We start from the raw sequence: 70,969 nt of genomic DNA on the forward strand, positions 1-70,969 counted from the left end.
TTTATTAAAAATATTTATAAGTATGTAAAAAGAAAGTTGTGTTAGGGTTAGTGATGGAAGTGAGAATTATATTAAGTCGGGGGTTGTGTATGTATGAGAAATAAATATTTTATTAAAATGCTGATTGGGGTTGGGTTAGATGAGGGTCACGGATGAAGATGGTCTACTTTCATTTCATTTTTTTAAGTAACAGTTGTAAATTGGTCCTAAATATATTCTCAAAATAATAAGTAGGTCCAACACATTCATTTTATCAAGATCATGTCCATAACAAACAAAATCGTTGTCGATGCGGTAATTTTTCTATGGTTCCATCAATTTCTGACGATCAACTTTGAATGAGCGATTTTTTGACCGGATTAGGCTTAGTCCGGCATTATTAGTCACTTAAATATTTTCTAATTATTTTGCTAAATAAATTGTTTTACTAGCTAAAAGGATTATGCCACAAGTGTTGATCATCATGTTAAACACAAAAGGATAAGATGGATTTAGCAACAAAAACTAGATCTATGTGGTTTACCCAAGGATTACGCCATAAGTGTTGATAACCAAGTTAAACAAAAAATCAAAAAAGATAAAGGTGGATCTAGCCACAAACATTAGATCCAAATTTGAATTGAATAGGAAATTAGAAAATGAAGAATGAGTAAATGATGAATAGCTAAGATTAAAACTATAGGACCTTAACCAAAATGATAAAGACAACCTTGTGCAACTTATACTAATCCAAACTGCACTATTTTGGCTCCACTTTTTAGGGCGTGTTTGATAAGGATGTAATGCCAAGATATAGATTTATATTTTTCTGTTTGTTTGATAACACATAAATACTTAACTCAAGGCCCGATAAAACTCAAGGGCCTGTCTCAACCTACCAAAAATACATTGGTTTTGCCCAATTATGTATTCCACAGATATGTTAGGTTATGTAATGATCCTACCCCTCCCTCGTCCTCTCCTCCTATGATTCGCCCCCTTTCAGTCAAATTAAGTTCATACCACCGGCAAGCACATCAGCGCAGTCGGAACACGGCCACCGGCACATCGTTAGCCGGCGCCGATTCATGGCCTAGTACCTGGGTTTAATTCTACCGTGGTTGATTCTTCGAGGCATGTTGACTGTGGGGTGCGATTCATTTCGATGTTGGTTGAATGTGGGATGGGGTTCTTCCGTGGTTTCTATGATTCGTCGATTATGGTTCTAAAATCAAGATGGGGATTTCTCTGTTTCTTTTCTCTTGATGATGGAAAAATTTGGGTAGAGATAACTCTTGTGTTTGCCCGATTTGTCTCTTCAAATTCTGTTCAAATGGTTCAATTGAAGGAGCTGCTGAAAAATGGGTGTTAAAATGGTTCAATGCGGGATGCAGGGATGGGGCTCTTTGATTCTCTGACATTATTTTTCTTCTTTCTTTTAATTGCTGCTGAAAAATACAGCAGAGGTGATTCTATTGTTTACCAATTTTTCTCTTTGATTTTCAAATGGTTCAAATGAATTTTCTCTTTGATTCTCTAAGGCATTGATGGTTCATGGTTGATCTAAACATATTTGATTTTCAAAAAATTTGCTCTTCAAGTGACTCTCGATTCTCAGTGGGGCTGAGTTGTTACTTGGTCAAATTTCTATTATTTGATAGAGGTAATTACTTTGTCCTACTACTCATTGCAAAAAGATAGGTAACTGTGTCATTTCATGTATTATCTAATACACAAATTTAAATAATTTCTCGCCTACCGAACAATCACGAAAAAACTTTATCTGCCTCCTTAACTTAATTCACATATTTTTTATATCTCACCTTTCTTATCAAACGGACCCTTAATATTTACACTATCATGGATGCATACCTCTACTTGATTCTATCTATGGAAAGAAACAAGCAATCTTCAAGAAGGAATTAGATAAAATTCTCAAAGAGGAAAACTCAAGAATTTCAATAAATACTCGATAAATAGTAGATTCCAAAATTAAGACCAAATCTATACCCTTATATTTTAAAACGAATGGGTGAGATTAAACCTCACGAATTTCAACAAATGGGTAAGATCGTCATTTAGTTATCAAATTACAATTTTCGTGGTTTTTTTTTATATCAACATAGTGTATTAAAATAGGATTTTTGGCTTTTTAAACCAAAACCTTTCCCCGAATTCCGGTTTTTCTCATGAACTATGAGATTTGTTTTTAAAACCTCGAACTTTCATTTCGTTAGGATTTTCCCCACCCAACCCGAATAACACATTTCCGACCCGAATAGCATAATTCAAAATGTTAAAGTTGTGTTTTATTTATTCAAAAGTTGTCATTTGTTATGTAATAATTGTGAGTGTATGTATTATTGTGCCAAATAGTATCCAAGTAATCAATTTAGTGACAAATAGGATTAAAATTGACATGTAGACAACCCGGGTTTTGTCGTTGACCCGCCAGGGGAAAATCCTAACGAAATGAAAGTTCGTGGTTTTAAAAACAAATATCATAGTTCATGGGAAAAACCGGAATTCGGGGAAAGGTTTTGGTTTAAAAAGCCAAAAACCCTTAAAAATATCAACACAATGACATGAATATTTCAGCACAAGTACACGAAAATATCAACACAATTTTATTGAGATTTTACATGCATTATATTGAAAATTTTTGATGCATTTATTGATAAAAAATTGCTTATGAACATATACGACATTGAAATAAAAATAATCAAATTTCATCATCTGAACGTCGTCGGAACATATGCAATTGCGATCTCGTTAGAATTGTTATAAAATTATCTTTAATTTGATATATTTTTTGTGAAAAAATAATTTAATCAAGAGAGTTACATAAATTTAAAGTTTTGAGATGATTTTGAAGAGAGAGAAAGTAGTTAGTTTTAACTACTCCCTCCGTCCCAGAGAAGTTGGCATACTTTGAAAATGGCACGGGATTTTAGGAGGTTTTGTTTTGTGTGTTAAATGGAGAGAGAAAATATAATTTTTATATTCATGTGAGAGAGAACTTTTTCCAAAAAGGGAAATGTGACATCTTTTGTGGGACAAACTAAAAAGGAAAGTGTGTCATTTTTTGTGGGACGGAGGGAGTACTATATACTCCATCCGTCCCAGGATAAGTGACTTGTATTCCTTTTTGAGATGTCCCACTATAAGTGACCTATTTCCATTTTTAGCAAAAAGTCATCTCTCTTACTTTATTCTCCACCAACTTTATTCTCTCTTCTCTCCTCTACTTTTCCCTCTCTCATACTTTACTCTCTCCACTTTAACTTATTTAAATACCATTTCTTAAATCCCGTACCCAAAAGAACTAAGTCACTTATCTTGGGACGGAGGGAGTATATGAACTGAATTAATACCCTTTAAATTTAATTAATTATTATTTAAATTTATAATATAATTTAGTTGTAATCGTTTCAACCATTAGATCTCCTCGTCTAATAGTTAGGAATTGGTCTTAATTTTAGATTTCTAATTAGTTAGCAATTGATCACATACATATATATAGGGGCGCGCTATGGTCAATAAGTGAAACTCTGTAAAAAATCAAAGCAAATCTCAACCCTTGGATCCTTAGATTGGATAGTTGTGATAATAATATCCGAGCTACCTTATTACACAAAAAATGTTACATTATTAGCCGAGCTGCATTATTGGACTACACAATCTACATTATTACACTAATACGTGTTACATTAGTAGCAGAACTACATTATTATACTACACAATCTACATTATTACATGACACGTGGCACAAATCTAACAGTTACATTACAAGATCCAATGACTGAGATTTGCTTTGATTTTTGACAAATTTCACTTATTGATATGATATACATATAGGGATGTGTTAAAATGACAACCCCTCTTAAAATAACATCATACCACCATTCCTAGCCAATCATTTGTACACGTGGACGAATAATCAGCTGCCATGTGGCAATCATAAAAAATTCACAAGGGTAAATTTACGCGGACTGCAACATTCAATACTCTAGACTGCAATATCCAATACTCTAGACTGCAAGGTGAAGCGGTCTGCAATATCCAATACGCTAGACTGCAATCTATAGATTGCTGTAGATTGTTGTCTAGCGTCTATACTATTGCAGTCTAGCATATATAATATTGCAGTGTAGCGTGGTGTCACAGTGTCATTTTAAGAGTGTTGTCATTTTAAAATATATATATATATATATATATATATATAGGGGTGCGTTAGGCTCCTTTGTACCTTAAGTGTCCTATTTCCTTCTTAATCTCAGCCCTTGGATCCTTGAATTGGATGGTTGTGATCAATGCATTATTAGTCTATAATGTTGCATTATTAGCCGTTGTGCATTATTAGAATGAAAATGTGCATTATTAGTCTATAATGTTGCATTATTAGCCACTGTGCATTATTAGAATGAAAATGTGCATTATTAAATGACACGTGACATTAATCTAACAGTTAGATGACAAAATCGTGGGGTTAGGATTAAGAAGGAAAAAAGGACAAAAGATACGAAAAGGATTTGAATACATCCCTATATATATATATGTTTGTGTTAAAATGACAACCCCTCTTAAAATGACAGCGTGACACCGCTTATACAACAATATTATAAACGCTACATAGCAATATTACAAACACTACATAGCAATCTATAGATTGTTGTATAGTGTGTCGGATATTGCTGTTCAAGAAAAATTGTTGTATAAAGACCAGCACATTGTTGCCCGTCTTTTTCCAGATTTTTTTTTGCCACGTGGCAGCTTATTATTCGTCCACGTGTACAAATGATTGGCTAGAAATGGTGGTATGGTATTATTTTAAGGGGTGGTGGCACCCTAACATGCCCCTATATATATATATATATAGAGTCCCATTATCTACAAATCCACTCTTAAAGACCGAACCATCGAACCATACCAAATTAGGGCTTTTAGATCTAGTTTTTTATGGATAAGATACAGAAATTTATAAATTCTTTTCGTCCTCATCACGAGCCTATTTTAATTCATCTGAAGGTAAATAAGTCATACTAACATGTTACGAAGATTTAACTTCGTTCCAGAATATATTGCTTCATTCTAGTAGGTTTTTACTTCATTCTAGTAGGTTTTTACTTCATTCCAGTATGTAAATGTGGTTTCACCGTCGCGTGCCGTTCTTTCTCTCTAAAATATCTATCACCAACGCCATGGCGCTAATATGGTTTAATAAACACATGGAATAATGTAATAAATTATTGGAATGAAGTATGTGTAGAAGCATTTGAAGTACGGAATGACGTAATAAACATATATAATAAAGTAAAATGGGCTTGTAATGAAGCCGAAAAATTTTTCACAGCAGCACATCTCATAAAAAAACTAGATCTAATGACCCAGATTTGGTCTCTAGTTCGGTCTTTAAAATTGGTTCGACATTGATCACAACTATATATATATATATATATATATAAGTATCACTTTAAATCCAGAAATGAAGGCCGAATTTAGACCATAGGATTAGGTGTTTTAATCTTGAGATGAGAAGATCTAATGGCTTAAACATTTTCGCAAGTTTCTTTTTTTTATTCACTTATAATCCTAAAAGGTTAATAGTGTCATTCTAGTTCATTAGATTGTTATTCCAATTCCTATAATGATGCACGTCTCTCTTTCCATTAACAATTCCTTTCGTGATTGGGGAGTTAATTTTCATCTTCTTCATCTCCTGTTGTTTTTACATCTTCTTCAACAAATCTACCATTATTATTGTTTTATGTGTTGCTAATATTATTCTACACTCCGTCGCCGTTTGTTTCATCAGTAATTTAGATTCATATCAGTTTTTTATATCGTAATTAATTTCTTTAGTCGGTGTTCATTGTTTAATATGTAAATTCATTTTCATAATTTTTTCTTATTCTGTTTAACGATATCAATTTTAATTTTTGTTTTCTTGTGGCATAGATTTATTGCACCGTTTCTCCATAAATGGGAACCGTAGTAGATCCTTCTTCGCTGGGAGACAATCAATCCATTCTCTGATGATGTTGTAGAAAACACAGGTTCTGTTGTGAAATATTTGTATTACAGTTTTCAACATATTTCAATGACTTGATTGTGTATTTAATCGCACCAATGTTCTATGTCGCTTGACGTTATATTTGCATTTCATTTTTTTGGGAAATGTTGTCAATTTTAATTCATTTGTTATGATATGATAACTTGTTTAGTATGACTCATTATCATTGTTATTTTTTGAATTCCTGTAATTTAACTTGTATGACACATTTTTGGCATTTGTATGATACGTTTTATTATATGCTCTGATTTTTCCTATGTATGATCTATGTGGTTAGTTCGTGAAGCAAGCAGCAGATTTTTGCCAATGGCGTAGTAATGTCTACAGCACAAAAGAAGAAACTAATAGAGGACTTTTATGGGACGGAGGCACCCTAAGAAGTAGATGTTCACCCAGCAGAAGTCGCCAGCACGAAGGGATCTGGTAGTAGAGTCCCCTCAAGAGTGGAGAAGGCTTTGAAGCTTAAGAGCAAGCCTATGTGTCAATGCAAGAAATGTCAGGAGTGGGGTCACCGCGATTGAAGGAATTGCGACAAATTCAAAGAGAAAGAAAAGCGACGGTCTAGAAGAAATTTTGAAGTTTGATACCATGTATTCTCTTTTTTGAAGTAACGTCAGTTTAAGTTTTTTATTGGACTCCATTTTATTTGCATTGTGAGGTTGTTTGAAATTACTCAGTTCGTTCATATTTGTATGAGGCATCCTGGTACTCGATATTTTTATGTAATGACTCGAATATTGGATTATTATGACCCAATTTATCCATAAGTTGACATGACCCAAATATTCGTTTAGTATGACCCAAAGAATGGCTGATGTTTGGGTTATTGTTTGTGTATTCTTCGGCCGTATAAATATTGAGTTTTTTTTAATATGTCAATAACATGAGAATAATCGTGTATTTTACTTCAGTTTGTTTGATATGAACATTTCGATCAGATTTGTATGACGCATTCTGGTACTCCTTAGTGTTATATAATGACCCAAATGTTGGTTTATTATGACACAATTTAACCATACGATGCTATGACCCAAATATTCATGTATTATGACTCAGGTATTATTTTTTGGCTGTTATGCTCATAATGACTCTTACATGCATATATTATGACATGAACTGCTAATTTACATAATCAAATTTTTCTCACAAGTTGCTTAATTACTGTACAAAAATTCCACAACAAATTAATGATTTTATTTTTATCTTTTTTGCTCAAAATGAATTCATATTAAAATCTAATTTGAAGAAACAATAAAATCCAATGTCATTTTAAAGTATCACCCATTGATGAAATAAAATGTTTGAAAATCCATACGTTAAATACGCACATAATTAATGAAACATACTTTAAATTCAAAATTTTTGACATGGCCATTACAGAAGCTCTATAGCTTGCTATCATCTTTTCAATGTCGATGGTCATCTTCTTGTTGTCCGTTGCGTAATGTTTGGATGTCGATGTTTTATTGGAAAAAGAGCTGTGATTATTTTCAGCCAACTTCAACACAACAGTTTTTAGCTCTTAAATACTGAAGCACACCCTTATATCTAGTCGATAGTCCACAATTCCAATGGCCTTCTCTCACCCATGTTGACTTCCATCTGAGAAAATAAACGCTGCAGTCACTTACGATATAAAAGTGATACAAACATGACCTAATTCATATATTTCTACTACATAACCCATAAAACTATTCTAATGCTAATCAGTGACCATTACATTTATTTTAGCTGATTCCAAATTGAATGCAACTTATAGAAATAATAACAGTTTGTAAACATGACACAAAACTGGTACATATATGACCTAATACGTTTCTTGTATATGAAATGAAATTATGAGAGACATTCTTAGTTTTTCTGTAAATCTATTACCTTTTAAAGCATTGGATCCATCAATTATGGGAGCATTTGTTTAGGCCTCGCCTTTGCCATCAATGATTCCCTCTGAATTGTTCTTCAAAGTTCGCCAACCAGATTGAGTGGCTATTCGAAACACAACCAAGGTTAGAAAATTAGGGAAAAATTTAAAAATCCAAACAATCGACACCAAAATGACCCAAATCTAGGCGGCCAAATACCATTTTTCGGAGGTTGGTTTTATGCTTCTTTCATGTTCACCTTCATCCTTTCATAAACTTGTGGATAGCAAATAAAAATGCCAGAAATCGTGAATCAATTTTGACCCAAAAATTAAAAATAGAAGTTATTAGAAATTTTTATTAACCTTTACCTTCCACGATCCCTGCTCCGGCAGAGCGAGTGGTCATCGTCGCTGTTGAGAGATATCGCCTATTTCGCTGAAGCGTGTGAAATAAATTATTAGGGTTTTTTGGTTTAGGGGTGAACGATTTTGTGTTGTTTGCTTTGAAGAAATGATAAACTTTTTTCTCTCTCTCACCTAATATCCAGCGTAGGAAATGAAAATGTATTTTGCTGTCAATATTAATAAATCCCATAAAATCTGCCCACTATAACGGCAATTGACAGTTCCTAATTTTTTTATTCCTATTTTACCCCTCACATGACACAAATTCGTCTTATTATGACCCAACCAAAACGAGGAGTCATTCCAGATCATGGCCATTAATCTCCAAATCTGACGGTCCATATATGATCTGTATTTCTATACTTAGGGACTTCTTTTGGTAGATGAAAACCTTATATATATATATATATAAGTTCACTATGGTCCAAATGATCCTTTAGTGTTAAGTTCAAATATAATTATAGCCTTAGGATTAACTTGATGGATGGATTAGATTAATAGTATATATCATTCTCCGTGTTACATTATTACGAAGTCTGATTTACATTATAGGGGTATATTTGGAACATCAACAATAGCAATCGGTTTTTTAAATGGAAGTTCTGAAATAAGCTCTAATTAATTTCAACCAACCTCCCACATCCTCTCACCCTCGATTTTTCACTCCAATTCAGCCCATTCTACACAAAACCTAATTCCCTAAATTTCTCTACACATTCAACCCTAGTCGTTTCTTCATCACTACAACGCCAATATTTTCTATTCAGCACATTCAACCGCAGGCGTTTTTGTATTCAGATTCGGTGGTTTAAACACAACAATTTCGTTTCCACTGAGCACGGCAGTGGTACAATTGAAGCGACCATTGTTCGACTGTTTTGAGGTAATTTATAGACTTGGTTCTTTAATTAAATGGTTGTTCTAGAACACTGTTGAATTTTGAGGTAATTTACAACCGTATTCGTTTTTGCTTTGAAACTGTTCAAGACTAAAGGTTGAATTTTTTGTTTACATTATTGAGATGAATTGTACAACTGTAGTGTAAGTTATGAATTCTGTTGCTGAAGCTTCTATTTACAGTGTGTATCAGCACACGTTTCGTCTTTGAACATTGATTACATTATTCAGTTTAACTTTGGGTATGTTGCTTGTTTGTTTGTTTGTTTGTTTGTTTGTTTGTTTGTTTAGGATTTTTTTGAATTCTACTAAACCCGGTTGTAATGTTGTGGTCATTCAGGACTCTCCAATGGAAAATGCGAAGAACGTGGTCAAAAGAGGGCGACCCTTCAAGTCGATTGCGAAACCCACAGATGATAACCTGTAGCTATAAACATGATACATCATCATATTTGTTTACATTATTGAAGAGTTCCAGTAACATTATCCGCATGTATAATGAAATAATGTATTCTAGATTTATCAACAATGTAACTTAATATGTAATTTAGTATGCGCCCTGAAATAAGTTGTTTCTTGCTATTATTTGCATGCCCTTTGTTTCATTATTAACTACTTCCTGTTACATTATCCAATAGGCAAACGATAATAATGTATTGCATAATTGTTAACATTGTAGCCATGGGTATGAGCTCTGTTTGCCAAGTGTTTGTGCTATACGTTACATTGTTACCCCTAATTAGTAACATACAACAGGCTGAACACAGTAGTGTAAGCTAATAAAAGCAATAATGTAAACGGGATGGGGCTCATGTTGGTGTGTACATACATTATTCAATTGATGCTGCAACATTATGTGCTTTTAGTAGAATTATATTTTAATACATGTGTGAAATACAATATTCCGTAGTTGATTTGTAATCGTCCTTGTTTTATCTTATGTACAAGGTCTAAGAGGGAAAGAGTAGTTGATGGTGCTGATGATTAAATGTGCTCAACAAACGATACTTATACATAAAAACAAAACAAACAACGAAATTGGACAGTATTGAATTGCATGTGCTAAACAATGTAAATCGAAAAATTGACTAATGTAAATCTAGAGTAATGATAATGTAAATCGTTACTAAGTGGGTTGAATAATATGTTAGCTATTACACAATGTCAAATACTGATATTGACAAACGTTGGATTCATAAATACCCTCGGTAAGACAACAAGATATATACCAAAAACACGAAATACATTATAGATATTACCAAGTTACATCACCCAAAAACATGAAATACATTATAGATATATACCAAGTTACATTATGTACATATTCCTATATTTCAGTCCAACTCCAACAAACATGACGCGATTACATTGCCTTCATGATACTAAAATATTGTTGTGCAAATAAAAAAAGACATTAATCACAAAACAATTTGAACAACGTATATTCACTAGAAAAATTGCAACAAATTAAAATTAAAAATGGAGTGGCTCAGATGAGACGTGAGAAAAAAGTATTGTCCCTGACCTTCACACAAAACAAAGGTCTCATAGAGCTGGGATTAGTAATCTAATCATCACTGCTAAACACCATTTTTTTCGTCTATAAACAAAATGTAGATACTAATTCACATAATTGAAATACTTGCTTTGACCGGATGAGAATCCCTGTTCAAAAATTGCGGCTTTATCTCCATGAACAGGTACGGACTAGGGCGAAGGCCGAAGGGCAAGAGTGGCTGCCTCCTTAGTGGTTAGAAAAATTGCAACAGATTGTAATTTACAAAGTTGCAATAATTTATAGAACGGAATGCACTACAAAAATCATACGCATAAACATTTTTTACATTCCTCCATCGTTGACAACCGCGAAATACTCTTGAGATGGTGAACAACGGAGCAGAACTTCTTGCTATGCGTGGTTGTGTTTATGTTTACGGAAAAAAATCTCCAGAGAAAGAGCCTTCCGTGATTTTGATTTTGTTTCAGTTAAGGCAAATCAATCTTGCTAAAAATAAGAAACGTGAATCATGGATACTTAAAAACTGCCAAAATATATCAATACCATCCTTACCATTTTATGCTTATTATAATTATTAAATAAAATACAAATGGCAGTCAAATCCACCGTCAGATTAAGAAATTGAATGGGTGAGATTTAATTGGACATTTGACATAAATTGGGTTATGGATTTGAGCACTCCCTTATATATATATATATATATATATATATGGGTGTGTTAAAATGACAACACCTCTTAAAGTGACACCGTGACACCACATGTACATCAATATTATAAACGCTACACAACAATCTATAGATTGTTGTATAGCGTGTTGGATATTGCTAACCGAGAAAAATTGTTGTATAGTGTATAACATATTGTTGGCCATCTTTTTTAGGTTTTTTTTTTGCCACGTGGCAGATTATTATTCGTCCACGTGTACAAATAATTGGATAAGAATGGTGGTATGATGTTATTTTAAGAGGTGGTGGCACCCTAACACTCCCCATATATATATATTTATATATAAATATCTGAAATGTTTAAAAAAAAAAGATAATAACCCAATAGTACCTCATCTTTAGCATATTTTTTACTTTGAAGCAACATTTAAACTATGATTTGGGAGTCCATTCAAAATCCTCCAAATCTTTTACAACATACCGCAAAAAACATAATAACACAATAATACCTCTTATTTATCAGAGCTCAAGACTTTATCTATCATTTACAATATAAACAAAATTATAAGTAACAAACACAAAACTAGAGTATGGAATAAACAACAAGCAACATGTTAGCAAATATGATAGAATGATTCCATTAAGTAACATTAGCACCAAGGTGAAAGGGGAAAGAGATAAAATTGTAGTATAAGATTATACATATATATCTCTTTATTAATGAGGAGGTACCCGTGGCCATCAATGATGTATGAAATCATCATAATTGAATGCCAACCAGCATCTGGATCCTTTAAGCGCAGTTTAGTGCTATTTATATGAAATGCACAGACATGAAATCTGGATTTTTCATTTGATCTACTTTCCTTTCCACCAAAATCGACACACTTATATTATACCATTGTCCACACCGAATATCTGCATTGTGCAGGAGAAATTAAGAACAGACTAGACAAACTACGTTCATAAATTGGAAAGTCAAATGTAGAAGTGTAGATATATGTACATAAATAAATATGACAATTTATCTTTATCAATTGCAAAACGAACATGATACGGTTCATCTGATTCACAAAGATCAAAGATACAGTCTACAAAATCATGAATCCTTTGATCCTAGCTCAACCAACAAATCTTTAGATACAGAAATTTATCTCTATGATATTACTTCATCAATAGTAGAGAAATATTACATCACAATCTGCGGTGTACTGGAAATTTCTTTGCATCGTCTAATGACACGAGCAAGAGCTCTCCTTACTAGCTTCAATTTTATAACAAAATCAAAAGAGATCTTCAAATAACCCTTGTGCTCACATGCATGACCATTACTCTGTATAGAAAAATGCAATTTCATTATAAACATCTAAGGAGATACAGCAACAAAGTCTTGTTTCTCGACTAGGGCTGGGTCGATCCGGTATATTGTACCGAAAATTTTGTATCATTATCGAATCGAAAATATCGAAACTGAAGAATTTCATATCATTACTGTATCGAAAGTTTTGAATCGAATATATAACGTATATTTAATATAAAACGGTATACTGCGTTATAAGAAAATCCATATCGTTATCGTATCGAAAACTTACGATACGGTATTGAATCGTACTGAAAATTCGATATATTTTTTCAATACGATACGATCGATATACCATTTTTCGGTATATTTACCCAGTCCTATTCTCGACATATTCAGTATCATCAATATATCGTCCAAACAAAGCCATACAGATACCACAAAAGCTGCTTCATTATCATCCTATAACAAACAATAGCAGACTAAGTAATGTGATAGAAAAATACAGTGAAGTAAACTAAAAGAATGTGATAGAAAAGTACAGTGAAGTAAACTAAGAGAGAGTTAAAATTAACTTAATCAAAACATATAAATATGGCTGAAATTGATGCTTCACTTTAAATGTTGAGCCATCCTAGTAAAAAACATTAATTACATCATTAAATGGCAAATAACAACAACTACAACTATTTACCATGAAAAACAGTATATAAGTTATGTAGAATATAATCACCTGAGATATAAGAATATAAATCACTTTTTATTAGCACTAAAAATAAATGCAAGTATACAGGGTAGATCTAGTATATCTAAAGGTCAGTACTGGATTGTTGAACACGGGGAATAATATCACTGATTGACTAGCTTCTACTAAGCTTCTTTTACTATTTGGAAAAACAGAGGGTTTTGAAAACTTTTTGAAAACAAGAATACTGAAAGCGGTAAACAGCTAATTGCAACAAAAGAATATAAATCAATTTTTATTAGCACTAAAAATACATGCAAGTATACAGGGTAGATCTAGTATAGCTAAAGGTCAGTACTGGATTGTCGAACACGGGGAATAATATCACCGTTTGGCTACCTTCTACTAAGCTTCTTTTACTATTTGGAGAAACAGAGGGTTTTAAAAACTTTTTGAAAACAAGAATACTGAAAGCGGTAAACAACTAATTGCAACAAAAACTAGAGATAAAATATACTCCCACCGTCCCATGTTACTCGCACTTTTCATTTTAGGCCGTAAATTTGTGATGGATTTTTTAGTATAATTAAAATAGAATTTTAAGTGTGATGAGACATCACTTAATAAAGAAGCTCTTAACTTAATCTACCATATTAATTGAATACATTAATTCTAACTTAAACTAGAAATAGTGTAAGTAGTTTGTGACGAGCCGAAATTAAATAGTGCAAGTAACATAGGACGGAGGGAGTAAGAGATAAGAGAATTCCAGGGATGTGCGTTCACAGTTATGGTTATACAAGTTCCAACTACAATACCCTAGCACAGTTTATACTTCGATAGAACGAGTCACACTAGTTATGTTCATGTGGTACAAGCGTAGATTACTAACACTAGGGTTGTCAATCCCAGATTCGTAACTCCTAAAAGCTCATAAGATCCTTGAAAAGTCCTCACTCTCAATTAACAGTGCCGTTTTAAGGGAAGTTAATTGTAGTGTCTATTAAGTGGATCAACTCGCCAACCTCCTCTCACGTTTATGTAGCAAGTTATATTAAATCTTCATCGAATGTGTCAGTCAAACATGAAGTATTATGGAACAACTTAAGGAAGAAACGAAGTAACAACAAAACGAATATTAAATAGAAAAAGGAATTGTATAACCAAAGTCGTTACTAACACATCTCTAGAATCCTATGAATTTAGTTACACATGATAGAATAATCTAAAGACATAGAATGAAGGGAAAACAAAGTAAACATAAGAACTAAAACAATAAAACCCAAAGGTAGAATTCTCGCAACCTTGATCTTCACTTGAATTCGTCTCCAACCCCTTGCACAGCGAATAACTCTCTCAATTTATGCTTATGAGGCAAAAAATGTGTGTTGAATGAAGAGGTTTGAGAGGGTATTTATAGGGAATGGTTCGAATCTATTGGTAGAAGGAAAAAGGTGGCTAATTTTGGTAATATCTGAAGAGAAAATAGGCCAACTCGTGCGCCGTATTTTTGCAGCGGACCGCTGCACCTTGGCCAGCGGTCGCTGTGCGTTGTCCATAGTTTCTGCCCATTTGGATAGCGGTCACCGCATGTGATATAGCGGTCGTTGTAAATTAGTCCAGTGGCTTCGAGAGTTTCTCGAGCGGTCGCTGCTCACTCCCGGCGTCTTCAGATTTGTAGCACGACTTTCTACGGAGCGGGCCGCTATAGGAGTAGCGATCGCTAGGGTCCAGCGGTCGCTACGCGTGGTGCAGCGGACCGCTGGACGGCTTGAACGCTCCAGACTTCCATCTTCGAATTTTTCCTATCTTTTTAGCTCAAATATGCACAATTCTCACAAAACATGTCAAAATACCAAAATAGATAAAATATGCAAAATATGAACATGAATTGCGATTTAGACATTGAAAATAGACCAAATAAGGGTCTTATAACAGTGTAAAATCTGAGCGTATTATATACCGTACCGTGATGCGGTATACCTGTACACCGCAAGTCATACCTCTTTGATATATAAAATATTAAAAATAACATTTTATCTATCTAGAAAATGTCCAAAATGATAATATTCCATCACAATCAAACATAGTTCATGACATTCATAATTCATATAACTTCTAAAGGAATAATACTAACTAAATTTAAATCAAATACTACCTCCGTCCCACTTAACATAACACGTTTTCCTTTTTAGTTTGTCCCAACTAAGTTGACACATTTCCTTTTTTGGAAACTTTCTCTCCAATTAATACACCCAACCATTTTTTCTCACTCCTATTAAAACATTCATCTTTCTTTCTATTTCTATTTTAATACTTACACCCACCTTTTCTCTCTCCAATTAAACACATTAACCAATAACTCATAAAATCTCGTGTCAACCAAGGAATGTGTCATCTTAGCCGGGACGGAGGGAGTAGTAATAAATACTCTATCCGTCCCATTTAAGATGACACTTTTTACCTTTTTAGTTTGTCCTAACTAAGATGACACATTTCCTTTTTTGGAGACTTTCTCTCTCCAATTAATACACTCAACCACTTTTTTCTACCCCTATTAAAATATTCATCTTTCTTTCTCTCTCTATTTTAATACTTCCACCCACCTTTTTTCTCTCCAATTAAACACATTAACCAATTACTCCTAAAATCCCGTGCCGGCTAAGGAATGTGTCATCTTAGCCGGGACGGAGGGAGTATTAATGATGCATTGTATTTGTTGAAACTCAAAACTCGTAAGGAAAAATAAGCCATTATTCATTTTCGAGTATTTATTTAATAAAAACACAATGTTATTTATCAATGATTTAAGAATTTGAAAATATATAATATTATAATATTATAAATAATAAACATTTTAAATATATATACTCCCTCTGTCTGCCATTAGGAGTCCCGATCACTTTTTTATGGGGATGATATTGCCTAGAGCTGTCAATTTTTGACACGACACGATAACATGACACGAACCAGTACGAAGTTAATGGATTTGGGTCAGAGCATATTGGGTTCGTGTCCTTATCGGGTCGAACCGTTAAGGACATGAAAATTTCGTGTCGGGTTCGTGTTATCCGTTAACAAATAATATTTTAATATTATTAATTCTTACTATTATTTTCATTTTTCAATACCTATTAAATTGACTCTCTCATAGTCTCATACGGTCATATCTCATTTAAATCATTTAAATATTTAATCACTTTCCGATACGTGTTGTTATCGTGTCGTGTTGATCCGAAGTGGTTCGTGTCGTTAATGAGTTCGTGTCGTGTTCGTGTCTGAGGGTAGCAGTTCGTGTTCGTGTTTGAGATTTTCTTAACGGGACGTGTTCGTGTTTGTTGTTATCGTGTTCGTGTCGTTATCGTGTCGATACGATAACGACCCGACACGCACACTTTGCCACCCCTAATATTGCCTAATGACAATTTAAACATAGATGAAATACGTAGGTACAGTAGTATCAAACAAGAAATTAAATTATTTGTATACTTGAATTAATATACCAAATATTGTGACTAATGATAATTTAGCCATCTAAAACTAAATAATTTAACAAAAAATTTTACTACTATATAAGTTATACTAACTATATACCAAACGAGGCCTTAATGGGGATAAGGTAGTATACGTTCCAAAATAAATGATTTAAAAGTTGAGTTGGTCGAATAATCATATAGTAGTAGTAGTACTTTGTTTTAAATTAGTATGTTCAATATTTTGCATATCGAATGCACTTGAGATGGAAATTATAGTGTAGAGATGACATTGGATGTTGGCATGTTGCAGAGTGTGTTCAGAATCTTCAGATTCATGCTCTGCAAGTGTGATGCATCATATTATCTCTAGCTCGATTGAAATTTAAATGAAATGAAGTACTCCCTCTCCCTTTGTTCCATATATATGTATCAATGTATGCTTAAATTGAAAATATCTTGATGCGTGTAAACTTAAAAATTCATCTCTAATAGTAAGATTTGTTTTCAGTTTTCACCAGCAGTGTCTAATTTTGATATACATACAACATCTTTACTCATTTTAATCAACAAGGATATAGTAAATTGTCCTTAAAAAGGATTTAGTAAGTAGTAATATTATTCCTTTTAATAGAAATAAGAATATTATGCATCTGAAACTAGTATAATAAAATTAGTGATAGCCTGTATCTTTGGTCAATTTTGTACCACTCTCGGTGCTAAACTAATCATTACGTACAATACTTTTATTAGCATAATCAAGTTATCTATACATTATAATCCCAAAGTGATGATTAACATTCAAAGAAAAGTTAGTTAATGTATGTTATACGGTTTTGAGGCCAAATAAAGATGAAATTGCCTTTACTCAAATATAAGTTGGCAAAAAGTAATATAGCAAAATGTTAAATGCGTTGGTATCTACCCCTTTTTCTATCTTTTCATTATTATAACCACAAAGAAAAAACTTCATCTTTTCATCAACCACAAAAAGTAGGTTATGTGTCAACTTTTAGCCATAATAATATAAGTGATGAATCGCTACAAATACATGATGATTGGCACTTCACTCACTGCTTAATTTCATTGCAAAAATGGGTTCTTCTTCTTCTCCCCCACAACCTAAAGTAATTCTTTTTCAATGATGTTCCTCTGTTTTATTTGTCTGAGAAAATTTTCAATGGCTAATTAGTTTGATTTTTTACTTTACAGGAAATTCCATCAGATGATAAATGGGCGGAAGAGGGCACCCGCCGTAAGGCAAAATGGTGGTACTCCACTTTCCACACCGTCACGGCCATGGTCGGCGCCGGCGTTCTCAGCCTTCCGTACGCCATGGCCTACTTAGGATGGTACACTACACTTTATTTACTTCTCACAAAAACTTGACATTGTTTTATTGTTTTACTATGTTCCTTTGGCTTATTTGATTCTGTCGATGCACATCTGAACTCCATATTAGTACTGATAATGTTCGCTCTAGGCAAAATTCTCACAATTTTGTTTTTGGGAAACTCCCTAAAACGTCTCAGACTAATGGAGTTGGGGTAGCCCTAATATATATTTTGCTTGCAACAGGGGACCCGGAACCTTTGTGATGGCGCTATCGTGGTGCGTGACACTGCACACCATGTGGCAGATGACGCAGCTCCACGAGTGCGTCCCTGGGGTGCGATTCGACCGGTACTATGACCTGGGGAGGCACGCGTTCGGGCCGAGGCTGGGGCCGTGGATAGTGCTCCCCCAGCAGCTGATCGTCCAAGTCGGGTGCGACATTGTGTACATGGTCACAGGTGGCAAATGCCTCAAGAATTTCATGGAGATTGTATGCACCAACTGCACCCCAATTAGACAATCTTACTGGATTTGCATCTTTGGAGGCCTCCATTTCTTCCTCTCTCAGCTCCCTGACTTCAACTCTGTCTCCGGCGTCTCACTCGCAGCCGCCATCATGTCAATTTGGTAATTACTGTAACATTTTGGAATGAGTTCTGCTGTTTGGTCTGTAATATTATTAAATTGATGTAACGCATGGTACCTATGCAGCTACTCAAGTATAGCGTGGGTGGGGAGCCTGACCAAAGGGCGGGCCCCGGATGTGAGCTATGGGTACAAGAATACGAGCGGGGTGGATTCTATGTTTCGGGTGTTCAATGCTTTGGGGCAGGTTACATTCGCGTACGCTGGGCATGCGGTGGCGCTGGAGATTCAGGCAACTATTCCATCTACGCCAGAGTTGCCGTCGAGGGTGCCGATGTGGAAAGGGGCCGTGTTGGCCTATTTCATTAATGGAATATGTTACTTTCCGGTAGCCCTAATTGGCTATTGGGCGTTTGGACAGGATGTTCCTGACAATGTTCTAGTTGCTCTGAATAGGCCTGCATGGCTCATTGCTACTGCTAATCTTATGGTTGTTATTCATGTCATTGGAAGCTACCAGGTACTATATTATGTCTTGCTATGGTACTTATGATTTAAGTACTACTCCATATTGGAGGTAAATATATAGGAGTACTTATTTGGTGTTGTAGGTTTATGCAATGCCAGTTTTCGACATCATTGAGAGAACTACGATGAAGAGATTAAGCATCTCGCGTGGGCTCTTGCTCAGGCTTATTGTTCGTTCTGGTTATGTCGGTGAGTCATTTTTATCAGGATTTTTCTTTAATTCTTATCTAAACACTTTTTCGAGATCATCCGAGTTCATAGCTAGTAAGTAATTCATGCAGCTTTAACACTATTTATTGGCGTGACATTCCCTTTTTTTGGGGATCTGCTTGGTTTCTTTGGTGGATTTGGTTTTGCTCCAACTTCCTATTTCGTGAGTTGTTTTGATCTCGTGATTTTATTTTGTTGATACACGTTGATGATGGTTCTATATTTAACTTTGCTTGAGTATTATCTGCAGCTACCTAGCGTGATATGGCTGAAAATTATGAAACCTCCGAGATTCAGCATCTCCTGGATTATCAATTGGGTATAACAAATTACTAGTATTAAATAAAAATCTTTTAATTTCTATATTTGATTTGCTTACTACTATTGTACAAGTACTAAAACTAATTAAATCTTGTGGATTTTAGGCATGTATATTTTTTGGAGTGTTCATCATGGTGGCATCAACCGTAGGCGGTCTGCGAAATATTGTAGTTGATTCCTCAACTTATGAATTTTACTCATAAATTAAAAATGTGGTTATTATGTATTGCAAAGGTTGAGATATTACTAGCACAATCCTCTCTATGAATTTATCCTTGCAAGTAAAGTACTATAAGGAGGGCATTTGTAGTTTGTACTAATTTATTTATGTCGTTCTACTTTTTATTTTGAATCAACAAGACCACAATCGAAATAAAACACGAGACATGATCGGATGTCATCATCATCCAATTCAACAATAATTTCCCACACCAACTAGCATCACTGCATTACACACATTTGCACTCATTACCCATTAACCAGGATATTATGATATACTAATATAAATCACACTTCAATTCTTATTTGGTAAATGGTCATTTTCTTAACCCAACTTCCGTATAAATTGAGCTAAAAAACACCCAAAAAGAAAAGAGTAAAAGAGTAGAAGACTTTTTGTTCGTTATCAAGGAATTAAAAACGTGTCAAGTTTACATTATACTTATATACAGCACATGTGATTTATTATAGAAGGATAATTTTTTTTATTTTAAAAATAATAAATTAATGATCTTGTTATGCCGAATCTATTTTTATGATGATTGGATCCAATAATGGGTAATGTAGCTGCAGACTACTTTCACAAGAGGCGTAGTAAAAACTTCGTAATTTCTAAATAAATTGAACATTTTACTAAATCATTATCAAATGAATCAGTGTTTATTTAAGTTGGAACTGTGATTTCTTTTATATTTTCGATAATTAAAATGCTACAGTTGATATGCATTAAAGATGATATTATTGATCCACTCACGAAAAATAGATGATAGTAGTATTATTCTTGATGACTTAGATATAACAACTCCTAGAGAGAGACACTTGGATTGTAACTATGCAAGTTTTTTGTCATTTAGATCAGAGAGATGACGTCTCAAGGATCCTTTTTTGTTTGAAGTGGGACTATGTTTTTTTTTTTTTTTAAATTTGATTTGATGGGATGAGACCAACCATGACTTGTACCCCAAAGAATTATTTTTCTTGGAAACTATATTTAATTAATTCATCATAGAGCAAGTCATGAGGGAGACCAACCACAAAATCGAGGGTCTCAGCTTTTTTGTTTGTATTAATCAATTCTCTTCTATTTGAGATGTGTTGAAATGCAAATAAAATGAAATCAATCTATTGAAATCCTGATCTGTTCCTTTCTTAATTAGACTCTAATTGTGGAGGAGATGTGACCAAATCTGCTCTTAATTCTTTCATTTTGTTGTCTTCATTCCAATAGTTGTAACGTTACTTTTCAATTTTTTACTTTAAATCCGGCATTGTTGTCTCTCTCCTTTTGACTCTTTAACCTTCATTCGTTCTTGTGTTGTTTTACAAAAGAAAACAAATAAAGCTAGGAAAAAAGTAGGAGTAAAACGTACTCCAAAAAGAAAGCAATGGAAGAAGAGATAGAAAATACATGGATAAAAGATAAAAGTGGAATTACGAAAAACAGATACTCCATTTGGTAAACAAAAGTAAAAGGAGCAAAAAGTAACATGAAATTTACCATACTAACAAAAGTAAAAGGAGCAAAAAGTAACATGAAATTTATCATACTCCATTCAAAATCATACAGTTTTCAGGTCGCAAGTCCTATCATAGACATAACATTCATTCCCTAAATAATACACGTTAGTGCAACACTAGAGAGGTTTAAAGAGAGTGGAACTGTGACTGACTAGCACTAACATGCCATGGCTCCCTCAAACCCACAAAAGTGGAGTACTTCCTTTTCTCACACACAAAACACTCATTCTATTACCTAACTCTCCAATAACTCAATATCCATTATTAGTCGAAACTGGTAATGATGGTTCTCCGAAATTAAGAGCTATGCAACACACACACTGACGCACAAACTCTTTGGCGGAGAAAAAAAATAAAAGTTCAAAAACTTATCAAACATTATAAGAGACAGTAAAGAGCTTAAAGAAAGTAAGAAACCAAATAAAATATCCCAACTCAGAAAAGTCACGAAATTCACACATCTGATAAGCTCCTTTTCTCAATATGTATGAAAATGATACACTGCAGCGAAACTAAATCAAATGTTTATCGGGTCATACTAATGCAGATCCTGGTGACACTGAAAGATAATAGGCAAAATTCATAAAATGGAGAAAAATAGAACAATCTCCAACTTTTGAATGATTTCCAACTTCTCTTCTGATCAGTTAGATCTTAGAATAATTTGGTAGCACTGCTATAAAGACTAGCATTTCATCTCCTAAACTGTTGAACAATAACACCACATATAATGCCTAAATGTGTCTTTAGCCAGAATGAGTTACCTTCATCTTCTGCATAGGAAAGACAGTAGCAACAATATTTTAGCACAACGTACGATTATGTCTGCTATATGAGTAATAATTTTGAAAACTTCTAGCACTTTGGGCTTGCCTTTAGGTAATTTTGGAGCCTTTACGAATCCACCGTTGAAAGAAGAGACTGAATCCCAAAAACAATGAAAAGAGCTCCCCCAGAGAGTGTGACCTGTATCAACCGTGGGTTAGATGTTTCATTACGAGAGGAATTATACATACAGAAACTTACTATTTTTTCAGATATTTGAGTTGCTAGACTTTTTCCTCCCAGGACTGCAGCCGTAGTGCACAAAGCTTGTCCACTAATACAAGGAAAACCAGTCGAACACAATTTCATTACACGGTATCGGGGAATTCAGATATCATATTTGGTCCTGAAAGACTTACAGGATTCCACCAAGAACAACACCCAAAGGATTCTCGTCTGCAGCCAATCCTACTGTGGCGATCTGTAAAAGATTGAGAATATTGTTTAAGGAGAATGAAGGACACTTGAACAGCGGATAGCAATTAAGTGTTTCCAAAAAATTTACTTGACTCTTGTCACCGAATTCTCCAAAGAAAGTAATTGAAAAGGCCTGCAGGAGAAAGGGAACAATGAGTTTTTCAGAAAAATAAGTAGAGGTTCCTAAAGAATATTGATTGAGAGTGTTTCTTCGAACCTTAAGCAAGATGGGTGAAAAGAATTGAGTGAGAAAGGGCCGGTATTGCTTTTTCAGGTCATCAGCATCCTAGAACACCATTGCATAGGGGGAGGGGGGAACCATTCAAGTGGGTTATTGTCAATTGTGAAATGGCAGGCAACAATAATGTTAAAACTATCATTTGAACACAACCAACTTCGATAAACAGTAGTACAGTAATGCCAGACAACCATAAAAAGAATATGAACCCTTAAATAACAATATTTACTTCACTCAAACACGACTGAAGAGATGTACTCCATCTAAAAATAATAGGTAGCGCTTTACAATTGAACATAAACCAAGGTAGGCTAGAAAGTATAGCAGTGAAAAATCTCACCTTGTTATTCCCTTTGGTTGCTCCACTGTTACTTTTTAGATCAGTATTCTAGAAATCATTAAAGCGAAATAAGTTAACTGAGTCACAGTAAGTCAAGTTGTAAAACATGAAGAACCAACCAATTCTTTTTCAACTTCAGCAAATTCTTCAGCTTCCCTGAATAAGAAAGGGCAATTTGAGAATCTTAATTAATAAGGATCTGAAGTGAAATATATTTCTACAAGAAACAGAGCAAGTAAAGAAGGACCGCATTGCATTACCCGTCCTTAAATGCTTCCCACAGAGACCACAGGCCAAACCCGAGAAACAACAATGTTGTGATGTGATGAGTCCACTTACGTGAGATCTGTAAGGAATTTTGCTTAGCAACAAGTCATATTGTGTTACATACTTAAAAAATCAATCATCATTGCCGAATATACAGAGGAAACATTTATTTTTTTGGCACTACAGCAAGCATTATAGCAAAGTGGTATGACTTATATATATGAATATGTATAATAGAGCTCAGCGAGTACCAGAAGCTAATTTTCTGCTTTTTACATATTTCTTAACATAGTATAAACTGAACAAGGACCATTATCAGTATTTCAAAGTCTGATACCAAAATTGATTGTATCTCAAATAGAAGCAGTATCCATAGTTGAAACTACTTACCAGATTTGGAGTAGCCCAACCAACAACAACTGATAAAATAGTCATAACCTAAATATTAAAAAACATTTATTTTAAAAGAACATGGTGTATGAACAAAATATAAGAGGAATAACTCAGAGAGAAATATATCTTACAATCAGTGCTCCAAGGCAGCCTGACAATACAAGTCTTCTAGGGTGACGCATTGCCAAGATCTGATGAAATGCTAACATTAGATTTCATCATTATTCCCAAGCAAAGCCAAGGATATCTTACTAAAATACTGAAACAAAATAATGTAGTAGTATAACTGATTCTACTTGTCTTTTGCTAGGTGAAGGTGATATGGGAGACATAACATCTTCCATCCCAATACTACAGTTACAATGCTATCATACTATGAAGATCCAAGAAATACAAATGTTGTACATGGAAATGGAATGCAAATGCCGCCCTAAATTAAAAACTAGACTTCCAAACCAGCCAAGGGATTTAGATAAAAAGAAAGACGTCAAGATCCGCAACCGATTTTGACCTGATCTCCTCAAGTTTCAGTCTTCTTGGTTATAGAAAATACCTTTTGCATGTCCTACTTGGTGTAAACAGCAAATATAGTTTTTATTACATGGTGCTCAACAGGGATCGAGAACAACACTCATAGCTGTTAAGACATTTAAAAAACAAAAAACAATTGGCTGAAGCCTTTATATAATTCTGTTCAGTCATTACTGGAAACGATTACATGCATCAATAAAGTTCATCGAGCACAAAAATTCAACTCTTTGAGAACAATGGTGTGGCATGAATGCACATCTTCTCCCACTCTGATATGATTTACTACAGTATTTGAAAAATCCTAGACACACTATCTAGAACACCCCCTCCCAAACTAAAAGTCGACATAAAGAGTAATACTTGAAATTCCATAAAAAAGTAACCATTTACAAAATCAATCCAAACTATATTCAGTGATCGAGTTTATCTGGCCAAGCAAAGTAATCAAAATTTTCATAAAGAGAGAACATGAGCATACATACTTCACAAAGTACAAACAGCACACACACAGAGAAGAATGCGGCAGGAATGTATAATAACTTTTCAATCAACTACCACAAAAACAAACTAACTAGAAAACCAATAGGAATCTGTCAGGATCCAAAACTTTGGCAGAACAAATTTGAAAACACAAAGAAGGTCCTACATAGAACTAATTCAGTCGATAGAAAACGAGAATTTTCCTATATAACAAATTCAGAATGGCACAGATCGAAGTTGCCAATACACACATAACACCAACCGCCACCAAAATCATCCGAAATCACTGCAATTATCAAACAATACTCTTATTTTAGATAAATCATATCTCTGTTTTGTTTGCTTTTTCCTTTTTTGGGTGGTGGAGAGAGAGACTGCTAAGTCAGAAGCTCAGAGCATTTCCAACAAACTCAACTGAACAAAGATACTCCTATCAAACTAACAACACAACAAACAACAGCAATCAAGCATACACAATTGATCAACAATAAGCACCGATTCAAAATTGGCGTTAACACATGAATCAATCTTACAGCAGCTGCGAAAAAGGTTTTGTCACCGATTTCTGACAGCACCGTCATCGCGAGCGACTTCGTGAACCCCTGTTTAATTCACAAAACAAGCAAATCAGCCATCAAAAAACACAAAAATCAAACAAAAAAATACACACTATATGAAATGAAATAGCGCAGTGCTTTACTTGAAGAACAGAGAGATCCATTTCTCGCCCTATTCCTACTGAGAAGGCCGCGTCGACAAATTGAAGGAGCGGTGCCTAGATTTCCGGAGAGGTCGAGGCACTCTTTTCTGGTGAAGATGTTATAGGATTTATAGGGGGTCTAAAATGCAATTTACTCAAAATATAGGGTATATCGAATTAAGTACTGTACTGTATTTTTTTCATGTAGTAATACTTAATACTCTTGTATTAGCATTTTTTTACATTGTATTAGCATTATCAATATACTTTTCTCCCTTAAATATGCAAACTTATACAGTTTTAATGATCATAATTGTAGATTTCATGTGTATAAACATTGTTCACTTTGATCATTTTATGTATTACATTATTCACTTTTATGCAATCTTTGAGTGGATGATGCATTGACAAAACTAATTCCAAGTTAATACATTGTTCACTTAATCATTTTAATATTCAAGTAATCAATATTATATTTTTTTAATCTCTATTATTATACAAAGTAAACGTCTCACCAAACAATTGTATAGTTTAATTATATTCTTATTAAAGACATTGTAAGGTTTAATATGTACTAACATCTTAATATGAAACGAGGCAATGAAAAAGGAGAGGTGATAATTGAGGGTAGAGTTTTGTGTAGGGTTGGAACTCGCAAAATTTCCTCATGAACAGAAAATGGCAAAATGTTAATTTTCCGTCCATCAATCATTTTTGTCTATATTCATCGATTTTTCTAATATATCCATCATCAACCTTAGCCTTATGAATGATTAGTCAAAAATATTTAAAAAAATACAATATGGGTGGTCAATATTATTTAAAAAAATATCTTGGTTAAAGTGATTTTGATGGGTGCAAAAGAAGTGGGCGTTGGAAGAAAATCAAGACGAATTTTTAGTAGGAGGAAATAATCCTAACATAATTATGGGTGGCATATTCATTCATTAAATATTTGGCCAAACTCAATTTATGGATTCTCATCATTCCGTGGCACATTTTTATTAATGCCTATTGTTGCTGGTATAGTCGTGCTATGTAAACTAATAATTTAATTAATAAAAATATAATAATGCATAAACCAAGTCAACAAAGAAAACAAATAACAATTGAGCAGCACGTCTCAGTCACATTACAAATATATGTAAACATTGCACAGGGACATAATCACTAATATATTTTATCAAAGAGAGGTAATCAAATAGAAAAGTTTTAAATCAACACAGATAAAAATAAATTCGTTTTCGTTACTCCATGATGAAAGCAATGGTGATTAATATACTTATCAATAGAGTATGGTAGCAATTAATATCCAAGAAAATGTTTTAAAAAGATCATTGGTTATCGTCCAAATTAAAGTTGATGACCTGTGATTGTAAAGTTGAATGCTCCTACTTGTCTGAAAATTTTATTAGAGGCTGCAATAGTGAGCTCCAATCAAATATTTGTCAATGGTTTATTTTATTCATTTAATTAGTTCTATCAATGTGTAACAAACATGATTCAACAATTTTGTAGATTAAACGATTTGAATTCGATAGTTCAGTATATACTACTATTTTTAAGTAGTACGTAGGAGTATATTGTATTCAATACATTATGTAAATATTTTATACTAACTTTCTCAAAAGTCTAAGTTTGACATGATATAATTTATGTCTTATATTCATAATAAATTAGTAGTGAAACTTAAAAAGGCCGCCATTAATAATCTATTTGGTAAATAGGACTAGCGAGATGGAATCCGGCCCAATAAGACACTTGAAATTTTAAAGTTGTAAATGAAACACACATGGACTTATGAGGAAATTGTATGTGATTATGAAAATAATTTTCAATTCATTTTACCAACTAACTTTGATTTTTTTTTTTTTGTTAGAGTTAGTTTGAATGGTTCAGTAATCTCAGTGAATGTACTTAAAGTCGTTTCCTCAAAGTTAATGTTTGTTACACATTTGTTAGTTGGTTATCTCAGTTGACAGTTCAATAATTTTCACTGTATCTAGATTTTATAAGACTAAGCTTGAGCTTGAGTTTGATAATACTAAGCTTGACTCGATCTGTCTAGGATCACTCGCAACCCTAGCATCATATATCCATTGTTAGAGAAAATAATTTTTTCTATACTCCATTTCATACTACTATAGCGATAATTCTTTTTTGCACTTTTCTTTTTTCATGGACTTGCAATCTCTTAACTATTTTATACCCAGAACAGAAACCTAAACTACTACTTGAAGGTTTACATTGATTTTTTTTCTTTTTTTGTTATTAGACTAAGAGTAAGGCTGCTCAATACCTTAATAGCAGGGGTCGATCCCCTAATCATTTAGTTAAGGATGAACGAGTCTTATGTCACTCCTCCATACCTCTTGAGTTTGAAGGTTATATCTACAAATAGCTTGTAATATAACAAATACAATACGCTCGACTCATAGCATCTGGAGTACTTAATTTGCAATCCTAATGTATTGCCTTATCTCTATGACCCTATGTAACCCAAAATTAGGCCAATCCACAATGGCAGAGTTTTTGTTGAAGATATATATGCTAAATTATTGATTTTTAACTTTTACTGTATGTATGAAGTCCCACAAGTAATTAAGTGAATATGAAAATAGGTACAAAATTTAGTGTCCCACTCTATTTTGAAATTTGGATCCAGCATCCAATTACAATGGCATGGACCATCCCATCGCATCCCAATAGAAAGGTTGCATCTCTTAATTCAGATACAGAGTTGTACCGTAAGTGTGCCATTTTTACGTTATTTCGCTTTCCTATTTTCTTCCACAACCTTTTCCCATTCTTACAATGAAATCGACAGTACACATAATGTCATCATTTTGTTTTCTGCAATACAACAAAGATGAAAAAAAAATAGTTTTATGTGAAAAAGCTCTTTCAGTTCTTCGTTTATGCGTAGTCTTACCGTATTTTTCTTTAATCCCAAATCTTCGAATTATCGAACATTTTTTAATTTATATTTCGATTGGTCCTCAGTTTGTATGGCAATAAAATTTCAATTTTTGATATTTCTAAAATATGGTGGCTTCCGAGATCTTGGAATTACCTTTAATGCTTAAATGTGAGTTCCAGAATTTAATTATACCGAATGTTACTAGTTTGAGTCCACTAGCTTTTTAATTTTTGCTTATTTATTAAAAAAAAGTTAACTATGCTCCCTCGGTTCTTTTGTTTGATCTTTAAGCTAATTTATTCGATGTGAATTTCATGCGATGAAGCACAGAATATGATTGTATGTTTTTACAAAAATGTAAATAAACATTGTTTTTTGAATACACACGATCAATCCATGCATATAAGTTATAACCTCGTAATGATAATAAATATTCTTTCATTTTGTAAGGATCAACACTCATATAAAGCCCCATCTCCGACTCAATTAAAAGGCCACCATAGTCCTTTCCAACCTTTTTCTTGAAACCACCGAGGATCTAAAATCAGTGTACATAAACACTAATGATAGTATTAAGTTACATATAGAGAATATAATGTATTGTAGTTATACGTATTTATGTACATAGGAAATGAGTTAATTAACATGATGAAGGTCCGAGGTCGAGGTCACACAACTACTCAAAATCCTCGTTCCCTCTTCATGTTAGCTGCCCAACTTATCTTGCTCAAATGAGTGTTCCACCAACTTCTGTTACATACATCTCTACCCAAAAAAATAATAATAACATTTCCATTAGACTTATCAATGCAAAAATATATATACTTCATTCTTTCAAAATAGAAAACTTGATATTATATGTACCTCAGTATACACTCGTTTCTTCTTCTTCTTCTTTGTTAAGCAATGCTGCAGGTTGCATTGAGGGTTTTTCTCTTTCATAGTTTCAAAAGTGTGTGTGTGTGTGTGTGTGTGAGAGAGAGAGAGAGAGAGAAGGGAGGAATTAGGGTTGAGTTTGTTAAGATAGTGAAGACAAAGGAATGGTATTATATTTATAGCAGAATGTATTGGTGTATTTAATTTGGTTGTTGGAATCACACGATTTCGGCACCAGCCACCTTTCTTCTATTTACCAACACACTCTCAACTCCCAACTTGACTACTGAATTACTGATAGACCTAAATCTTTGCCTCTCTTAAAAACAAAAATTAGATAAAAATATACTCGTTTAGTGCCATTTTTTTCACTCTTATAAATGTGTAATTAAGTGGGAATTTGAGGTATTCTATTATATGTGATCAAACAACGATAATTAATCAATGTTTATTACAGAATATGTAATCATAAATGGCATCATTTCTCCATGTTATTAAAATTATAGTATGAATTGGAATGTCATATGTAAAATTCAACTGCCAAACGTCACTAATGGGCTAAAACATCCAATATATGGGGTTTAATATGGAGTAGTTGATTTGACACTGTTACTAAGTCGATTTTATTATGCTAAAAAGTGTATCTTTCTTTATTTTAATGTATTTTACGAAACCTTTATCATAAATAATAGGCATGTAAATTCGGGTACCCGTGGGTACCTGAACCCGAAATCTCAAGAATATCATACCCAGTATCGAACCCGTATGTGAATTCGGGTACCCTAATATCCGGTGCGGGTACCCAAACCTAACTAATCGGGTACCCATAAATCCAAAATTAGTATTTCATATTTATTCTTTTATATAAATTATGTTGTGATAAGAATAGAAATTATTAAAAATAACACAATAATACTATTTATTGACTATTATTAAAAGTCTAAACTTCAATTTTAATGTTTTTAGCTTTCTCTAGATTATGATTCTATGACTATGGGTCTTATTCTAATGCTTATAGCACCCTAATCCAAAATCAAGACCAAATCTCCACCCTTAGATTTTAAAATGAGTGGATGAGATTAAATCTTACGAATCTCAATAAATAATAGACAAAATATCAACAAAAGGGTAATATCGTCATTATGTTATCATATGATCATTTTCGTGAATGTTTTGTTATATCAACATAGTGTATTACAAATATCAATAATATGACATAACAATATCAACACTAGTACAAGAAAATATCAACACATATTTATTGAGATTTTTACATGGTTTATTGAGATTTTTTGATGTATTTGTTGATAAAAATCTGGTTATCAACATTTACGAAAACTAAAATAAAAATATCAAATTTCATCATTCGAACGTCGTCGGAACATATGCAATTGAGATCTCGTTGGAATCCTTATAAAATTATCTTTAATTTGATATATTTTTTGCGAAAAAATAATCTAAATCGAAAGAGTTACGTAAATTTAAAGTTTTAGGATGATTTTAATGAGAGAGAATTGACATTAACACCCTCTAATCTTATTTATTAATTTTCTTAATTAAAAATATAATTCATGTGGGATTATTTCAAACACTAGATCTTCTAATCTAATGGCTAAGATTTAGTCTTAGTTTGAGATTACTAATTAGTTAGCAATTGATCACTCCCCCTATGACTATATATATATATATAGCTATATATATATATATATATATATAGGTGTGTTAACAAATACTAACTAAGTTACAGTAATAACTAATAACTGATATCAACTTTGTATGTTAAAAATATCAACACAGAGACATAAATTTATCAATCTTCTTGTACTGATAAACTTATGTCTCTGTGTTGATATTTAAATTTTACATGTTGTATTGATATAATTATGTCTTTGTGTTGATATTTTTAATACACAAAATTGAAAGTTATTAGTTATTACTGTAAAGTAGTTAGCACACTAACGCAACCCTATATAATATATAGGGGCATGTTAGGGTGCCACCACCCCTTAAAATAACACCATACCACCATTCCTAGCCAATCATTTGTACACGTGGACGAATAATAAGCTGCCACGTGGCAAAAAAAGAAAAAAAAATCTGAAAAACTCGGCCAGCAATTTGTTGCTCTTTATACAACAATTTTTCTTGTCCAGCAATATTTGACACACTATACAACAATCTATAGATTGTTGTGTAGTGTTTGTAATATTGTTGTGTAGCGTTTATAATATTGATGTATAAGTGGTGTCACGGTGTCACTTTAAGAGGGGTTGTCATTTTAACACAAACCTATAATATATACATATATAGGGTTTTGATCTATAAAGACCAGATTTAAATACAGAAACGCAGAACTCGGTCATACGTAGGGCATTTTTAGGTCATAGTTAGTTTATTTTTAGGTCATGCTAACAAAGCATGACCTAAAATGATCTTAACATGACATAAACCCAAATCTTATAATATGACCTAAAACTACTTAATTATGACCTTCCGTGTTTTGGGTTAATTATTGACCATTAGATCATCTAATTCTAGGGCCAAGATTTGGGCTGCATTTATGGATTTAAATGCATTCTTATTTTGATCATCTCCCGGAAAATAATCAATACAAAAATGCATCTCAATACAAAATCCAGACCAAATCCTGACCATGAGATTTTTCAATCTAATGGTCAATAATTAAAGAAAAACATGGTGGGTCATTATAAAGAAATTTTAGGTCATATTATAAAATTTGGGTTTGAGGTCATATTAAGATCATTTAATGTCATCCTTATTATAATGACATAAAAAACCTCTCTCTCTCTCTCTCTCTCTCTCTCTCTCTCTCTCTCTCAAACCCGTACCCGAACCTATAATTTCGGGTTTCGAGTCCCCAAAATCCGTCGGATATTGGATCCGGATCGGATATATCCGAAACCTGCGGACTAAATTTGCAGGCCTAATAAATAGAATTAATATCTCTGTCCTGAGGTTTAGGAAGATTGGGTGGTTCTGCTTCATATTGACTGTCCAAGTTTGACTATGACGAATAAGAAAAGGGCCAATCGAGTGGCATCTTCTGATTGATATAAAATTGATTGGACTCATTAAACTATTAACTAAAAAACTAAAAGAAAAACTTAAGTTGTTATTAAATGATTATTGCGTGGTGTTTAATGATTCTGGGCTATATGATTTGTGAGTTTAATTTTATGTTCTAACGCTATTTTCCCTTTAAACGGTATTGGCGTCTAATATTCAAATTTTTTTTTTTTAACTTATTTCTATCAGTGACAATATTCAACTATATTAAAATAAGATGGGTAACCACATCTGCTTTCTTTGTAATCACATCACTAACATTTTTCAGTGATAACTATATCTTATGTGATTTAATAACAAATTAAATGACATTTTGTCGATGATAGGAAAAGCTACATAATTATTCAAGTTCGTAATATTATATGTCAAGTTTAAAGTTTGTGAGAAATTTTTTTTAGAAAGTTTCGTGATATTAGGCACCGCCAATATCCCTTTATTTACATGTTCTAATTATCAGTTATTATTCACGAATTCAAATCTTATTAATATTTTCATTATCGCGCTAGTTGCTTATACTCCATCCATCCCTTATAAATAGAAACTATTTCCTTTTTGGTTCATCTCCTAAAAATAAAAACATTCTATTTTAGGAAATTTCTTTCTCCCTAATGAGACCGGGCTGATTTTCCACTAACATATTTTTCTTTCTATCTCTTACTTTATCAATTTTGTACTAAAATTCGTATTTTTTTAAAAAAATTATTTTTGAAGGACAGAGAGAGTATGAAATAATCTACTACTAGTATTTCTTAATGTGGTTTAAGAGAAATTTTCTTCCTTTTAGCTCTTGAATATTTTCATTAAGGTAAATGATTTTGTCAAAGATAGAACTTAATTATTACATAAGTTGCATCTGAATATCCGCTTTGGAATCTTGGATACTAGACAAATGCCTATATAAATTAATCAGTTTAATTAAAATGTAATACTAAGATTAATCTTGAATTAAGAGCTTGTAGTAAACCCTAGAAAGATGCAGAGAGAAGTAAATAGATCAAACCCTATATACCATTCATTTCTTTTCCCCCACCACATAATAATAACAGATTTACTAGCCGTTTGATTGGAAAGATGAGAACACATTCTACATTAGATAACTTCTTTTTCTTGTACATAATCAAATTCTAGTACATAATCCGATTAGTTAACCCCTATACGATCAATAAATTTATTTATGATATGAAATCTTTATTTAATCGAAAGAAGAATCTGATAATGTGAAAGTCTCATCCAACCCAGAGTTAGGTAACTAAGTTGCTGTAACAAGAAACATATCTGACAAGAAAAGCCTAACCCAAATGGAGATGTTTCCAACACAAGCCAAACTTTTTATGGAAATTGGAAAGCTATGCGAAAAGTTGAATTAAATCATAATTTATGAGGCGGTGTTGAGTTGGACCACCGCACAGTGCACAGCGTGGCCGGCCCCCCATGCATTTATATACTCATTTGTTTTTAGTTGAATACTTTAAGAAGTTATTATCATTTACATTATACTAAAATTTAATTCAAATTGTAATTAAACTTCTCTCTTTCATAGCAAACGCCAAACAACTACTTTATCGACGACCTTCATTCTTCATTCTTATGGTGATTAACTAATTTAATGTATTACACGATTACCCTTCAATGATCATTTAGGAAAAAAATAAGCTTTCTATAATCAACATTTACACATTTAGGAATGATTGACAACATCTCATAATCAATGTGCATGTAATTTCTTCTTCATTCACCATTTCACTTTCTCAAAATTTAAATTCTCTTGCAAACAAAATTATAGTTTGAATCGTGTAGTATATCAATGAGCAGTTGCAACAAAACTATGAGAAAAGGATAGAGCACGTGAAGGGAGATTCAGATTCATATGGTTGTATATTTTCTTCTTTTTTTTTAGATAATGTCTATATTTTTCTTATTTATTATATTATTGGTTGTTCATCATAATTGAGGTCATTATTTGTGCATGAAATTGAAAAAAGTGGTATTTATTAAATCAAAAGACTTTTCTTTAAGACGCAAAATTGAAAAAATAGTGACTTTTGATTGCATAGTTTTCGAATGCTGAATAAGAATGGATAAATGTATTTGATTTCATAATATTGTACCATATTTGATTTCACAATATTTTAACACACTTGATATCACAATATTTGACTATACAACATTTTATACTAATATTTGACTATATAATTAATAAAGAATACTATGTTTATATATAACCAAATAACCAATAAAAATGACTATATGTATCTATAATTAATTAATTTCTTTGTGTTATCATCGAACGAAATACGAAATAATCATAGTCATTTGCATCCAATTATTTTATTATTAAATCATATTTAGGATTATAAAGTGATTGCAAGTGTAAATACTTAATTTGTTAATGTTATCGTCCAATGGAATAATAACAGTTATTTATATCCAATTATTTTTTATTACTAAATAATTACTAAAATTTCTACATGCATATATAATTTTTTAGTGTTTTCATCCAATGAAATACGAAATAACATATCCATTTGCATCCAATTATTTAACTATCAATTCATCTTTAAAATTCTAAGTTATAAAAATGACTAAATGTGTATATACTTAATTTCTTAATGTTATCATCCAGTAAAGTTACATCCAATTAATTTTTTATCACTAAATAATTATTATAATTCCAAGTTACAAAACGAACACATGCATATATAATTAGTTTCTTAGTGTTGTCCTCCAACGAAATACGAAATAATCATATCCATTTGCATCCAATTATTTAATTATCAATTCATCTTTAAAATTTGAAGTATAAACGATTGCATTTGTATATACTTAATTTCTTAATGTTATCATCCAATGAAATAATAATATTCCTTCACATCCAATTAATTTTTTATTAATAAATAATTATTATACTTCCTAGTTATAAAAACGACTACAAGCATATATAATTTATTTCTCAGTGTTATCATCCAACAAAATATGAAATAATCATATACATTCACATCCAATTATTTATTAATTCATCTTTAAAATTCTAAGTTATAGAAATGTCTGCATGTGTGTATACTTAATTTCTTAGTGTTATTATCCCAACGAATAATAATTGTCATTTACATCCAATTATTTTAATTACTAAATAATTATCATAATTCCAAGTCATAGAAATGATTACATGCATACTCCCTCCGTCCGCCATTAGGAGTCTCATTCCTTGGCAGCACGAGTTTTAAGAAATGTTAAGAAAAGTGGGTGTTAGTGGAATAGAGGTCTCACTTGTATATATTAGTTTTAAAAGAAATATGAGTGGTATGAGTTAGTTGAAGGTGGGATCCTATTACCATTTATGGTAAAAAGTGAACCGGGACTCTTATTCGCGAACGGAGGGAGTATATAATTAATTTCTTAGTGTTATCATTCCACGAAATCCAAAATAATAATATTCATTTGCATTCAAGTATTTTATTACTATAATTCATCTTTAAAATTCTAAATTATAAAAACGAGTATATGAGCATATACTTTTTTTAAATGTTATCATCCAATGGAATTTAGTAGTCATTCATATCCATTATTTTTTATTACTAAATAATTCTTACAATTATTCTAAGTTATAAAAATGACTGTACGTACATATACTTAATTTCCAAAGGAGATCATTCAACGGAATGATAATATATCCAATTACTTTTTATTAACAAATCATTCTTCAAATTCTAAGTTATAAAAACCAATATCGACATATGTAATTAACTTTTTAATCTATCATTAATGAAATAATAATAATAAATTTAAAAGTTCTAAGTAATCTTATATTTTTTAATCATATGATACTTGCTAATTATGGAACGGTTTTGGGTTGTTTAATTGAAATTTTATGATATCATTTGCATTGCATTTATGATACCATATACTACTAATTTGAGAGTAATTTGACTTTACAAATATAAAAAAAGGATAATATAGTAAATAAATAATTAGTTGATAAGAAAACCGGTTTAAATAAAAAACCGATTTAAAATTCAAGGGCATTTTGTATATACAATATTTGTTAATTAATCTTTTCTCCTTTTTTAAATGTCTCTAAATGTAATCCAATCTTAATTTCATTTGTCTTAATTTCTTTACTAAAATAACGATATTTAATGTTGAAATCAATAATGAAATAAGGACAAATAGATAGCCACCGCATATAATTTCGCCAAATTTCAACATCCAGCACTTGCTTACAACTTTAAAATTTGAAGAATAAGAAAACACAAGACTGATAAAACCGTCAAGAAAGAACATTGCATAAATTTTGGTATGCATAAATTGTAGACATAGAGTTGAAGATACAATGTTGTTAAAAATTAGTAAGATGACAGATTATGTGAGAGTAGAGGGGCAAACAAAAATTTAAGATACAGAGGAATGAAACACAAAACATGTTCCTTTCTATTATCCAAGACAGCAACTAAAATTGAATTGCATACCTTCATGCAGTGGCATTGCATATCACACACTCGTTTAGCTCATCATCACATGATCAATTGACTGAAGTGCTTGATTGGCAAAAAAACGGACATCTACATCAGGGTCCTCAGCAAGCTCTACTAAGCTGGGGCGTATCGATTTCTCCACCACCTAAATAGTATGAAAAAAAACTCAGCTGGAGGGAGGAAAGAGAGTAAGGTAAGCTAAAGAAGGCACTAGGCAGTGAAGGTTGAGGCAACTCACAGAATGATCAACGATGGGGATCATTGACTGCAGCACCTTTGCAACGTTAAACTTAATGTTGGGTACTCTGGATAATATTAGAATCGAGCATGTTAGTCATCAGAACCCGAATGTGTGCTATTACACCTCCATGGATGGGGTGGATAGACAATTACCTGTCCTTTGATGCGGTGACCATAACAGGCAGCAAGTGAGAACATGTGATCTCAGAACCCATAACGGGAGCAAGCAAGGCAATTGAACGAAGAACAGTCATCCGGTACAAATAATGGGGATTGTTTACCATATCCAGAACCTGAATGAAAATGAATTCAGCTCATCAGCCAATCTGATCGATGGCATACATAGACAATGAGGTATTGTAAAATCAAACAAGGAACCGCTATCAGATAAAATCATGGATATATATCATATATGTGGGGAAGGGAATTGAGGTAATGTAGGAATCCTGGAGGAACATATATTTAGGTTACAAGCTTACCAAGCAAAATTCAAGTAGTAACCTGCAGGACAAGAGTTGCACTATATTCCAACAATGTAAAACCTTTTCTAATCTCCAGATAATTAAGAACAAAGTCAAAAGGTAAGACGTAAGAAGTAAGAACAGTTCCTAACATAAAAGTCAACTGCTGGAGACAAGCAATAAGTATTAAAGATAACTAAGTTACTCTTGTCACATCTTTGATATAGTTTGTAGAGCAAAGAGGCAATACAAAGCCATATATCTAAATTCGTAAGATAGCATGTAACTCGCAACATTAAAAGGTGCATATGCTGCAACCAAACATAAAGCTTTTGGATATTGTCGTATACCAGCACAAGACACAAGTAACCCCTTAGTTTAAGAATCCTGAGGTTAGCAACAGCCTTTTCATTTATTAGTGTAAGAAACATGATTATGATAAGAGGGTAGGATAATAAGGCACAATAAAAGCCAATATTGTATGACTTTTTTCACCCTGTTTTCTCAAATATTCAAACTCTTTATTTCCCCCTACTTCAGGTCAGTGCAAAAGCAGACGATAATATATCATGTGATTTTCTAAGACTTCTGCAACACATTAGCCAACACTTATAATCCAAAATCCTCATAGGAAAATAAATAGCCAGAGCAGAGAAGTTCGTATGAAAGGTTGGAACATAACCAAACTAGTAGCATTTTAAAAAAGTTTTCCACAACCTGAGGAATGATATGCTGCATTGCCCACTCTGGACCAAATTCTTCTGCCAGACGTTTCAGATTATTAGCTGCAGCATCTCTAATGGAGTACACCTGAACAAACGCCAAAGGTTATGAATGGACTAATAATATCTAAAGAAACCCAACTCACCCGGAAAAAAGGGAATGGAAGAGCAGAAAAGGGTGTGCTTATGCATGAAAAAACGAATAAATATGGAATATGGGAAAGAAGGAATCTTCATTTTGCAATTGGCTGCAAAAGAACAGTTGCTAATCATACTTCTGGGAAAAATAGAGAAATGCCAAGAGATGGGTGTTCTTTGGATGCCTCATCAGAGTCAAGTTAAAACTCCAAAGCTCAAATACATATGCATTATATACCTTTTCACATGTTCTCAAATATATGGAATCTAAAATGAGAGTAGCAATCAATATATAGTAAGACAACATAACATTTAAACTTTTTCTCAAGAAACTTCAACCTTGTCCTGTAGCCACTGCATGCATAGGGCACCTAGCTTTTCATCAAAAAATCCTACACCCAGTTGACTAGCCAATAAAGGTATATATTCTATGATGGCGAGCCGAACTCTCCAGTGCCTATCCTCTGCCAGCTCAACAATAGCTGGTAATAGAGATTGCGAGAGTAAATCAATTCCAATAACCTGCAAGTGCCGAAAAAAACGATTAATTTGACACAGTAACCTCACAATACAACAATGAGTCGAGCACCACACACCTGATTGACTTGATCTAGCTTGCTGATGATATTAAGGCGAACATCAGGAAACTCATCTTTCAAAAGTGAAAGAAATATGGGAAGAAGTTGATCAATTGTTGCATCCTGCATTATGACATTAACAACACAATGTCTATTAAAATATCTAGTGACAAGTGAGCCTACTATGTATATTACCAATAATTACAATACATAACCATTAGCAATACAGTATATTTCAGAGAACTCATTCCAGATCCATCCACACACATTTACAACTGATTCGAGCCACAATGCTAACAAGCTTCAGTATTTTTGCTATGTGAAACAAGAAGCTACTAGTTCCGCATGAAAGGCTTCTGCTGTATCTAACAAACTGATAGCATCAATAAAAGAGTTGATATTTGTGTACCAGACACGGGAAAATGAGAGGAGATGCAAGTATCAAGCAAGTCATGAACAACAGAGAAATGTTTTAGGAAATATCCCTAACAGAGGTAGTTTACAAATAGAAGTTTACGACGAAGACAGCGAAAACTATACATCAGTAAAATGGACAAATAGGTACCGTCAATTGAATAGATTCCCCTATGTACCATTATTTGGAACTGTGATTCTTATAAAGCACAACGATGAGGGCATCTTAACATGCCCCAGCTATGCATCCATGAGTAAACATAAATATGATACCACTATCAACTTAAATTTGATATATATGTTTTACCTTCCCTAAAACAGGAGCCATCCCCATAATGACGGATGCCAAAGCAGACCTTACATGCTGTGAAGAATCAGATGACAACTCCTGCAAGCATTATCCTCCTCTTGTAAGACGGTTCCAAAAGACAGGTTCGTATATACATAGAAAAAAGATCAATCTTGATTTTTGCATCATGGTAGATTGGTAGTTACCTTTACACAGGGAAGAATATGTTGGATAGCCAGATCGGGGTTAACAATTCGACAAAACTTAGTCACTTTTCCCGCAGCTGCAATTCGGACTTCTGCTTCATTATCTCGAAGTATTCGGACATATGCAGGAACCAAATCCGTCCTTGAAACATCATAGAGTTCAGTTGTTCATATTTGTATTCCAAAAAACACACAAGAAACCTAATGTCTACACTTATACGCCAACAAAGATTGATCATTGTCATTAGTACTGATCTCATTACATTTAGGAAGCTGGTCATTTAGGAAGCTGGTACCCCATACTCCTCAAAAGTGGCAAAAATAAAAGGTTCAGTAAGGTTGATGAGATAATTACAACACCACCAAAGTGCTACAAATTAGTATTTCTGCAAATAAATCATTAACTGAACTATGTCTACTCAAAAAAGGTCATCTATGTGTGATAGCTGCAAGTTATACTCCCACCGTTTCCTAAAAATGAAATTCTTTCCTTTTTGGTCTGTTTTCTAAAAATAGAAACTCTCCATTTTAGGAAATAGACCCCACGATCCACTAACACTAATTCCACTACTTTTTCTCATCTTATCTCTAACTTTACCCATTTTTCTCATCTTATCTCTTTACCAATTTTGCATTAAAACCTGTGCCGTTTCCAAAGTTCCTATTTTAAGGAAACGAAGGGAGTAATATTTATGGAATATTCCACTGAAAAAAAATACAGAATGTTTTGGCTGAGGCTGAATGAGGGAATTTCAACAGATTAGACCGCCACCAGAGTGGTATAGTGGGTATATACAAAAGGCAAACCCCCCCCCCCCCTACCCCAGGAACATAGGTGCCAGAAAAGCAGACATATTTCTTTGTCAGATATACATAAAGCATCAACATTAAAAGGAACTAAAAATAGAGTGTTTAATCAGATGCAAAATTGAAAAAATAGAAACCAGATATTGAACAATACCTAGTAGGTTCAGGTCCCACAGCCTCACATAGCTCATACAATTGATTGGCAACCATGTAGCGGACACGCCATGACTTATCCTAATTAATACAGCAAAAAATAGATCAACAAAAGTAATAGAGCAACATCCACTTGCAGAAAAACAATAAAAATATGACCAATTGATATGTTGTGAATTGCAGGCCAAAAAATCATAATTGATGCTTAGCCAAAATAGAGTAACCTACAATGAAGCATTTGAATAACGGGAGAGATGAGGCATAAAAGATTAAAAGGGTTCCAACAGATTATTCAAACTTTAGTTCTAGATAATACTTGAAGCATGAGTAATAAACAATCCAACATATATCTAATGAAGCAAGTAGATAAGATCTAATGAAACTATACCAATAATATCACAGCACATCTACTATTATATCATACATCATGGCTAATAAAATGAATACAATTCAGTAAGTACCTGGGAGAAGTTGACAATGACGGGGAGAATGTGTCCAACACAATCTTGAGGGTCCAACAACTTCCCGAGAGCAGCACAGCCCTCAACAGCTAGCAAGCGAACAGAATCCTGATCTGAAAATATGAACTAAGTTCAATTTTACTTCACCACGCAACACTCATATTACAAAGAAGACTACATTTTAATTTTTTAATAGGTTTTGATATAAAATATTATTTTGCTGAACAAAATTATAGCACTAATATCTGCAAATATCTAAGCCCTGCGATCTACCAAGCACAAAATTCAGAATCTTTAGAGTTTATGCCAGGGCAAGTTGTATGACTGTACCATCAATCACTAACAATCTACGACTTCTGTGAGATAATTAATATTAGCTGGACGTATGATTTTACCATCCTGCGTAAGATCCTCGAACATGGACATGATGTCGCTTTTGAGATACGAAGCTTCCACAGTGGCAGCAAATTTTCCCAAATTTCCCGCAGCAGCCCTTCTGACCATAGGCATATCATCTTGACACAACTGGCTATAAATTGATCTTAATTCTGTCTTTAGCATCTCTGAGGCACTAGGGTAAGCAATATGAAATAGTCCACAAGCCGAAACACGAGCTGTAAACCACTCACCAGCTGCCAGCCTCTGTTAACCAAAACAGAGCAAGATAAAAATGAAATGAAGAAATTGCACATTCTTGAATGCTTCACTACCAGAAAAACAAGTTCTACACAAATGCACGTGCAAGGAAGAAGAATAAGATGATACAAACAACATAGGACTAGCATAATTTTAAATAAAAATCCAAATTCAAACACCAAACCCAACTCAAATTGCATGGCATTTTAGGCGATAATCAAGAATTAATGATTAAAGCGATTTCACATTTCAGTTGTGCTTCCAAGTTCCAATATAATATATTAAGCTATCAAGAAAAGTTAAATCATTAGTAAATTTGGATACAGGATGAAGACAAGGCTGATTATTATAAGAAAATTAATAAAACATACCAAAATCTACTCAAATGTTTTGCTCAAAAGGACCCTAGGAAACCATGAAATGGATTTCATACTTGCAAACAAATGTAATAAAAAAAATCCTAATAAGCTTCTAGTGATTATACATCTCAGCTTAAAATTAAAATAAAATGCAGACAAGGTATATAAGAAAGGAAACAAGGGAAAACAAAAATTTGCAATCAGACATCATATATGTCTGAAGAACGATAATATCAAGAATGAATTTATGACATTTGGCTACAAACTAACATAGCTAAGCAGATAACTTCTAACCTTCACAAGTGGAACAAAAGAATCAACCAAATCACTTCCTTTCATCTGTGTTCCGATTCTGCACAATGATTCTACAGCTTTATCCCTCACACAGGTCTCTTCCACAGTACAAAGGGTTTCCAGTGGGAGGAGCAAAACCTGTGCATGCTCCACCCCTCCAACATATGGAACGAAAACACCCAATTCTTCAGCCATAGCAAGGAGCACCTCATCATCATCGTCATTGTTCTCACTCAGAAATGGTATCAACTCTTTTCGAGTCCTTTCCTCCCCCAGTGCACGTGCAATGGTGGATAGTCTTCGTATAGAGTTCAGCCGGAGTTGAATGTCATCATTCTTGAGCTCATCTATGAGCACCGCTATTGGATACAGAGGCTCCTCCACCATCGCCATCCAACCAAAATATTAATCTTCCTTGAAATTAAAAGCTTCACTGAAGCATCGTGAAATAATAAATGTTTAAAAGGGCTGCTTCATAACTAAGGGGTGACATGAATGTCTTTAGAATCATTGAATTTTGTCCACAAAAACTAGAAAATGAAAGGAAACCTGTAAACTATGCACAAGATCTACTTCAACAATAAATGTTACAGAAAGAGAAATACATGATTTATGATAACTGAACGTAAAATTCCGATTACACTCATTGGCATAATTTAAATGAAGATGTAACACTGCGTTGCAGAGGATTTTTTCTGCCAGGGATAATGAAACGTTCCCGAATGCGGAACATCACATTTTATTTCTGATTAAGATTTAAAATTTGCATAAAATTTCAATCTGTGAATTGGTAAAAATAATTACTGTCGCCTCATCCTCCATGTAAAGAGAATCAAGGGCAAAACAGAAGGAAAATCGAAGATCTGGAAAATGTAAATCCGGACAAGGGCAAAATGAAAAAGAGAAAAACAATTACTGTGTGTGTACAGTATGTATACATCCATGTGTAGAAGGGATGGGTAGGGTGAGAGAGTTACCGCTACCGGAGAAATGAGTTCCAGCCGGCTTCCCGCAGATTCGAAGGTTGAGAGAGACTGTGTTTTTTATCGCGGCTCTCTTTAATTTTGTGTTTTCTATTTTGTTTGGAAGTCGCATTTCTAGGAGCTAAAAAACGGGTTACGAAGTTTTTTATTCCCACGTAAATCGGATCCGTCCTTGGGCCTTGGCCCGTCATTTCTTTTTCTTTTTTTATTTTATAACTGTATTGGATGGTTATGTGATATTTTGAATTAATTTTTTCAAACCACTGCTAATTTTCCATTCCAAATTTATCGTTTTTCTTAAAGAAAATATGTTCAATTGTAAAATATTATCAGTAGTATTTGATTTTTTTTTTTACTTGGATTGAATATGTGGTAGTTCAGGATTTTCAAAAGTTAGGTTATATATTTTTCTTATAAAATTCCTAAATTCTAAAGAAAGAGGAGTCGTGGAGCTTAATCACTTGAAATTAAAAACAAGATTTGGATACAATTATGCAAATATTACAGGTTAATTAAACCATACATATAAAATATTTAATTAATATTTTTAATTAGTACTCCCTCTGTCCGCCACTAGGAGTCCCGGTCAATTTTGCACACTCATTTTATTAAAATGATAATAAATAGTTAAAGTGTAGAAATAGTAAAGTAAGATAGAGAATAATGTAGACAAGATTCTTGACTACATTATTCTCTCTCTTATTTTACCTTTTCTACACTTTAACTATTTATTATCATTTTTATAAAATGAGTGTAAAAAAGTGATCGAAACTCCTATTCGTGGACGGAGGGAGTACAAAATATTTTATATTAACATATAATCGTGTGACTAGTGTTTCAAATTAATATATCCTTAAAAAGTTTTTTGACGGAATATACTAATTTATAACACTAATAAAAAAATTTGAATGAAATATGCAAATTTTAAATATTTTGTACTAATTTAAAACATTGGTTAAACTTAAACGTTTTGTATGTATGGTACTTACTTCAGATATTCTCGTATTAGATTATTAAATGTTTAAAATTTCTTTTCTTTTCCGGTCCCCTTTTTACTTTTTTTATTAAAGTTTTATTTTTATAATTTTAACGTTTTGTACGTAAGGAGTATATATTAGAGAAAACATTCAATCATCAAATCAAATATCATAATTTTCAAATCGTATTACTTTGACGATTAATAAAAAAAATGAATATATAGTCGAATTACAACTTTCAAATCCGAATAAAAAAAAGTGATATTATTTGATTCGATTACATCCAATAATAATAAGTACTCCCTCTGTCCCATAAAGATCATTCCATTTTTTTCATTTTCGTCCGTTCTATAAAATTTGTCTCATTTCACTTTTTACCATTTTTAGTAATGGACCTCATATTCCACTAACTCATTCTCACTCATATATGATTATAAAATTAATATATAAAAGTAGGACCCACATTCCATATTTCAACTCACTTTTCATTACATTTCTTAAAATCCGTGCCCGGTCAAAATGTGACAATCTTTGTGGGACGGAGGGAGTATTATTTATTTTTTAATATTCATTTCACAAATATGGAATTGTTATATTAGCCCCATTATAATGAAATAGTATATGAAAATAATATATGTGATTTTTTTTATGTGAGCACTGTCATGCATGTTTAACGAATTAAAATATATTATTGAAATGTTATTATTTTTTGACATATTAAACAATATTATTGAAATTTTTAATTTTATAAAAATCATAAAAATTAAAGCTTAATTCACTAATTTTTTTATAATTTCAAATAAATAAATAAAATAATATATTAAACTTTCATTTTTATAAAATCAAAATTTCAACGACATTTATAATGTGTTAAAATTAAACTAATTTTATAAAATTATACAAACAACCATTTCAAACGATCAAAACTAGAACTAAAATACCACCATTTATACATGTCAAGCAAAAACAAATTTTATATAAGCATTAAAACTTAGACAAAAATTACAACTTACAAAATTAAACGGTGCAAAAGGAAACGACACGAAAATTTGACCCAAACATATACACGAACTACCGAATAAAAATTCAGTGGTTCAGACATATAACTATTGTCCATCATAATTTCAAAAACTAATTAGACACCATTGTGATAATATGTCCGAACTAATGAATTTTTACTCCACGAACCACACCCATGTCATCGTGCTCGTGCTCGTGCCCACGTGGTCCTAACCGAGATAGGCCTTCTACTAATATCCAAAGGCTCTACACCTTCTTCATTCCTTGATCCATTCTCACCTTTTCCATCCGAAGCCATCTCCATCTCATCAAACACTGCATTTCCCTCAATCACTCCCCCTTCTGAATCCGAGCTCGATCCAGAGAATGACCTCCTAACCATAGTCTTGGACTTCAATTCCATACTAGTAATCTGCTCTTTGGGAGTGGCCGGATCCCCCGACTCCGATCGAGACAGTTCCACCGCGATTCTGGCGGCCGCGGCGGCGTAAGCGGCCGACTCAAAAGCCGCTTGCGCCGCATCCGCCACGTCCTTGTACTTTCCCCTCAGGCTTCCACTTTCCCTCTCATCTTCTGCCTTCTCCTCAGATGAACTCACACTGGTTTCCTGCAGCATTAAAAATTAAATCCATACATAATTGATTAGGATGGAAATTGGATCGTTTTTTTTTTCCGATTAATGCTGGATTCATAATCATACCACTGGAGTTTCTGATGTAGGAAGCTCGATGCTGTTCTCCAAAGCGATCTCCTTAAGCACCTTCATTTTGTTCTCCAAGCTCGGCATCCTCGTCGATAGCTTCTGTATAACCTGCACTTGAAATTGATTAATTCAATGCAAATTGCAAAATCTACTTTGATTATTGATCCAGATTCAACAGCAATGTTACATTGGGATTGACTCCGCAATTATTGCGCAATTCAACGGCGCGAGCTGCGAATTCCCTCCCGAATCGAAGAGTGAAGATCGCTCGAAGCTCCTGCAGCTCCGGAAAATCTCCGCATCTCGTCGAAGCGAAGATCAACGTCGAAACCGCCTCGAGCAGCTCCTCTGGGCAAAATCTACCATAAACAGAAATAGAAATTGAAATCAGTGTAAATAAATGCGTGATTATCGTGGTCATCGGAAAGGAAATCAATGACCAACTTGTTGTGTTCGAAGAGGCTGACTCTTTCCACAAGCAGATGGCAGTATCCTTCCAACACCACAAACACATCCAACATGTTCTGCTCCTTTATAACTTGCTCCACCTATCATCATCAATTGAGATCTAAATTATTATTGAACAAGTATTTGATACACACCAAACAGGAGAACTCAGCCCAAAAACAGAGACTTGAGAGAGCCTATTTAGTCTATATACTCCACACCGTTGTTTTCACAACCGATGTTGGAATTGAGTCCGTAACAGCATTTCAGTGTTATTCAGGAAGAGAAAGGAGTTAGGGGTGCGTACCCTGAGAAGAGCCCTGTCGTGGGTGTTGTTGGTGAGGAACTGAACGACATCGGATCGGGCGACAGAGCAGCGGGCGCGGCGCTGGTTCTTGAGCACGGCGAGGCGGGAGACGGCGAGCGACGCCGTGCCTTTGAATTTAGTGGCTTTGAAGCTTCTCCCGAGCAAAGCATCCAGTTTCTTCCCCATTCGATCACAAATAACAAAAGCTAGGTGCTCCTTTGCACCTTTTTGTTGATTACGCAGGCAGTGTGTGTGTGTGTGTTTATATATATACTCCAAATTTTTAAGGTATAAAAGCAGAAAATCTTGACGTTTTGCAATAAAATTAAACGCGTGTGTGGAATTTCTTGGTGATTAAGCTTAAGGGATCTTTTCGTATATGGGAATGGGGAGATATGCATACGCGTTAAGTTCGAAAAAACTGAGGAGCTTCGCAAGCGGTCCTATTGATATGTACATTTGAATTTTAATGAATCTTTTACATTTTTTTAGAAATAGGTAAATGAAATTTAATGGTGAGTGACACTAATAATTTTGGCACTGTCCTCTCTATTTTAGGGATCTCTACGTTATCCACAAGAATTTTTCTTATATCAAACAAAATTCGTGGGATATTCTTTCTTGCTTATGTAATAATGTCTGCGCTCAACAATAAGATTATATATTAGTATTATACATGGCATATTCAGATGAGGACTTCAAGCTTTATATAAATACAGGAACAAGTATACGACTGCAGATATTATGTTTGATTAACTAGTTGTTTATTTGTGATATTGGAATTGATCATGTATAATTAGTTGTATTTAAAGTATAATTCTATGTCGACATGATGATTTAAAGCCGAGTGGATTAAATAATTGACCAGATTAAATTGTTTTTTTTTTTGGATTAATATTTAATTGCAATTAATATATTATATTGAAGTACATGATTTACATTCATGTCATCAAAATAATAAATTAACTTGAGCTTCATTCTATCATTCACATGTGAGAGCACATTCTTAAAAAGAATCCCATATATAAACGTGAAGCTACACATATAGTTGATGTGTATTATAAGTTTAGTGTCTGATTTAGAAATTGTACACAAATACAAATAAAAAAAACTTAAACAAACATCAAATTGCTCCGCGCATATTGTTTTTTAGATCAAACCCTTAATTAATTAAATGTATCAATCAATCATCCATCTAATTGCCGTAGTAGCAAGTTAATAGAATAGCCAAAAACAAGTCCATGTTTGGTGGCCAGCTTACATCAATCTTCAACATGCATATAAACAAAAAGATGCATACACACTCTGTTTAGTCCAATAAAGTGAATGATACAGTAGTAGCAAAACTTTAACTTAGAACACATGCTTTACCATTACTAATTAAAATTTTGCAGAAGCAAACACGAAAAGAATAGGGCCTTTTCTAGTTTTACGGCTAATGTTTGTTTTTCAATTGGGAAGAAATATGAGTACCAGATTAGTGGAAATTTTCTTCTTTCCAGCCCCACAAAGTAGAATAGACAAGAAAAATTGACTTACTATAACCATTCAAAGATTGTTTGAAGAAACCTCAATGTACAAAATGTCTAGAAGGGGTGGAAATGTTCTAGAGATCATTTAATTTGTTTGTGACGTGTGGTTTAATTTGATACAAGAGTTCAAACGCATGTATATATAGAAACTTTAGCGTCTCATTTCATACATAAAACATAGAGAAGAGAAAGATATTCATCAAAAGTGTTAATGCCTTTTTTTTGTAATGCTTAAAACATAAGTGCATAACACAATAAATTGATTAACAATTGCATGTCCCTTGGAGTCAATTTGGAAGGATATATGGATTTCAATTCACTAATTCCAATCTCTTTTTATTTTGTTTAAAACCAGGGACCAGGATATCTACCAACGATGACTATTTTTTTTTGTATATTTATAGATAGACACCTAAAAATGAGATAATTAGCCTATGAATTTAAGACGGTTTTTCAAGTATACGACCCAATTTTAACCTTATGATTTTATACATATGCACTTCTTGGGGAAAAGATCAAAACTTCGACAAACCAATTACTACAGTATTACACGATGGGCTATTTAAATGGACCACTCTAAATCATACCAAGGCAATACAACTCCTTCAATGGCCCAAATTCCACCTATAGTCTATACTCTATTTTGAGTAAGATACAGCTTTAATTAAGATAATCAAACCTTATTTTGGTAACATAGTTTAAAGAAGGTGTAAGCATAAACTTCCAAATTTTAAACAATTCACTTTGAACTTTAGAGCATCTTACTATTTTTCTAGAAATATGCTACAGTATTTTTTAAAACGAGAAAATTCTGTAGTCACTATTTAAAGTGTAGTACACAATAATTAAGCAAACCCCGCTCATGTGCAATACCAACCACACAAAGAGATCTAGCTATTTGAAAATAATGCACTTCTGTTTTGTTCTCTCTTAACATCGTCAGATCCATCAATCATTGTACTATGCATTAATTATGTAAATACTCTCCATTCTAAAAGAGAATCTTAAGAAACATGATGTAGTAGTATTTTTTTAATGACACTCGAGGGATCACATTCATCTTGGAAAAATTGTAATCAATCTATAAATAATCATTCTTCATACATATATATACATAACAAAAATAGACAGTACACTTAATTTACAACTGAAATGGAATAAACACAAGGCTAGACAACAAGAGAATAATTTAATTGAATGAAATTAAATACAGAAAATTATATTGCTATATTGTTATCTGCGCTTTGAATGTGAAAGAGTTAGTGTCACAGTCTTCTCAACGACACTGATCACCAAAGATTGAGTCTCTCCTGCAATATTAAAGGACCAAAGTAGCATAAATTAATGTTTTCTTAAACTAAAGATTGAGGTTATGAACCAATGAACTGAAACACTAACCATTCATCTTGTTTATAATCTCAGCCACTCTTTGCCGGCACCGTGAACACCGAAAATCGGCCATGAATACTACTTCTTCAACCTTTTTTGAGGCAAAATCAATTATGAAACAAACTTGAACACGCAATAAAGTTGTGTGGAAACAGAGTGAAATTATACTTACGAGAGGTATGGCCAAGGACTCCACGGAAGCTACGGTGGTGTGGGGGCGGACACGGCCTCTGCCGCCCGTTGCTTTGACTGAAATCTCATCCACTTTCCGGCTAACAAGAGACATGATATTGCGACGCTGCAGCTTTAAAAGAAGCATGAATAAGTCGATGCTATATAGTCTTGCAACTTATAATTATATAGTGATTAGAGTTCTAATATAGTTATAACGTGTCAATTAATTTCAGAATGATGAATGATTGCAACACATTTCTTTTGGGTCAAGTTAAAGGTGGATAGAGTGTGAGTTAGGATCTGTCTCCAATAGGTGATGGACAGGTAGTTTGCTGTCCTACTCTTCCATAGTATGTTTCATTTCTTGTAATCATGCAATCATCTATTTCTCACAATAATTTCAATTCAAGTTATATTCGACTATTTGAGAGTAGAACATATTAGAATTGAGATCATGATTGCAATCCTCTTGTTTTGAACTACATAATCTCCAAACTAATTTTGAACCTGGTTTGGCTGAAAAAGATTAGATGCCTTTGGCTGAAAAAGAAAGGACCCACATTCACTTATTTATCCACTGGGTCCCACCTAATCCATTATTCCTCCACACCACATTCATCTCATTAATACTTGAGAGCTTGATTGTTTTGAGACCTCCAAACTGAATGTTCTTCCATTTAGTAACTTATCAGGTTCATATCTCAATTGGTATAACAGAACAACCACATATCACATATATTAAGATAGATAGATAGATAGATAGAGTAGATCAGCATATAGAAGATAATATACTTTCTATAAGCCTGTAATCTTATCTACTACTGTCCAACACATTTACACAATACATTTACAAACAGCAATCCTAAATCCCATCATCTTATTATTCTTCTCCATACCTTTAAATCCTGCCACCATAGGATAAAACAAATAAGTAAATGCCACACTAAACTAATTTATCAAAAACAAACAATTCCTAAAACCCTCCTCCCAACAGAGAGAAAGGGTAGGACGGTGGAGGATTACCACTCTCCTCCGCCCCCAACCTTTCCAAATAACCAAAACCGTCCGCCGCCTCATTCGCAGCGCCACTACTTGAAGGTAGCAAGCTGCCACTTCCACGGCTGGGGTCAACACCCCATGGACTAGACACACTGGCGTAATTAGGGTGGTCTGGCATGATCATAGGCGTGACGCCTACATTAACCCGGCCATGGCTCAACCACTCCGGCGACAACATATCCAGCGATGGAGAGGACCGGCAGTAAACGTCTTGGTCGAAGTTTCCATCCGGCGACGAGATTGGGGTGGATTCCGCCATTGTGCTTGGCTGATCTTGATCATCCTCACTCTTGATGGAGGAGCCGGAGAGTGCCATCCCAGACAACGAGTTGGACGAGGACGTTGTGATCATGAGCTTCCTCTTCTTGTCGGATGTCAGGCGGCGCATCTTCTCCTTCTCGAGCATGATCCGCGGCAGGATCTCGGGGTCTTGCACGACTTTGCAGAGGAAAGTCATCATTTGTTGGGGTCTTCTCTCTGTTGCCTCCAGCCTACGGTTCATGCTCTGAAGCTCCTGCTCGAGGCTCTTCTGCTCCTGCTTCAGCTTGGCAATCTCTGTTATTAGGTCTTCGTCTTCGTCGTCTTCCTGCTTGATGTGGCTGCAGCCGCTTCTGCTGGTGTGTTTCCGCCTCGCGATGTTGCAAAGTAGATGCGTTTGGCCGCGTAGGAACCACTCGTTGGCGAACTCCCACCTGTCGGGATCCACCTTTCTGAAACCCTGATGCAAATCAATGGTAAAGGACAAGCCAATTTTGTCATAAACCAATCATGAAATGAAGGAAAGATGGAGAGTAGACAGCATGTCATTTGATACAAATCTTGATTAACTGTAATTGCTAATCTGAAATGTGAATCTCCATCAACATTTCACAGTATAAAAATGATCAAAGCAAAGCTCATTAGTTCTTAGTTTCAAAACTTGGATATTATTCAGAACCAGCCATGCTATATCTCTCTCTTGTCAGGGGAAAGAATTAAACAGAACCAAATATTTGGATAGCACAACAACTTCTCTCGACAGTATCTATCTACATATAACAGAAAATCTATAGAAATTCCCAATAATAACAGAATGTGTATATTAAAACAATTAATAAATGATGACAGCTGCTAGTGCTGAATGCTCTGGGAAATTTGTCTAAAACAGATTGATCTGGACTGGCCCCACCCCCCACGCCCGGGCTCGGCCTCCTAAAACTAGTAGTATTTCATTGGGAAAACCTTTCATCATCTAGAACATAAACTAAATATTCAGGAAATGTTAACTGTTTACATTATTTGACAAAGATCTCTTATATACGAAGTTTATACTTGTCTTTTCTAAATGGAACCATACGCTTTTACTAATTAGTCCACCTAAATATAGCAATGCAAAAACTAAAACAATGAAGATTCCCACAATATCTCTCTCTCACCACCATTGCCGACGGCCTCCACACCGCAGCACAATCGAATTTCACACTTTATGAGTCCTTTTCGCCGCTCCTCCCCCAAAATTGTTCGCTCCAATACCTGAAACGTATTGGAGTTGAGGACCATATTGATAGCCAATATCGAACCTTCATCTTAATTTCTTGCTGCCCGGGAGAGAGATATCAGGGGAATTTTTATTTCTTTTCATACCTAAATGGCTCTGGTGGAAGCAACCATGATTTTTCATAAATCCGCTAAAATAAAAGCTCAAACTAGGCACATTTAAACAGTAACAGATTTAACATATAGCTCTACCTATTCCTATACTAATTAAGTAAGTTTTATATGATGACAGAGTTAGAATTTAATAGCCTAATCACATAATTATAAAGTTTAGTCAATTTAATTGAATACATAGATTTCTAGTGAATCTATTCTATATCTATCATAGTAGTACGGGCCTCTTTTATGATTTGTATTCATTGATTCAATAAATAACGCCAATGAATAAGCATTCCATTTAAGAGATTGGATAAGAGTATTCACAATCACAAATTTAATTATACTAAAAAAACAAATTAGATAGATCATCTATCCTTCACTTTTACTCCACCGCAGCAGACCTAATAATTTCATTGTCCATGCAGGAGAGAGAACTTTCACGCCATTGATTGACTTGTTGAATACGGTTACTCTCATAACAGAAAAACTCAACTGAAAACAATTTTTTTTCCCGGCAATACAGTTCACCCAAATTACTTTCCAAATCAATCTCAGAATGAAAATTCATCAATAACATACACTCGTCAACAAAATCGGCGTGAAATGTTTATACAGATTTCACCAAAATCACAGCGAGACTGGAAAATTAATCAAAAAAAGGGAGGCGGCAAAAAAACTCACATAAGTATTGAGCTGGCGCACGAAGCTGGAGAAATTGTGATGCTTAAAATACGCCGGCAAAATCCTCTGCGAGAAATCCAACGGCTCCAAAACGATGAAACTATTGTTCGCCCTCCCCCACGCGATGAGCCGATTCGTCGCCGGATCGTTCACCATTTGGTACGTCTTCATCACAAACGGCGCTACTGTATTATTACTACTGCTGCTGCTGTTATTGTTAATCTCCATCCCGCGCATAATGGCTCCGACCCCCACACACAGATAGAGAGAGAGAGAGAGAGAGACGGATAGAGAGATTAGAGCGAGGGAGGGAGAGAGAGAGAGAGAATAGAGAAGAACTACACCATAAGGAACAAGTCACTCTGCATTCAATTTGATGGTGAGAGGACACCATGATATAAGGTGTGGGCGGGCTGGGCCCTACGGGTCGCGGGTCCGGGTCGGGCCATGCACAGTGAAGCTGGAAAAATGAAAATGTGGTATCGGGTCAGATATTTTGGGAGGGTCACGGGCTGGGCCCCACAATTTAACCCTTTTTTGCATTCTGAGTTATGACACGTTATGGTCTCTCATTTGAGGGATGGATATTTTTGCGGGGACTTGGGCCTCACGCGCCTTCGGTGGCGCGTAGGAGTGGTCCCTCCCGGGATACTGCAACGTGTCGAGTGTCGGAGGGAAGACGCCAAGAGCGTTAGGCTGGAGTTACAGCTACGCGAATCACGCTCGATATAGTTATTTCCATTTGCATTTTTCGCCTCTTGTTTATTGGTTTTTTCTCTTTTTGGACCATCTGTTTTTTTTCTTGTCACACTTCAAATAAAACATTACTTGATGAAAAGGATAAATTTAACTACAAAAATGGTCTCTGGACTATGGGTTATCTCGCCCATAGTTCCTGGACTTTAAAAATATCATCAGACATCCCTGGACTAAAAGTTTATATCGAAAATGGTCATTTTTCACTGTTTTCGGTCGAAAATACCATTTTGAGGGGTTTTGAGAGATTTGGACAGGTCTTTTTACACTTTTAACATTTTCAATCGGATATTATTTCAGTTATGTACTAAATCTGATATTATTTCAAAATTATCATTCTTATTCCCTTTTGTCATCTTTCACTTTATTTCTTTATTTCAATATTAGATTTAATTTTTTTACAAAATTACATTTTAAATTTCAATTTTCAAATAACAATAAATTTTTTTAACTATAAAAATTATTAAATAATAAAAATTAATAGTCATAATCAATATTTGATAATGTCTAATATTTAATCAATAAGGTATGGCAATGCCTTAGTTTTAATCAATATTTAATAGCTTTAATCATAAATATTACATATAACACGATTTATTCAGAAATAAATATGCTTCTAATGTAAGACTAATATAATTTTCGTTTATTAATTTGAAAACAATCAAAATTTACTAGAAAATTTCAAAAAAATACTCTTATATAAATATTTTAGTAGGATCAAATTTTTAGTCAACTTCATAATATTCAATCACAAGCAATTATAACAACCGAACGAATGCTAAATAAAATAGCTCTTATTTTTCCATCATGATTAATACTCTCTCCGTCCAAGATAAGTGAGCACAAATTTTTGGGCATGGAATTTAAGGAAATGAAGTTTTGTTAGTAAAGTGGAAAGTGAATAAAGTGAGAGAGTTAATAAAGTAGAGAGAAAAAGTAAGAGATAGAATACCAAAAAAGGAAATGGCTCACATCCCAAAAAGGAATGTGAGTCGCTTATCTTGGGACGGGGGGAGTATTATTTTTCTGTACTTCTTCAATTCAGCTGAATATTATACTCCCTCCGTCCACAAACAATAGATCTATTGTTGTTCGGCACGGGTTTTAATGTAGAATTGGTAAAGTAAGAGAGATGAGGAGAAAAAGTAGGTAAAGTAAGAGAGATAGGGAGAAAAAGTGAGTAAAGAATGAGAGAGGGAAGAAAAAGTGGGAAAAGTATGAGAGATAAACTTTCCATTTTTAGAAAGTGATCTATATTTTGTGGACGTCCCAAGGAAGATGACCCCTTCCTTGGGCGGCACGGGATTTTATGCAATTATATTTTGTGTGTTAAGAGAAGAGAGTAAAGTAAGAGAGAGAGAATAAAGTAGAGATAAAGATGTTTCTATTTTAAGTAATGGATCATCTTGGTTGGGACAAACCAGAAAGGAAAGTGGATCATCTTCAATGGGACGGAGGGAGTATTAAATAACAAAAATTAATAGTTTTAATCAATATTTATAGTGTCCATGAATTAATAGTTTTAATTAAAAAAATGTATTGATATTTAAAAATCAAAATTTAAAATTTAAATTTATAAAATTAAATCTAATATTGAAATAAAGAAACAAAGTGAAGGATGACAAAAGGGAAGAAGAATGATAATTTTGAAATAATATCAAATTTAGTACATAACTAAAATAATATCAGATTTAAAATGTTAAAAGTGTAAAAAGACAAAATTGCCCAAACTCCCCAAAACCCCTCAAAAGGGTATTTTCGATCGAAAACAGTGAAAAAATGACCATTTTCGAGATAAACTCTTAATCAGAGATGTATGATGATATTTTTAAAATTCAGGGACTATGGGCGAGATAAACCCATAATCCATGGACTATTTTTGTAGTTCACTCTATTTTATATGAAAAGTAAATCATATGTCCATGTTTGCCATAGAAAAACATCTTCAGTATAATTAAATTATAACTATATTTGCACTCATCCCATCACAAATAACGATTTTTAAAAAAAAAATTACAATTAATGGTTTATAAATTGATTATATTATTATTATTATTATTTTCCACTATTTGAATGTTGCTTAAAAATAGGACGAGAACAAACAATGTTTTAAGAGTTGATTATTATTAAGGAAAGAGAACACAACTCGCAAAGTGAGGTCGAGGGTACACCTTCATCCGCAATCACAATTCTTAGTGGGAGAATTAAAGTTTGTAGATAACTCTTCGGATGATCCGATTGTCGGAACAACGAGAAGCAAATATATTTGGGAGAGAGTCATTGAAACGTAAAATCGGTCTCGGCCCGATGGGGTTACCACACACACTCACAAAAAGATTCGGGAGAAAATATTTAGTAGTCCTTCCACACTACCATAGCACCATGAGGTTGTGTGTCCAACCAATTATCTATTGACAAGTAAGAATATAAAAGGCCACATATCCAACTAGACATGTAATTATTTAGGAAACATTCATTATACTACTTTTATGGAAAATTGTATGATATAAATATGGAAATTACTAGTATATGATATATTGCATCTTTATATATAATAAAATAAATAAAATCTTACTAACACTTGTGGTATATTCTTTTGTGTATGACTATTATTATCTTTTTTTTTTCTTATTTATTATGGATATAAATAAATATACTATGCATATAAAGCATGACCATGATTTAATTTTATTTGCAATATTAACCTATCGAGTAATCATTTATGTGCACTAAAAAAAGAGAGAAAAATTACATTGGGCATACTTATTTTAATTTATGTAGAATTTTCAATTATATATATACATAGGGATGTAGGGAATTGATCAATTGCTAACTCACTCTCTAGTTGCTAACTATAACTAATTTAAGACCACGTGATTTTAGAAATCTAGTGGTCTAAAATTTGCCACGTGTAATTTTTGTTTTTATTAATTAAATCGAAAAAGATAAAAAAAAAAAACTATCAAACTAGGGTTTTGGATAAAAATATCAATATAGTGTTTTGAGAATGTCAACACAATGCTTTGAGAATGTCAACACATTGCTTTAAAAATGACATTCTATATGTATTATATTGACATATTTTATATACTATGTTGACATTTGTTGTTGTACGAAAAAATTGAAAATTTTTCAATTTTTTTTTCTTCAAATTTTGACATTTGGACATATGCAAGTGAGATCTCGTTATAATCCTTATGAAATTATCTTTAATTTGATATATGTTGTGTGAAAAAATAATTTAAATCGAGAAAGTTATATGCGTTTTAAAGTTATGTGATATTTTTCAAAAGTTAGTCACAACTAATTTGGTGTAAATTAACCTTAATACCCTTATTGACGTTTTCATTTTATCGTATTGACATTTTGGGGCTGATGATCTAGGCCATTGATTTGAATATCTAAATGCTATTATTTAATTGTAGTTAGCAATTAAGTATTGAGTTAGCAATATAACACTTCCCTTGGGATGTATTAAGGTCAGAACGTTAAGTATTGTCAAAACGTCAAACCATGTACATTTATACATTTATACACATATGTAATAAACGTCAAACCATGTACATTTATACATTTATACACATAAGTAATGTAGTACTAATGTACTACATTAGTACATTATTTGTGTATAAATGTACATGGTTTGACGTTTGACAAAGATACTGATTTGATCGTAATACATCCCTACATATATTTATTTATGTATATAAAAGTAAGAAAAAGAAAACTATACACATAAAATAAAATTAACAAAATGTTGTAGGATTACATTTTTTATTGCGATACATATTGGTTATTATTATTATTATTATTATTATATTTTGCAAATATAAATATAAAATATATATAGAAGCTGAAAATATATTAGTAATGATCATATTTATATTATGCAATTTTTCATAAAAGTGGTATAATGAATGTTTCCTAAATAATTGCATGTCTAGTTGGATGTGTGGCCTTTTATATTTCTATTTGTCAATAGATAATTGGTTGAACACACACCTCATGGTGTCATGGTGGTGTGGAAGGACCAATGAATATTTTCTCAAGATTCGGACTCCTTTTGATTGAGTGAGCTCTAATAGCTTGACATCCTAAATTTTGAGCCATGTACAACAACGAGAAGAAAGAATGGGCTAGTGCTGCAAGCGAACTGATGTTTCGCACGTCAACATGAAAATCACCAACTACAAGAAGCTTTCAAGTACATTTGAACATGAGAGATGATTCATCACATCAACAAGTGGACAGGTGGTATTGAGTCGAGATTGAGCTCAGGGGCGAACAACATAAATCAAGGATAAAATAGGGACCAAATTGAAAAGATGAGATAGTTTTGGGGTAAGAAATACAAATATGGTTTTGTTAAAGGGCTAGTTAGCCTTGAAAAATGATGATTGGACCAGATATCCGAGATTGTTGTTGGCATAAGGCAATTGGGCAAATTGATTAGTGGTGCTCTTCCATTACACAAATAGAGCAACCTTCACATGGTCTAGGTTTCCTCACTTACCAACATTTTTAATTGCGGGAAGATCCAAACTTTAGGCTTCGAGTTTTTGTATTCTGCCTCGAATGGGCAAAAAAAGTTTAAATTAGAAAAATATGTTTTATTTCTTTTTCACTATAGAATCCCAATTTCTTGGTTTTGTACATGTAGTTTTTTTAGGAGTAGAGGAGTAGAATTCATTTTGCTAATGCTCCACATTTTTAAGTATTCCTCAGTCCCGTGCATGGCCTAATTATAATAAGTGGTTTGTCATTAGTAAGAGATTACCTTTTACAGTCAAACATACAGAATTTTCCTACGATCCATTTTCTTTTTCTTCTTTTATTCCATACCAATTTAAACTCATCTGCAAGACCCATTTCGAAATTATTCACCTACCTTAAAATCTAAATCGAATGAGATTTTATAGTATGATATGTAAGTAATGATTCAATTCAATTTAATTGCAATAACATGCAAATAATACAAAATGTGTAAAAGACCATAGCATCTAATAAATAATACTAGTACCATATAAGTTGGACAAATAGTAAGTTGTATTTAATAAACCTATCGATTCTTGCTTTATGAGTGTGATTCACTTCTTTAGTAGTAGTAGTTATAAGCATGTCCAATTCTAATCCACACCATTATATTACTTAATAACTTCCCTTTATACAATTATCATTCAATCACAATGCGTCACACACACAGACACCCACCACCACCCACACACGCATAACCATGTGATTTTATAATATAAACTTGAAAGAAAACAAGCATAATTAATATCATTAATATAACAATTGAGGAACAGTGTTAGATTTTGATTTGGTAGCTGAGAATCAGATTTTGCCTGCGGTTTTTCCTTCTTCTGAATATTGTTGGCGACACTTAGTGAAGCGTGGCTTTTCTGGCTAGTGACACCTGTGACATAAGAATTCATTAAAAATGCCAAATGTATTTATATTATATAGATTTAAGTGTATGAAAGTGCTTGGAGTATAGGAAGCATACTTATGGATTCCTAATCAAAATGTGTGCTTGTCTCCTTGTAGAATACTCAAACCACTCTCATTGGTGGACTCATAGCACAAATAGAAATGTGTATTATTTTAATGCTACTGTTATTACTATTTTATGATTAAGCATATGTTCTTACTTGCCATTATTGTCATTGCATCTATATTTCAACATTCATATAATATTGATGGCTATGCACAAAACTGACCCACTAAGTTGACTAGAATGGAGATCCAATTTAAAGATGAAACTATTTTGAACTTTTGAATGATGTCTCTCTAATTATTTAACAGGTAAATAAAATTTGATGGTTTCATCACGATGAAGCTTATACTCAACAAGATTAGCACAGATAACACATTTATGATTATATATATTTTAAGGTGTATGAATTTATGGTTACAAAATATAAATCAGTGAACTTAAGCTTTGGACCTAGTATAAGAGATGTGATCGTTTAGAGCACAAGTTTCCAAGGGGCAAATACAATTTAGGGAAATTATTCCAATATCAGCAAGTTTGGTCAGTTTCACATCCAAAAGAATTTATCAATTACAATACTATATAATAATTTTGACATTTTTTTACATGTCTTGTGGTAAAAGGTTATAGCTTGTCACGCGTCTGAATTTATAGGCATGGAATGTAGATGTGTAAAAATAAAAAAATGTGGGTGACGAGATGTATTTAATGACATCGTTTAAGTAGTCGAATATTTTGTTAGTACGTTATATTTTCCGCCCGCCACATCATATATAATTTTCCCAAAATCTGATACTAAGACAATTGAGAAAAATGTCAAAGTTACGTACGTGCTCTTAAAAAATTGTGAGTAATCAAATTTTATGATTTTTCTGAAAAAAATTAACCCTAAAATACATATTGTTATAAAAATCCGATTTAACTCAAAAAGTAATCATTAATTAAAGTTCAAGTGTTCAATAGAAAGGACCGATCGAGTGGCGTTTTGGTACAAATCTAAGATGCCTTAATTAAATATGCACACCATACGTGTTAACAAAATACTCCTATAACAGTTTCCACCTTTGATTTTGATATCCTTAGTAATAACCCAATTGAGAAAGCCACCTTAATTATAAAAATGTCACATGGCCAATTATAACTCAAAAAGTGGAAAGGTTAAGGCATCAATGATACATCACAAACCCCACCAGAAATAAAGAAAAAGGAACACTAGAATCAACGCTCCCCTCCAATTAAGAGCAACAAATCTCGACATAATTTAGTCACACTCTATGTCATCCATATGCAAAAATAAAGTCATTTTCTCTAGCTTAAACATATAATAGCACTGTGGCAACCAACCAAGCCTCAACAAGTGTCAACTGCGTAACCACTCAATTATTAGAAACACTTTTTTAATTTGGATTAGTTGCATCGAATACAGACAAATAAGGAAATCAGTCATGTTATTAATAAAGACGAGATTCTTTTGTAGCAAAATATATTTTAAATCATCAATCCCCCATAAAAAAATATTGAAATTAATACGTAGCTGGAAAATATTTGATTCAAAATGGAAGTTTTCTAGTACTCCACTTATTTCGCTACGTATTATCATCCTTATATAGTGATAGTACATTACTACATTATATTAGTGGTGGCAGAAATAGGGGAATTATTTCTGTGACTTTATTGTTGTCAATATGTCCAATGTTAAGTTATTATATCTTGGCCCCTCAGAAGTCAGAAGTATATGATATAATTATTATATTTGATGTCATGATATTTTTCATTGCTTTATATTTTATTTTTTCAAACAATTTTTATTTACTAAAAAATCAATTTTTTACATAGTGAGTCTCTTAGTGACATTTTTTCCCACTCAAATCGTATCTAACAAATAACAATCGTCTTTTTCTAAATCCGTGCAAATCAAATGTATTAGTAATACTTTTGAGAAATGAACGGAATCATAGTATCATATCTAAAAAATAAATAAACACGTGAGGGAGGATGGGATAGTGAGTTTCTGTGACAACTAAACCAACTTCTTTAGTTGGTTTTTACAAAGACTAGATTAAATGCAAGTGCAACTATAGAAACCGCAGTAGGTCAGCATACTATAAATATAAAATAAAATTATTTAATTAGTCATATACTTTAACATATTTATAATGCCTGTTGGGGTGTTTTAAATCTTGTGATTTGTATTTTCTATTGAAGTAGGAGTATTATATTTTGCAGTTATACGATTATTGAAAGCATAGTGTGAACAGAAATTTGTATGTATATTAATACTCACATTACGTGAACATGATTCAGTGCTTGCTATCTTGAAATAGGATAAGACGAATTTATCCAAAAGACTTTCAGGTACAAATCTTGTGAATTTTGGATATGAATCTAGGATTAACTCTTTGGTCAATATGACAAGATAAATGATTATATTTCCTTAGTTTCCGAGTTAAAATTAAATCTATGCAAGTAGACTATAAGTAAAATATATAGATATGATGCAAGTAGACTATAAGTAAAATATATAGTATATATCATATCGTGATAAATAAACTGAAAAATTGAGCACCAATTCTATCTCGTTTGCCTCCCCAAAGATTGATGACGTGTTTCTTTTTTGGTTAGGTATTCCTCCCCACGAACTTGATAAGAAGATATGGATTTATATGCTCTATATCATATCTTGGTCGATCTGGAACATCCACAATAAATGGACGTTTCAAAGGTTTGAGTCAGATAGGGAGACCAAAAAGAAAAAAAAAATTCTTATTTAACTATTTTAGGTCATGGGTTAAAAGCCGGAGTCCGAATTCTCTTTTTTCAACGGAACTGTCAATTGATCAAGTGAGCGATATCAAAGATTGGAGTTAAGATTGATGCTAGATTTGCTATCCCTCAATCCCCCGCCATGTTTTTGTGAACTTACCTATTGTTCACGTGGAACCGGGTATCCCGTAGTTTGATTTATTGATATGCTTTTCTTTTGTCAGTTACTATTTTTGTTTGTTTCAGTTTGAGTAGCTTACTAACTTGTTTTACATTTTCATGTTTGTTTGAGTTTTGATATTACTATTATTTTCTATTTGGGTTTCTGCGGTATGACTCTTGACTGCTTGTGATGAATATCTTTGCTCGTCGTTTACCGACTCGAGCGTGTTTTCTTTTAATAAATGAAAATGGATACAGTATTATATGTAGATGCATCTGGTAGTATGAAACCCGTGCAAATCCGGCAAATCTAGTGCAGTGCAAAATCTCTGTGATGTGGACCTTTTGGACTTTGGTTTGTCCTATTCCAAATTTATCCCAAACTTAGCAGTTAAGGTCTAGATTGGCTGTTATAAATCATTTTTATTTAGTTATTCAAATGTGTTTGGCGGTGACTGCATTAATTAATTAATTAATTAATTAATTAAGGTCCAAGTTTGATGAGCAACTCAAATACTCCGCTTCCGAATTATATACATTAGGTTTTTATACTATTACTCACTATGCTAATCTAATCATGGTGTGAAACACTCACTTTGTCATTGCAATGTATATCAAGTCCTAATGATACAGAGCTTTTTGTGTTTAGTAATTGCATCTAGATATTCATAGGATTCTTTTTTTTTTCTATCTATTTAATTTTAATTTTTTTTCATGGATTATTTGCTAAATTTTACCCTTAAACGAACACTTGTTTTGTTCCACTTAAAATTCCAAATAGAGAAAGTTTCCCAATAGAAACTCCAAATTATGCGGCCTTCTTAAAAAAATATGTTCCTCTCAAAAAAAATACTACTCCACTATAAAAGAGCTAATGAAATAATTTTTGTTGCCAGATTGCTCTGTATAATCAAAGAAAATCACACAAATATCAACAACTTAGTAAGTTCAACAATAAAAATGAATATGTATTGACCATCGAAAATTGGTAAAATGAAAAAATGCAGATGTGCTTCCTCAATTGGTATACAAAGATTACGAATCGGATTGTGAGCAGCACTTTTCTTAACAGGTGGCATTAAAAGTGAATTACCCATCAACTACTTTTCATATATTTATTTCTATTTAGGGGAACCTAATCAAGTTTTGATGTGGACATTATGCTAGTCGACCAATCTTAACTCTGCCATTTTATTACAGGTGTATAATGGCACTCACACTCTTCTCTTCAGCTGTATTTTTTTCCGTTGGGGACACATCAAATTTCTTTATTTGGAATTTTAGTGGAACTAAACAAGTGTTCGTTTAAGGGTAAAATTTAGCAAATAATCCACATTATGATGTTACTTTCTAGTACTCTTTTCAATTTCTCATTATTTCATCCATCTACAAAAACAATAGTAGAAAAAAAGTAGAAGCAAATAAACTATATGCGCTTATTTTTAAAAACTTTGTTCAATTTTTAGTCTTTCGTGTTTTAATTTTGTTTGTACTTTTTAGTTATGAGTAATTTCATCCGTTTAAGAGTATTTAATTTTAATTTAAGTTAACTTATTACATATCACATGATTACATAAATAAGTAGTTAATAGGCATGATTTCCACAAATGAGTTTGACTAAAATGTCTTTTATCATTTACAGAGTATCACTATCTTGTTTTTGCTTATAATTCAACGTTTGGTTGGAAATGTTACAATTAATATGTATTAGTACTACTTTAAAGCAAACAAAATATTAAAGTGTCATGGCATATTAAACACCTGAATAAATGTTGCTCAAAAACACAAACACAGTTAGCATTTCTCAACAAGCAGTCAATTTATAGTGAAATATAAAATTGGGTGAAAGATTCATGTCGGCAATGTCACAATGAAAGATCACAACCAGCAAAAAAACTTAACACTAGTTTATACAATCTACAACTCTGTTTTACGAGAGATGATACACAGTCCACGCTTATCTTAGACAAATCTATTCAATAACACATTTTATAACAGATCAACTAGGAAAATTTGGACATTTTTAAGTCATAAACGAAACAAAGCATATCAGAAGTGCAGCAGTGGATACCTAAAATGAGTTTGTGCAAAAGACTCTACTTATTAGAACTCACAGCAACAATTTATACTGATAGTTGTTCTTTTCTGATACCTCAGACCTATTAGATGACATAAGATTCCAACAAAAATGAGCGTAAGCATACACTCCAACAAAAACAAGTTCATGAAAGAAAGTAAAATGAACTAACATGACTAAGTGCACATACACTAATGAACCGTCATCACATAAGTCACCATTTTGCTAGATCATATTGATTTTTATTACCTCTATCTCATTAGTGTCTTCTTACTCTTTCCCAGTGCTTGAGATGCCATCAGAGATACCTTCATTCGGTCGGACAAAATGAATCCCCGAGACTCCATTAACCCGTGCACCCTTTGAGCATCTTGCACGTAGCCCCCACCAGCAAGTGAACCTATAATCCTCTCAAAGTCCTCCGACTCCAACTCATCAATCTTCGACTCCAGAACTCCTAAAGCTTGCAAGGCCTTCTTCTCAGCTCCTGACTTGATATACATGTCACAAAGGCTCACATGGAGCTTAAATGGAGGAGCCTCACCCTGTTCGGAAATCTTGTCCAATAGCTGTTGGGCTTCCTCAAGAAGGTCCAACTTGCTAAACCAATCAACCAGAACTGTGTACGTAGCAACCCCAGGCTCAAACCCATCCTTCTCAAGTTTCAATAGAAGCTCCAAGGCTTCATCCAACAAATTCTTCTTTTCATAGGCAGCAATCACATTTGCAGTGCATCTATCATCTGGCTTGAGCCCAAGGTTTGTCATCTGAGTAAAATAGTTCAAAGCACGGTCGGGGTTACCAGCTCGTGCACATGCCTCAATCATTAATGTCAAAGATTCAAGGTCCATGCTAAATCCTCCGGTAAATTGCATGGCAGTGCGAATTCGTTCAGCTAAGTCAGCATGGCCAGCTTTGGTATACAGGTGAAGTAAGGCCATGTATATGTCCTTTGGAGGCTTAATACCCAGAGTATCCATTTCTCTCAGTATAGACTCAGCATCTTTCGGTTGGTTTGCATTCACATAGGCCATGACCATAGAACTGTAGACCTTCACGTCTGGTCGGAACCCATGGGCCTTGCAGCTATCAAATGCTTCTTTTGCTCGACTAAGATTTCCTACTTTACAATACATTTTGATCAATGTTATTGATGTGATAACATCAGGAGGAATGCCCTTGTCATTCATTTTCTTTAGAATTCTCTCAGCATCTTCTAAGCGGTTCTCCTTGGCAAGAGCATCAATCAGTTTTGAGTAGTCCCGTTCACTTGCCTCAAAGGAATCTTCAGAAAGTAGAAATTCTGAAACCTGAAACAAACAAGTTGGATTTAAGATTTAAAACGTCAGGATATTTAACTTTGAAAAACAACTTTGTCAATGATCATCAACTGCATAAATTATGACTATGAAATACCTGAAGTCAATAAAATTCTATGCAAAGGTTTATCAAAGCATTAACTAATAGTACTAGTAAAATATTATGACCGAATGCTCCTCCTACACCCTTCTAACATGGGATGAGTGTTTCAATTATGCTTCCCAGAACTGACTGAAAAATGGTTGCCAGATTTTATACAGAAAGCTTTTATGCTCTTCGAAGCATTTGAGACATATATCTAGATTATGGTTCAGCATAAATAGACAAGTGTCAATGTGGTAATCAGTCGTCTACTGAACGCGGATTTGTAAATTTGAAAATAAAAAATCATATCTTACCTTGCAATTATTATTTGAATATCAATGATGGTAAAAACTTCATTTATACATCTAGTCAGAGTTGTATTGTTAATATTATATGTTCAACAGTTTCATATCTGATTCATGTCTTTAGATCTGGTTATTTATCAAACTAAAACATCCAATTCTGCCAAAATTACCAGGAATAGATAGGCATGTGAAAGAAATTCATGTAAGAGGATGATTTGGTTAGGGGATAGTTTGGTTAACCCAAAAAAAATAGGAATCAATATATCAAAACTATCGTTTCCAACACAATCATCACTCTTCTAAAAGAAATGTCAAGATAAAATTTGCATGAAAGACCAAAACACAATACCTTGAAATGTATATTAGAATTCTGCTCTTTCAATTTATCAAGAAGACCAACCCAATCAATCCTGCTAGGTTGGAGAAGATCTTTCCATTCTCCTATAAGTGGAAAAGGATCGTCCTCATCTTTCAATGAGAGGATCTTCTCAGTAACAAGTTTGCACTTGTTAGATATTGGCTTTGGCTCCTCGGGCCACATAAATTTGCTACGCTCATTAATTTTATCCGCCACCTTAGCCCACTTTGGATTGGATAAATCAAGCCCATAAATCTTATACTTGATCTTGCCATGTCTTTTAGGAAGTGAGACACCAGTCTGTTTCCCTTCAAGCAGATTACCGTCCTCATTAACGACTTTGTTTCCGCGTTGATCTTTTTCTTGGGAATCATTTTGAGCAGCCTCTTTCCGCATGCGTTCCAGACTCTCATAAAAATCGCTTTTCTCCATCTTTTGACGAGCCCACTTGAACCTAAACTCTCTCAGCATATCTCCTCGAATGCCCACTTCACCAGCAAATCTGTACATTTCCTTAACTTCTTCAGACTGAAGAAATGTCTTCATTTTCTCTTTTTTCTTTTCTTTCTCCATGTCTCGCAGAACTATATTGCTAACGTCCCACACAGTTCTCCACAAATCCTCACTAAAATCTCCTGAGGGTGTAGAAGCACCATACCCCGTCACTTGCTGAAGACCACCCTTTTCCATCTCTGATACAACATTTTCAACAATGATCACTAGCATGCCGTTAATTGTATCTTTTTCACACTTGGGATATGCGGCAGCGAGTTTTTTCCGCATCAGCCAAACAAACCGGGACAAGAACTCATTCATTGTAGCATCATCTTCTGACTCACATTCCAAATGACTTGATGAGTCATCATCTAACTCAACTTGTCCCGCAGTTTGAATGCATCTAGAAAACTGATTATCAATTCTGTTATGCTTAGGGCAGTTCATGAAAGATGAGCCATGGTATGCTCCTGATGGATGAAAAGTAGGGGGCCTCAGGATACTAGCAGCTGCTACACATCTATAAGCAGATGAATGCTGGTTGAATGCTCTGCCATTGAGTTCAGCGATTCTGTTCACCGTGTTTTTGCTAAAGAGACGCCTCAAATTCATACCTACCTTTTCACGTAGCCTTTAAAGAAAAAATATCAGACCAACTAAAAATAACACGATCCTGAAAGGGTCTACTGAATAACATCCAAACACAGAATTAGATCCATAAATTTCAACCAAAAAAACTGACTATAATCTTAAAAATCAACTAAAATCCACCTAAATCGAAATAAAAACTGTAAAATCCATGAGTTTTTTGGAAATCTATCGGATAACAGCTGTAATTACTCATGCGATAAAGCATTGGAGCTTCAGATTTGGATTCCAAAAAATTTTGTTTTCTATAAACCCTAAACCCTTAAACCCTAAATACATGTATAATCCAGAATTTTTCTCACTCATTTCTGCTCATCACTTTCATTCATTTCAGCTCATCACTTCCGTGACCAAACATGTATAATCTAGACCCTTTCTCACTCATTTCAGCTCATCACTTTCTTTTACAAACATATACAGATCCCAGTCAAATTCAGCACATTACAAAGCTTCCACCAAAATAAGAAACATCACTTAGTTAATAATAAAATCAAATCATTGGACTTCGAATTGCAATATCTCACAAATCTTAGTATTCCAATTTTTAGGTATATAAATACCAATTCAGGAGCAAATCACATCACGAAAAAAACCAACAATGGAGACGGTAAGAAGAAAAATCGCTGCCGGAGAAGAATATGCAACATCAATGAAGAAGAAGTACCTGATGAACAAATAGTATCAGGCTTCTTGATGTTGTTGAGTTGAGGCTGAGAAGAGGGCGGAGAGCACAATTCCACTGCGGAGGCGCCGAGAGCAAAATAAGGAAGAAATGGGGGCTGAGGCGGCGGAAGTGGTGGTAGATTTGTTGGTTTCACCGGAAATGTTGTAAAGAGTGCGAGAGGGAGACGAGGGAGGTGGCCAAGCCCAAGATGGAAATTATTTAATTACATTTATTTAGGTCTTGTGTTTTGATTTATTAATTATTGGGCCAGATTTAGTTTGTTAACAGATATTGGGCTTTTTTAATATGATCTGGATAAGTGGGCCGAGAATAGTTTAATTATTGATTTTCATTTTAATATCTTAAGAAATTGTATTTGTGTTAATGATCCAATTTGTGATTCCAAAGATCCTTTTTTTCTGAGATAACACAATATAGTGATATACTTGGAGAGGGGATTATCACTTATGGTATGGAAGTAACAAGACTAGTTGTCATTGGTCAATTTAAAACCATATCTTTTGTGGAAGTAAAAAAGAAATGGTAGAGCAGAGCATGTGTGAGTTGTATTTACAGAGAAGCAGTTATGGGCTTTTCCATCAAATATTATTCCCCATTCGACCTCAGTATGAGGAAGTACTATGAAAAAAGGCTTCTTTCTCATTGTGTATTAGTTTAGTTTTATGGTTTTTCCCTCTAATAGAAGTTGTAGTCTTACTTAGGGCTGGGGAAAAATACCGAAAAAATGATATATCGCTCGTATCGTATTGAAAAATATCGAAAAATTATCGAATTTTTGGTATATCGTAATTTTCGATACGATACGGTATCGTATCGTAAGTTTCCGATACGATAACGATATGATATATCGTTTTATATCGAATATATCGAAACATATTGAAATTCAATACATATTGAAGTTTAAAATTATAAATATTTATAAATCCATTTAATTCATTCATATATTTAGAAAAATATATATATGAAACCCTAATAAGAACACTCTTTATTTTATTGTGTTGAAGTTTTATTAATTTTTGTGTTATTTTTCAGTTTTGAAATTATATTTTTCGATATATAGGTATTCGATACGATAACAATATTTCGATATATCGTATCGATCTTACGATATATCGAAAGTTCAATATATCGAAAGTCGATATATCGAAACTTTCGATACGATAACGATATGAAATTCTTTCATATCGATATTTTCGATACGAAACACGATACAACGTTTTCGATACAATATATCGTATCGACCCACCCCTAGTCTTACTTCTTTACGGTAGAATTTTATATTTTTTTGTGAGATTTGATGATCTATGTTTTGAAAATGCTGTATAGTCGATTTGAACTCTCAAATTTGTATCTGGAAGTAGTTTCAATTCTTGATGAAGAACTTCACTTATTCAAACTGTATGGCTTCCTTATTTGAATATTTAGTTTGGGAACTAGATAATTTTGGTATTTGTTTTTGTTTACATATACCTCAAGAGCCTGGAAAATCTGCTTTCAGCTGATACATGTAACTTTCAAATTAGCACTAGATATATTAAGCCACAAAGTGATCGTTATACAGCAAAGTTCAATTTGCTTGGAATTCTTGAGACCATAAATAAAAGCATAAGTAGTCATATCTCCTTGAGGTATTCATGTACTAGAGCCTAAAGCTTAGATTTTATATCCACAATTCAAATCTGGAGTGACTGGGGATCTCCACTGGAACAAGCTTACCAATCCAAGCTGATACGTCTCGAAATGTACAGATTATCAATGTACTCGATGACTGGAAGCGAGGCATTTATGTATCTGATCATTTCCTTCTCAGCAGAGTTCTCTGTTAACATAGAAGATGGAAATCGGAGCATATGATTAACGTAATCAAGAACTGAATATACACATCTAAATGTTCTCAAAATTAACCTCCAGCGAGCCAACAAAACAGTGTTGAGTAAGTATCTTTGTAAATGACATAATGTGATGGCGATACAATCTCAGCTTACCGGTTTCATTTAGCTTCACTAGCAACTGATCCCTCGTTGGCAGCGCATA

At 33.4% G+C, this 70,969-nt stretch overlaps 8 protein-coding genes, 2 long non-coding RNA genes and 1 other non-coding gene across 13 annotated transcripts in view; 2 read left to right on the plus strand and 9 right to left on the minus strand.

The window, feature by feature from the left end:
• The first annotated feature begins 5,674 nt into the window (after positions 1-5,674).
• On the plus strand, positions 5,675-6,717 carry LOC125203930. Its single transcript, XR_007173466.1, has 3 exons — positions 5,675-5,793; positions 5,938-6,035; positions 6,330-6,717. It is a non-coding gene; the product is annotated as an uncharacterized LOC125203930 (long non-coding RNA).
• A 3,982-nt stretch (positions 6,718-10,699) lies between these two features.
• On the minus strand, positions 10,700-10,807 carry LOC125208693. The gene has a single exon (XR_007174175.1). It is a non-coding gene; the product is annotated as a small nucleolar RNA snoR69Y (small nucleolar RNA).
• A 7,028-nt stretch (positions 10,808-17,835) lies between these two features.
• Positions 17,836-20,192, plus strand: LOC125204402 (lysine histidine transporter-like 6). Of its 2 annotated transcripts, XM_048103060.1 has the most exons (8): positions 17,836-17,988; positions 18,074-18,213; positions 18,440-18,823; positions 18,908-19,301; positions 19,393-19,498; positions 19,591-19,682; positions 19,770-19,838; positions 19,945-20,192. In XM_048103060.1, exons 1-8 carry the CDS (start codon positions 17,956-17,958, stop codon positions 20,041-20,043), a joined length of 1,317 nt encoding a protein of 438 aa, XP_047959017.1. In that variant the 5' UTR covers positions 17,836-17,955; the 3' UTR covers positions 20,044-20,192. The 2 variants fall into 2 exon arrangements, 1 of the variants encoding a protein (XP_047959017.1); XR_007173563.1 differs by lacking the exon at positions 19,591-19,682 and having other exon boundaries at positions 19,945-20,066.
• A 1,829-nt stretch (positions 20,193-22,021) lies between these two features.
• On the minus strand, positions 22,022-25,903 carry LOC125207618 (GDT1-like protein 5). Its single transcript, XM_048107027.1, has 13 exons — positions 25,769-25,903; positions 25,602-25,670; positions 24,189-24,248; positions 24,055-24,102; positions 23,658-23,743; positions 23,517-23,553; positions 23,398-23,445; positions 23,037-23,105; positions 22,908-22,952; positions 22,762-22,823; positions 22,604-22,676; positions 22,451-22,543; positions 22,022-22,350 (listed from the first exon to the last, which is right to left on the minus strand). The coding sequence occupies exons 1-12, from the start codon at positions 25,787-25,789 to the stop codon at positions 22,472-22,474; spliced, it is 690 nt and encodes a 229-aa protein (XP_047962984.1). The 5' UTR covers positions 25,790-25,903; the 3' UTR covers positions 22,022-22,350; positions 22,451-22,471.
• A 3,206-nt stretch (positions 25,904-29,109) lies between these two features.
• On the minus strand, positions 29,110-29,705 carry LOC125203868. Its single transcript, XR_007173449.1, has 2 exons — positions 29,553-29,705; positions 29,110-29,453 (listed from the first exon to the last, which is right to left on the minus strand). It is a non-coding gene; the product is annotated as an uncharacterized LOC125203868 (long non-coding RNA).
• A 7,202-nt stretch (positions 29,706-36,907) lies between these two features.
• On the minus strand, positions 36,908-43,970 carry LOC125205718 (serine/threonine-protein phosphatase 2A 65 kDa regulatory subunit A beta isoform-like). Its single transcript, XM_048104792.1, has 13 exons — positions 43,859-43,970; positions 42,882-43,314; positions 41,988-42,234; positions 41,593-41,705; positions 41,133-41,212; positions 40,172-40,313; positions 39,984-40,064; positions 39,281-39,385; positions 39,024-39,206; positions 38,542-38,634; positions 37,517-37,656; positions 37,362-37,428; positions 36,908-37,268 (listed from the first exon to the last, which is right to left on the minus strand). Exons 2-13 carry the CDS (start codon positions 43,272-43,274, stop codon positions 37,152-37,154), a joined length of 1,761 nt encoding a protein of 586 aa, XP_047960749.1. The 5' UTR covers positions 43,275-43,314; positions 43,859-43,970; the 3' UTR covers positions 36,908-37,151.
• A 1,798-nt stretch (positions 43,971-45,768) lies between these two features.
• On the minus strand, positions 45,769-47,583 carry LOC125203583. The gene is made up of 5 exons (XM_048101963.1): positions 47,319-47,583; positions 47,009-47,112; positions 46,752-46,923; positions 46,562-46,672; positions 45,769-46,468 (listed from the first exon to the last, which is right to left on the minus strand). Exons 1-5 carry the CDS (start codon positions 47,502-47,504, stop codon positions 46,040-46,042), a joined length of 1,002 nt encoding a protein of 333 aa, XP_047957920.1. The 5' UTR covers positions 47,505-47,583; the 3' UTR covers positions 45,769-46,039.
• Positions 47,584-49,911: 2,328 nt separating this feature from the next.
• LOC125203434 lies at positions 49,912-50,660 on the minus strand. Its single transcript, XM_048101773.1, has 3 exons — positions 50,412-50,660; positions 50,249-50,330; positions 49,912-50,160 (listed from the first exon to the last, which is right to left on the minus strand). Exons 1-3 carry the CDS (start codon positions 50,556-50,558, stop codon positions 50,084-50,086), a joined length of 306 nt encoding a protein of 101 aa, XP_047957730.1. The 5' UTR covers positions 50,559-50,660; the 3' UTR covers positions 49,912-50,083.
• Positions 50,661-51,124: 464 nt separating this feature from the next.
• Positions 51,125-54,143, minus strand: LOC125203451 (heat stress transcription factor C-1). 2 transcript variants are annotated; one of them, XM_048101795.1, is made up of 4 exons: positions 53,789-54,143; positions 52,888-52,984; positions 51,437-52,190; positions 51,125-51,318 (listed from the first exon to the last, which is right to left on the minus strand). In XM_048101795.1, exons 2-4 carry the CDS (start codon positions 52,891-52,893, stop codon positions 51,248-51,250), a joined length of 831 nt encoding a protein of 276 aa, XP_047957752.1. In that variant the 5' UTR covers positions 52,894-52,984; positions 53,789-54,143; the 3' UTR covers positions 51,125-51,247. The 2 variants fall into 2 exon arrangements, with proteins under 2 accessions (XP_047957752.1, XP_047957750.1); XM_048101793.1 differs by lacking the exon at positions 52,888-52,984.
• Positions 54,144-64,991: 10,848 nt separating this feature from the next.
• On the minus strand, positions 64,992-69,110 carry LOC125205888 (pentatricopeptide repeat-containing protein At1g55630). Its single transcript, XM_048105062.1, has 3 exons — positions 68,915-69,110; positions 67,099-68,233; positions 64,992-66,350 (listed from the first exon to the last, which is right to left on the minus strand). The coding sequence occupies exons 2-3, from the start codon at positions 68,212-68,214 to the stop codon at positions 65,292-65,294; spliced, it is 2,175 nt and encodes a 724-aa protein (XP_047961019.1). The 5' UTR covers positions 68,215-68,233; positions 68,915-69,110; the 3' UTR covers positions 64,992-65,291.
• A 1,333-nt stretch (positions 69,111-70,443) lies between these two features.
• LOC125204850 (ACD11 homolog protein-like) overlaps positions 70,444-70,969 on the minus strand; it is a 2,401-nt gene continuing 1,875 nt past the window's right edge. The window contains exons 3-4 of the mRNA XM_048103594.1: positions 70,921-70,969; positions 70,444-70,754 (exon numbers count right to left, since the gene is read on the minus strand). The exon at positions 70,921-70,969 is cut by the window's right edge and continues 97 nt beyond it. Coding sequence (XP_047959551.1) covers positions 70,648-70,754; positions 70,921-70,969 — 156 coding nt within the window. The 3' untranslated portion in view covers positions 70,444-70,647. The remainder of the gene's footprint in view (positions 70,755-70,920) is intronic.

The sequence above is a fragment of the Salvia hispanica genome, chromosome 2 (assembly GCF_023119035.1).
Source record: "Salvia hispanica cultivar TCC Black 2014 chromosome 2, UniMelb_Shisp_WGS_1.0, whole genome shotgun sequence".
NCBI classification, from domain to species: domain Eukaryota; kingdom Viridiplantae; phylum Streptophyta; class Magnoliopsida; order Lamiales; family Lamiaceae; genus Salvia; species Salvia hispanica.

Excerpts from the sequence above, each read along its gene's own strand:
- LOC125203583 (XM_048101963.1), bottom strand. The coding sequence starts at position 47,504 with ATGGGGAAGAAACTGGATGCTTTGCTCGGGAGAAGCTTCAAAGCCACT. Across the intron at positions 46,924-47,008 it reads AGCCTCTTCGAACACAACAA|ATTTTGCCCAGAGGAGCTGC; the intron begins GTTGGTCATTGA and ends TGTTTATGGTAG. Across the intron at positions 46,469-46,561 it reads CTACATCAGAAACTCCAGTG|GAAACCAGTGTGAGTTCATC; the intron begins GTATGATTATGA and ends TTAATGCTGCAG.
- LOC125205718 (XM_048104792.1), bottom strand. The coding sequence starts at position 43,274 with ATGGCGATGGTGGAGGAGCCTCTGTATCCAATAGCGGTGCTCATAGAT. Across the intron at positions 40,065-40,171 it reads ATATTCTTCCCTGTGTAAAG|GAGTTGTCATCTGATTCTTC; the intron begins GTAACTACCAAT and ends TAATGCTTGCAG. Across the intron at positions 37,429-37,516 it reads GTCACCGCATCAAAGGACAG|AGTACCCAACATTAAGTTTA; the intron begins GTAATTGTCTAT and ends AATATTATCCAG.
- LOC125205888 (XM_048105062.1), bottom strand. The coding sequence starts at position 68,214 with ATGAATTTGAGGCGTCTCTTTAGCAAAAACACGGTGAACAGAATCGCT. Across the intron at positions 66,351-67,098 it reads ATTCTAATATACATTTCAAG|GTTTCAGAATTTCTACTTTC; the intron begins GTATTGTGTTTT and ends TGTTTGTTTCAG.
- LOC125203451 (XM_048101793.1), bottom strand. The coding sequence starts at position 54,025 with ATGCGCGGGATGGAGATTAACAATAACAGCAGCAGCAGTAGTAATAAT. Across the intron at positions 52,191-53,788 it reads TGCGCCAGCTCAATACTTAT|GGTTTCAGAAAGGTGGATCC; the intron begins GTGAGTTTTTTT and ends GATTTGCATCAG. Across the intron at positions 51,319-51,436 it reads GTTGGGGGCGGAGGAGAGTG|GATTTAAAGGTATGGAGAAG; the intron begins GTAATCCTCCAC and ends CTATGGTGGCAG.
- LOC125204402 (XM_048103060.1), top strand. The coding sequence starts at position 17,956 with ATGGGTTCTTCTTCTTCTCCCCCACAACCTAAA. Across the intron at positions 18,214-18,439 it reads GCCATGGCCTACTTAGGATG|GGGACCCGGAACCTTTGTGA; the intron begins GTACACTACACT and ends TGCTTGCAACAG. Across the intron at positions 19,302-19,392 it reads ATGTCATTGGAAGCTACCAG|GTTTATGCAATGCCAGTTTT; the intron begins GTACTATATTAT and ends TTGGTGTTGTAG.
- LOC125207618 (XM_048107027.1), bottom strand. The coding sequence starts at position 25,789 with ATGGATCTCTCTGTTCTTCAA. Across the intron at positions 24,249-25,601 it reads AAACCTTTTTCGCAGCTGCT|ATCTTGGCAATGCGTCACCC; the intron begins GTAAGATTGATT and ends GCATTTCATCAG. Across the intron at positions 22,677-22,761 it reads GTTGTTCTTGGTGGAATCCT|TGGACAAGCTTTGTGCACTA; the intron begins GTAAGTCTTTCA and ends TCCTTGTATTAG.
- LOC125203434 (XM_048101773.1), bottom strand. The coding sequence starts at position 50,558 with ATGCTTCTTTTAAAGCTGCAGCGTCGCAATATCATGTCTCTTGTTAGC. Across the intron at positions 50,331-50,411 it reads AGTCCTTGGCCATACCTCTC|GTTGAAGAAGTAGTATTCAT; the intron begins GTAAGTATAATT and ends GCCTCAAAAAAG. Across the intron at positions 50,161-50,248 it reads GATTATAAACAAGATGAATG|GAGAGACTCAATCTTTGGTG; the intron begins GTTAGTGTTTCA and ends TTAATATTGCAG.